Genomic DNA, 72,089 nt, shown 5'->3' on the forward strand with positions numbered 1-72,089 from the left:
ATTTAGCAGATGGGTAATAAGTAGCAGAGCTAGGATTTGAACTTAGATCCTGTGATTCACAAATACAAGGCTCTTTCTGCGGCACCACATAGCCTCCTTTGAGCAATGTTTTTTCAAAATATTACTTAAGAAGAGTAAACACATGCTCTATTCCCAATGAGACAGGAGGTTCCCTCAGATATAGAATTAAGCCATAAAATCATAGGTTGATCTGGGATAGTTAGACATCATACAGCAAATCCCTTTATTTTGCAGATGAAAATACTAAGGTTCCAAGAGTCAATCTTCTCATTTTACAGTTAATAAAAATGAGGCTGACCCCTAGTGACTTGTTCAGGATTGTTCCAGTGATAAATGGGACATCGAAGTGCCCCAGTGGATAGAGTGCTGGGTCTGGAGTTAGAAATACCTGAGTTCACCTCGGACACTTACTAGCTGTGACCCTGGCAATTGGTTAACCACTGTCTGCCTTAGTTTCCTCATCTGTAAACTGGGAATAATAATACCATCTATTTCTTGGGGCTGTTTTGAAGATCAACGAGATATTTGTAAAATGCTTGGTGCAGTGCTGCCCACATAGTAAGTGCTTAATAGATGCTTTTCCCCTATCCCCTCCCTCAGGCTGGAATCAAACCTACGTTATTTGATTCCAAATCTAGCATTCTTTCCACTGTGTAACATTTTGTATTTATAAGGTATTTTTCAAATCTCAAAATAATATATATCATTAAATGATTCTCTGTATCTTTCCATGAGACTGGACAGGCATTCCTTTATGATTTTCAAATGGGAACCCCTGGCCACAATTCTTCTATGTATATTGTCTCATCCTATTAGAATATAAACTCTTTAAAAATAGGAATAATATTTGGGGCTTTTTTATTTGTTTCTACAGCTGTTAGTACAATGCTTGACATATAACAAGCACTTAATGAATGCTTTTTCATTCATTCATTCATTTGGAATGGGAATGAATAGGATTAAAATTCAATACAAATATAATATAAAACAATCTGAGGCTCAGATGATTTTAATGCTTAATTCATTTGTGTCCTGGGACGGTTCACTTTCATTTGCTCTTGGTGATGAAGTTATGTTTATTCATGCTTTAAATAAGGTTCTTTGGGGATTCATGTTTGCCATGGTTTTTTTTTTTTTTTTTTTTCTTTTTTCCTCTCTTTTCTTTTTTGAATGAGTTCTCCATTTTATAAGTGATTGCTGTTTACAAACCACAGGTTTAGGTTTAGGTGTGTCTTCAAGATTTAAATGTATCTTTGAGTTAGCTTTGAACTTGCCCATCTTCATCAGTTCATCCTCGCCCTAGATAATTTTCTTCCTTCTCCCCTCTGGCTGTGCACAGCTGAATTCACTGGGCATAATGCCATTAAAAATGTGTTTACTGTGCTACAACAAACCATATGGTGCTTTTGAAAGGACCTTTATAATTATGTTTTAAAAAATTCAGGGAGAACCCAAACGCTTTCTCTTTAAATGATTAAATTAGATGTTTGCTTTTTAATTATAGTAACTAATGCCCCAAAGGAGATCTCAATTCAGGTATAAACATGGAAGGAAATCAAGTCAGGATGGAATAAGAATTTAATGTACATAGAAGGGAAAAGGGCACCTGTTTTGATAACAGCCAATGTCTTAATCAAACAATTAAAAGAACAATTCAGGCTCCTTATTTAAAGGATGTATAAACATAACTTCATTACTTTATAAATGTGATCTCATTTTATCCTTTCAGAAACACTGGATGCAAGGTGCCATTATTATACCCATTTTATAGATGAGGATTTAAATGAAGGCAAACCTAGCTTAGATGATTTTGCTCAGGGTAATACAGAGAGTGTCTGAGGCTGAATCTGAAATCAGGTCTTTCTATAGTTCCAGCACTTCATTCATTATGACGGTATATTTTTGGATATGAAATTTCAGAACTGTGGACTTAGTAGTTTCAGCATCCTAGTAGGCACTCTTAAATTGTCCAGGTTCTAACAAGTACAGAATATCTTCTCATTGATCCAATTTATTCATTTTTTCAAGAAATAATGAAATATTATTTGAGATGTTTGAACAAAATTTAAACAATAATTTTATTTTTACCATGTTTAACATATATTGGATTACTTCCTATCCTAGGGGAGGGGATGGGAGGAAGGGAGAAAAAAATTGGAACACAAGGTTTTGCAAGGGTTAATGTTGAAAAATTGTCCAAACATATCTTTTGAAAATTAAAAAGCTTTAATAAAAAATAACTTTGAACACCAAATGAAATTTTAAAAAATCATGCCCCACTTTAAAAAAATCTATAAAAATCAAGTTTTGCATAACTCAAATTAGAGAATGAATTTTCACATACTTCCATTAAATGAACTATTATAAACTAAATAAAGTTAAAATATGATCCTTATGCTTTAATCCTTTTGGGATCTTTGATTTCATTGATATGAGTGCTCTTTCCATTAAAATCCATCATTAATCTTCTGCTTCTTGGTCAATTATCTTTATGATTCAGTTGGAGGTTAATTTTCTCATGATTATTTGTCTATACTTGCCAAGGCTGGTCTTTACATAATAGACCCACACACTTTTTCTAGGACCACACTAAAAGCCGCCAGAAACACATTAGTGGTTTTCAAAAGTTTTATTTTTTATTTTTATTTATTTTTGTGGCATTTTGAATTATTAACTTGGCAACATTTTGAAAGAACACAAGTTCAAACTGAGAACCGGTAATTTCTTTTCAATGAGCACAGCTGTCTTTGTTGGCTTGTTTGTAAATTCAAGATCCGATGTGCTTTAAGGTTAATGGGAATAGGTGCTGAACCTGTATTTTCATTCATATACAGGGATGAGGGAAATGCCCTTCATCAGTGCTGGTTGGTAGTTTCTCCTCTCCTTAGAGGAGTCAGAACTTGAATTGTCTTAGTATCTCCGGACCCTTTTGGCATTCTAGGTTTATAGACCCCAAATCAGAATGCTGGGAACCAATTATATTGAAATAATTATCAAAACTTTAAAAAAGCTTATGTAATCTAAGTTAAGAATTCTTGTCTTTGAAAATTGCTTAGAGAAAACACGAAATAAGCATAATAATAATGATCAGGAGTAGAATTTATAAGAAAAAAAGTAGGGGGTAGTAACCATTGATCTCAGACAAAGGCAATGTTAAAAATTTTCAACCAAAAGAAAGAGATCTACAATATATGTCATTCATATGAATACTGTTTATATATATATATATATATATATATGTGTGTGTGTGTGTGTGTGTGTGTGTGTGTGTATGTAGATTGTCGGTATATATATATATGTATATATATGTGTGTGTGCCTGCATACATACACACACATACTCACACATATAAATACACACAAATACCCATCTGTGATTAACTCTGCTTGGGGGAGGTAGGGGAGAAGAAAAGTGGAAAAAAAAAGAATAAAATAAAAACTACACTGCAGAGAACCAATGAAAACCTACAAGGAATCAAAGAAAATGTGGGCAGTTCTGAATACAATGTTTTTCATTATTATATATACCTTCTTGACATGGAAATTTATTGTTACATATTTTGAATTTTCTCTCATGTTCTACTGTGCACATACCATTTTCTTTTTTTTTTTTCCTTTTTCTATTTTGTTCTTAACTTTTAAATAACTAAATTTTTTTTTTAAAAGAAAATTGCTTAGAGGCAATATGTGAAAGTGGCAAAACTTGAACCAACTCACTATCCATTACGCCAAAACTGCCTCTATGTTAGTTCATATTTATAACAGACTAGTTTTATTTGTGTTGTAGATAATATATTTACTACATTTCCTATGATGGATAAGTAAAATGAATATTATATGTTTATAGTTTATATATAGTATTGTATGTAGTATGTACAGTATATATGTAGTATATTAGTATATATAGTATAATAGCATATATAATATTTATAGTATATAATTCTATAAGTTGTATAAGTGTATATGCAATATATAATAGTATATATATATAGCACATGCAGTATATAATAGTATACAAATAATACATATATATATATAGATAGATAGATAGTATATAATTTATTTATAGTTCTATATCTGAACAATGGTTTCAGAATTCGCAGCTCCAGTACAATTATCTGTGTAACATGTATATTGGGTTAGAATAAGCCTTTATTTTAAACCGCATAAAATGTAAAAGGCACCAAATACACTTAAAAGTGCTCATAGCCATCAATCAATAGAACTTATGGAAACCTCGTTCTTGGTGATCCAATCAGGAGCTGTCTTTGTTCTTTCAACAAGGTGTAATAACCAAGATAATAGAGGTGATAGCTTGAGCTGCTCCAGGACACTGTAATGGTGGTAGAGGGTGGAGCTTTGATGACAAAAAGGTGGCTTCAAGACAGAGCAGCAGTTACTGAGGTAAAACTAGCTGTGATCTACAAGCCAGGACCTTGCCTAAAGCTTTGGAGGGACAAGGAGCTGCAGGAAAAGTTTTACAGCAGCAATTCAGAACATCCCTCTGTCCTGCCTCCCTGGAGAGCTGGGGCAGAATTGTTCTAAGGACAACACAAGGCAGCTCTCCCTTTAATGATCTTAGAATAGCTTGGAATCTTCCTATTATTTATTTATTTTTAGTATGTTTCATTAAGCACTTTATCAGATGATAAGGCCTTCATTGGATGGGGCTGGAGTAAAATATATTTCCTCTGCTCTGAGGCACAGGGTAGGGCTTGTTGATAGAGAACACATTCCTCTGTTGCTTTATTTTTCTATTAACAAAAGAACATTGGGTTACCTTGTTTATTACTGTAGGACATCTCTTCTACCTTCTCTGACCCTTCATTCAGTTTTTATTTTTAGAGCTTGGGAAACCTGTTTTTCTAGAACTAATTATATGTAATTGTTGTTGTCAGCTATTCCTTACAAATACTAATAATACCCTGCTATAAAGTAAGCAAGCAAATACAATTTTAAAAGCTATTTATTTATTTATTCATTCATCAAACATTTAAGAAAGTTACATTAGGGATAGGGAGAGATGCAAGGTTTAGAAAAGGCACCGTTCCTACCCTCATGGGGCTTACAATCTAGAACAGATATAAGACACAAATACAAAATGGAATTGCTGGTTCAATACTGATCCATTTGTAGGCACCTGACAGAAAGAAGAGATAATTGTAAACAAAATTATTCTCTAATTTGCTTCTCCTTTTCCTCTTTCTGTTCTTGATAAATAACCAAAATAGTTCAGAGATTCTCTGGCTAAAGAAACAAACTTATTGGAATCTCTATTGTTTGAAGTTAAAAAGAAATACTGAATAATTTTAACCCCATTTAATTAGAAATTAATTTTGCGGGGTCTTAATCTCAAAATAATGACTCTTAAGTTATTAACTTTCTTACTTCTTTGAATCAAACTTTCTATAAGAAATATGTGTTGATAATTCTAAAATGTTTATAATGACTTTGAAGTTATTGAATGACAGATGACATGATTCTGGTAAGAATACTTTGACTAGATGGCTTTCCTAGTATGATTAGTAGTATTCAGTGAGATTAACAATTATCCTTCGCTTGGAGCAGATGTGCTGTAGAAAAGCTGTCTATAAACACATTTCTGTGAATTAATTCTATAAGAATAAATTCTTCTTTTTTCTTCATTGTTATATGAAAATCAGGCATAAGATTTTCCAGTTGAGAATCTCTGGTAGAAAAGAAATGTCCAGCCCTGTGCTATATAAGGCAAATTAATGTGCTGACCATTGTGAAACTTTTAGAGGACTTTCTCAACTCCAGGATTTCACTTCTGGCCATGAAATGTTTGGAGTTACGTCATGTGTATCTAGTTCATTTCATACACTTAATAATTGGCACCATCCTAGATTTTGGGGGAAATCTTTGGGACTCACCAGTTATTAGCACAATAATGATTACTGAGGGGCAACATGGGATAGTAGAGAGCAAGTCTGTGTCCAGGTTAGGAAGACCTGTCTCTAACACACACTGATTGTGTGACCGACTGTGGCCAAGTCATTTAATTCACTGCCCCAAGCAACTCTCTAAGATTAAGAGTTGCAGAGAAAGTTCTAACTTTTACTGGTAGAAGGAGTTATCCTAACTTTCTACTAGTGAAGTCACAGGTCTAGTCTCCATCTCAAACCTAAATAAGCCATGTTTAAAAAAAAGAAAAAAACACAAACAATACATATTGAATTGAGGCATTTCAATGGAAGTAAAAATGATCTCTTTCAATGTTTCCTAGGTTGAGACTGACTAAATATATTTTCAAAATAAATTCTTGTTCTAGAGTTCACTAGGTGACTGTGGCACAAGAAATTTCAATCTCCTATAAAAATTCTTAAGAACTACCAAGCAGCTTAAAAAAGGGATTTGGAATGTAATCTAATTGCAAGAAATTACAACAACAAAAAACAACTTTGCAGTCAGCCATTTTATAAAAAATATCATAATGGTGCATTGTAATTTTTGGCAGTCACTAAAAGGCCATTCAGGAATGTAACACCCATGATTAAATCTCTAACAAAGCATGGGTATAATATTGCAACCAATTTCTTCTTTGTGAAATATAAAAATTGACAGCGAAAATCCATGAGTACAATGATTCTTTTTTTTTCTCCCTTCATAAAGATTCTTTTATAAGTTCAGCCAGTCTCTGAAAAGCCTAAAAGAAAAATAAAGAGATTGTCAGAGGCAAGAGCTCTATAACTTTATACATACAACTTGGAAAGTTTCTTTCCCTTCCTTTTTCTTCTTTTGCCTTGTCTTGACTTTCCTTCTTTTCCCTTCCTTTGTTTTCTTTTCCCTTCTCTTCCCTTCATTTCCTTTCCCTTGCTTTCTTTTCCTTTCTTTTCCTTGCCTTCTCTTCTCTTCCCTTCCCCATCTTTTCTTCCTTCCCTTCCCTTTTTTCTCTTCCCTGTTCTTGACTTCCTTCCTTTTCTTCCTTCCTTTTTCTTTCTCTGTACTTAGGAACACCTGAGTTTGTAATTGTGTGACCCTCGATAACCCTCCTCTCAGACTCAGTTTCTACATCTGTAAAACACACACACTTGCATGCACACATCAAGATTGGGGAGGTTAGGATCCTTCCATGCACCATATTTGTAGAAGAAAATGAGCGGTATCTTGAGTTCCTTCACTCTGATTAAGAACCTCAGGGGTAGAGTTCCTTTGGAGAACAATGATGTCAATTGTTTTGGCAATTGAAATAGCAATAAATATCACTAGAAATACAATCTATATTGACTCTATAGTCAAAGCCTTTCTAGCTTAGCAAAACTGACCAGAGTTGGAGCCCTATTGCTCTAGCCTTCAGGAACCCAGGGCCACCTTGACATTATGAAGAATCATTGACAGAGGACTTTAATGAACAATGTACTTCATGCTTTCTGATCTTCTCCTCAGATCAATATAACAAAGAAGTGCCATGTGAATGGTTCATGTTATTCATGCTCAATTTATATTTTGTCAGAAAATTAAGAAAACAACCAATCGGGCTACAAATCTCAAACATATTTATAATAAATAGGACTGAGATAAAGCTATTTTCTGTACAGCATAGGTTAATAACCTTTTTGTGTGTGTAATAGAATTCTTTGGCAGTCTGGGAGATTCTATAGATTCTTTCTCAAAAAGAATCTTTATTGGCTGTTCCCAGTTGCTCATGGGATCTTCCTATTTGATTTGGAAATGAAGCCTTCCATATGTGTTGTCTCCTCTGCTAATTAGGATGTGAGCTTCTTAAGAGACTGTCTTACTTATCTGTTTGTATCTCCAGTGCTTACTTAGCACAGTGTTTAGTGCTCATTAAACACTTAATAAATGCTTTTCCATGTGTTTATTCATAATGGAGGAAATGCTAAATTTTGATTTAGAGGTGAGTGAAAATAAAGATGTATTTTTCCCCACCCAACTTCACAAAACCCCTGAAATCTATCCTTAGCAGGGTGCCCACAGATATCAGGTTAAGAATCCTTGGTTTACATAATAAATGGATTTTACCTGGTTCATTTGTTCTGGAGAAGACAGAGAGAAGGATGCTCTGACGTAGGAACTAGGTTTTGAGTTATCAATGTTGAATGCATCTCCAGGAACTAGTAATACCTAAAAAAGTAGGTTTATGTTAATTTAAATGATTCAACTGAGTATGATCTTTCAAAAGGGGTTCTATTAGAAAAGCAAATTTTGGGGATGATAAAAAGTATTTAAGTTATAGCTTCTGATCTCAAATACTCAGACCGCCAAAGTTCAAAGTTTAAACATAATTTAAAGTTATGAAAACTTGTCCAAAAATAAGTCATATTAGAAATTACTATGATCAACAAAAGCATGTATTTGCTTTGTGGCAAATCATGATTTGCTAAATACAATATGAAGGTTGCTTCCATACAGAATTTATGAACTAGAATAAATGAAATTCACAAATATCTTTGGGCCATTTACGGTGAATGTCAAAGACTAAGCAACTATGTACTGAAAGAACTGTTAACTGGGTGAATGCACAGACAGGGAGTTGAAGGACTTGGTACTTTTCTTCCAGGTAAATGTTGAGGGGCAAATTTCAGAAACTGTTAGACTGCTTGGAGGAAGCTTGAGTTGCAGTGAGTTAGATGCTCCACAGTTAAATTGTAATTTGAGCAGACTTGGAGGAAGAAGTGGCATAAATAGATGAAAAAAGCATTAAACAAATTGAGCCACCCTAACTAACTCTAGCAAGAATATTTTACATTGCATGTCACCACTTTCTACCCTCCCACTCTTTTTGCAATTTGGCTTTCACCCCCAACCTGACAATAAAATGAGTGTAATGTAGTAAAGAGTATGCTGGACTTGTAGTCAGGAACACCAGAGTTCAAAACCCACTTTTGACATTTATTAGCTATCTGGTCACAGACAAGTCATTGAAACATGTCTCACATTTGAACATCTTTTGGTGTCTCATCTGTAAAAATGAAATTGTATCTGATGTTTCTTTTAACTCTAAATTGATATTTATGATCTTCTACCAATAATAAACAAATGGTCAATTCCAACTACCATTGCCCTTAAACTCTCTGCTTCATGTAGCACCATCTAGCATCAATTCCTTCTTGAAATTCTATTATTTAGTTTCCATAATTCTACACCATCCTAATTCTCCTAATGGTGCCTTCTCTGTACTTTTTCTTTGTTCTTTCATTCTCTCAAGGACCAGAGATCATAGATTTTGACCTTATAGGGAGCTCCTAGATCATTAAATCTAAGTTCTTTCCTTTAGACTTGGTAAAACCAAAGTGTGGAGATACAACTTGATAAGTTAAGTCACTTGCCAAGGATCTTACAAGTTAGTAAATGTTCAAGGTAGGATTTGAATGCAGGTCTTCCTGATTTGGCTCCATGAGTAATACTCTACATACTTCCCCACATGTGTCTGAAAGCACTTAATCTCACTGAGCAATAACTGTTTTAGAACTTAGAATTGTAAAGTTGGGAAAAATGAGAAATTTTATGGTCACTTAAATAAAAGATTTAAATATTTTGTTGAGATTATTATTATTTTTACCTCTTTTTGCAAGGCCTTTTCCATAATCAGCTGCTTTGTATCAGAAATACCTTTAATCTTGATCCACAAAAACATCCCAGCAACAGGGACATGCCATTCTGCCAAACCTAGGAAAAAAGGAGGAAGGTTAAACCCCCCTTTTTTCATTATCTTCATTATCAGGGAACCTAGTTGATGATACAAACAATAAGCTAATTAACATTTATTTTGTTTTCCAAAGCTTTCCCTCCAAATATAAGATTAAAAAACATAATTTCCAAAGTTCTGATAATTGACATCCTAGCTTTCGTTTCAATTAGTATTTAAATCATCTTGTGTGAGTCCATTATCCAAGAGAAACAATTAAACCATTTGGGTTATTAGTTCATTTATTTTTTCCCTAAGTATTGGAACAAATAGTTCAAGGATAAAAAAATCCACTTTAAAATAATGACTTGCAAAAAAGAAAATCTTGGCTTTCATGAAAATGTGTTGTGTTTTCTCTTCTCCCACGCCTGTCATTCAAACTTAACAGAGCAACATCATTATTCTTGTCAAGTAGGCAAGACTTCTATCATTACCAAGATTTCCTTGGAGATTTAATGCTACAAAATTGGTTCCCTGAAATTCAAGATTTAACTATAATTGAGAGAAAGGTTTTATTTTTAAGTGCACCATAGATGGTCCGTCATATCAGTCACTCTCAACCCTCAATCAGTCAACTTACCCTCTTGTTGGAAAATGTGATTCAAATGATATTTTAATCACATACCAACAAAGATTAGCAGATACACATATGCATATAAAGTTTGACATGAGAGCCAAATAGGTTAGCAGGATTTAAATCTCTTTGGAATGAAAATTCTCAACAGTAACATAAATTGAACTGTTGCCTAAGGTTCCAGGAAGAGATACAAACTACTTCTACAACTCAGAGTAGAAGCACCTTCTTTAATCTCACAGTCATAGATTCTTACAGCTGGAAAGGATGTGAAAGACCCCTAATTCAACTGTATCCCATAACATAACCAGCAAGGGGTAATCCAGACTTTTCTAATATTTTCTGCAAGGAGAAAAGGCACACTAAATTAGTAGCAATCTATTTTTCTTCTGGTCAGCTCTAATTGTTGATACCTTAAATCAAGTCTAAATTTGTCCACACAATTCTTCCTACCATTCCTCGTTCTGTAGTTCTCTGGGGCCATGTATAATGAATCTGGGTCCTCTTTCTTGTGGATGGCCCTTTACATATTTAAGACAACTACCACATCCCTTCTACATCTTCTGCTTTCTAGTCTGAACATTCCTAGTTCCTTTATCTGATCCCTGTACACTTGATTTTAAGGCCATTCACCATCCTGGCTGCCCTCTTCGGGATTACTTTAATAATTCTGGTTGTACTACAGGCTATCAAGGCTTATAATCACATAATGTGGTTCCCACATGCAAATTCAATATTTCACACATAATCTCAGTAGTGCAGAGTACAATGGGATTGTTATCACTCTAGTCTTGGACACCTCACCTCAAGTCTTCTGATAAGTACCAGAGTCAAATGCTCTCTCATTTTTCATCTTCTACTTGAAGTAATGAAAAAGAAAACCCCAAATTCTAGCAATAGCTACTGAACCTAATTTTTAAAAAAGGTCAAGCTGTGGTTCTATTTAAATTTTAGCAAATGTCTCAGATTTCTCTTCAGACTGAAAAAAAATGAAATAAAAAGCTAGAAAGTCTAAGTAAATGAAAGATAAAGCACAAATGATTGTGATTGGGTTAGAAATTTATTCTTTATTAATTTTCAGATAATTTTGAGAAAAGGAAATTTTGTGGTTGAAACTCTAGTTGACCTTTTTGTCTGGGCCAACAGTTACTAACAATGGGGAACTGAGATCAGCTCCAGGAGATTAGTTATTGTTTATTTCTAAGAGCACTATGCACAATCCACTGACCTTTGAGCCACTTGTCTGCAGCTGCCAACATGGCATCCCGCTGCTCCTTATAGAAGGCTATCACCCTAGAAGTCAAAAGTCAATATGAAAAAGTCAGAATGTTCTTGGAAAAGGTTAAAGAGGCTAACAGGTCTCTGAAGCATAGTTGATGAGAAATTGCTCAGCTTTCATCAAAGCATAGAGTGCTTGGTAAAATAAGGTAACAATTCTATTTGTCTATGGAATAGCCCCCAAATCATGAAGCAAATAGTAAAATGTGGACCCTGAAAACAAGGTAACATTAGAAGCAGCAGAATCAATCCTAGTAGGGGAATGAAGGAAACTGTTATGTTATCAGGCTAATAACTAGTGACATGAGTGACTTAGAAAACAGGTCTACATAAACAAAGTAATTACCCTGATGAATCAGACAATCTGTCTCCTTAGCCCACTTTCTCCAGATTGCTTTTATATAAATTTCTGTGTGTATAGCACTCACAGCCAAAAAGAATGTGCTTCGGAATTCCTAATGCCATTTTAAGTTCTTAAAAGTTATATCATGAACTCAGGGGTGAGAGTCCATCATCCTTTGGATGTTAAGAGTTTCCAATTAAGCATGGAAAAACCATCTATTGGATGCCGCCTTTAAGACATTCCATCAACTGACATCTTAAAAATGTCTTTTTCATATTATTAGGACATGCAGTATGGAGTAGTAGAGAGAGGAGGTCAGGAAAACCTGAGTTCAAATCTTGCCTCTGATAGATACCTGCTAGATGACTAATCCCGGACAAGTTATTTAAATTTTTGTTACCCCAGGTAACTCTGAGAGAAAAAGTTGCCAACATGCATCAGTACAGAGTGTTTCCATACTAAGTGAGTGAATATAGAAGTCCCCACACTGAACAATTCACAGGTCCAGATAAAAAAAGATCCAATTAAAAAAAACAAAAGAATTGTCTCAGTGTTTTAGTAGTATCTGATAGGAAATGCCATGCATTATTCCCTTAAAATGAACTTCTATGCAGTTTCTGGATTATTTTGGCTGTCCTCTCTATATACAGCAAGGAAGAACAACAAGAAAAAACTTTCAAAGAGGTGTTAAAAGACTCAAATAGAAATCCAAAACAATTTTCAAGTGACCTGAACCTCTACAATAGGTTCAAATGTTCAATGTGTGTTCCATCACACAGGGGGAAATCATCTCATTATAAATGCTAAACCCCCAGCTTACAAACCTCTTAATCAAAATGTCAATACCTATCTACATGCTTCAGGAAGCCCTCTTCTCCCCACTGTTCCAGAAGCTGGGCTATCAGCAGCTAAAAGAGAAAATAATGGTTAGGGTCATGGCATACAGTAGGCATTTAACAAATGCTTATTGATTAACTGACTAAATTTGCCCATACTTTTCTGTGACAGGATTGCTTACTTTCTAGGTTTTTGAAGTCTAATCTACTCATTTAACTCACCAGAAAACTTAAGCCTGGAGAGGATTGGACATTTGGTCAAAATCATACGGATAGCAAGTGTAGCAAAGCCAATACCTAAGCTCAGATTGTTTAACTCCAGATCAAGTGCTTGTTTCTGGCTTAAAGCTAGAACATTTTTTGAAACAAGGCTAAGGAACATGTCAGGATTACTGACAACAATAATATGAAAGCTAATTACATCACGATCTCTGTGTTAACATAGATAGCAATATAATTAGCTTTTATATTATTGTTGTTAACATAGGGAAGTAATGCCTAAGGAAAAACCCCACTAAAACTTAGGTTTGAGATGGAAAGTTTTTTTTTTTTTCTCTTGAAATTCCATTTCAAGAAAAGTTTGTGAGAAGTTTGCTTGACTATGTATATTTGTCATGAGGATTTCTTTTCCTTTCTTTTTCAATGGGAAATGGTGGGAGGAAGAAAAAGCAGATTTTAATTTAAAAAATTAAATTAAAGATAAATAAAAGTAAGTTGAGATAATGAGTTTTTGCTTCATTTGTGTAGAGTAGATTTGGAAAGGAGGGAACTTGGAGAGCTTCTGAGGTAGTGAGGAACACTCCTTGGCTAGGAACAGTTCCTCAGCTTCTTATTTCAATCCACCCAATCTAGTATGTACCTCCTACACAGGATTAGCTGCCAAGGAAGATGCAAACTTATCACAGAAAATCTTTATAGAGCCTAGTAGTAGGGGAATATGACACACAATTCAGTGTAAATCCCAATAACAGATGCTCAGTATGTTAGAGAGAAACAAAACAAAACACAAAGTTATAGGGGACAAACTCCATCTGTAAGGCTCCTTTCTATCTTCCTATTCTATTTTTTTGTTATCATGCTATTGTTCTGGAACCATTTTCTCTTTTCTGATCTTCTTGGAGTAGCAAAGACTGTGATAGTTATGGAGTGTTTAAAAGGAACTTAGCTACCATCTTGTCCGAGCCATCCAGGAGAGGAACCTCATGATAATCGATGTGACAAGTGGTCTTTCATCCTCATCTTAAAATCATTTGAGAAAAGGGTGCCTCCCGTCTCTCAAGGGAGGTTTTTCTACTTTTGAACAGCTCCATCTATCAGGAAAATTTTTTCCTGATGTGAAGCTGATTTCTCTAAATCAGCCTCTTTTTCATGTTCACCAAATGTTCCTGATCTTATCTTCTGAAATCAGACAAAATCTAATTTCTTCAACTACTGGAACACAGCTTTTTGTCTCTTCTCCCCCCATGTTTTGTTTTCTCTAGATTCTATGCCCAGTTCCTTCAAACACTCCTCACATGATATGGATTCATTACCCTGGTTGTCCTCCTCCAGCTACTCTCCAGTCTATCAATGCTCTTAAATCTTTAAATCTAAAAATCTAAAATCATGTTCTATCCTAAACTTAAAGAACTGAAATTCCTTAACACATATCAGTGTGAAGGAGTCATATATCTGTTCTTCAGGAACATTCTATTGGATTGTATACTTTAGTGAGACCTTTGAGTCATTTCCCACTGTTGTATGGGTCATGGGAGAGAACTGGGGTCGCGCTGTTAAACTCATTATGATAAGGACAAAGGTCCCAATTTTTTTGGGTAATTTCTATGAGAATTACCTTTCCAATGGGAAATTGATGACAGCTAACAATCTAGCTGAAATATATGTGAGCTTTTCACAGATTCCTCAAATTCAATAAACATCTCTTTAGAAGCTATTAATAAAAGGATGGAAACCAATTACTCAAGGGTTAAAATTCATACACAAATCAGTTAATCGATAAATATTTATTAAGAGTTCACTATGTGTCAATCATTGTGCTAGGTTCTGGGGATACAAAAAGAAGCAAAATATAATCCCTGCCCTGGAGGAGTTTATAATTTAATAATGGAGGAAATAATATGAAAATAAATATATATGAAGCAAGCTATATACAGGATGAATAGAAAATAATTAACAAAAGAAAGGCATTAGAATTAAGAGAGATTGGGAGAAGACTTCTTAATTTGCTCTGGCTTCCCTTCCTCAACTTGGATTTGATGGTGGCTTTTAAGTGATTATTACATCTGAGCCTGTAGAGAGTGGTTCACCTCATCCTTACCCAGGAAGAGGAAGAAAGATTGAAAGACAGCTCATACAAAGTAGTAAAAGGGTTCAGGAGTCTGCTAAATGTCAATAAATTTCACCCATTTTCTTTCTTTTCTTTTTCCTATCTTTCTATGCTTTAAAAAATCTCTCTATTACACCACTGCTTCAAAGATGTGTTGACCATAGAGAAATCATAACCTCCATGCCTTAGTTTCCTCATCTTACATTTGAGGAAGATGATACTAGCATTTCAACCACACATTTACTAGCTCCTCAACCTAGAATTACCTTGTCCTTCAGAGCCTGAGTTTTTTTAATCTATAGAATGAGGAAAATATCACTTGCATTACAGTCGAGAATCAAAAGAATTTAAGCCCTTTGTACACTCTAAAGTGCTATGTCTCAGTTATTAATAATTTTATTATTTCTTCATCTCATATATAGTGTCTACCACCTAGAATAACACTAACGTGTAAGAGACATTAGGTGATAATTCTATTAGTTTTGACATTAGATGATAATTCTATTAGCTTTCTGGGAGGTAATGTCCCAAACTGGAATGGCTAGATATTATTAAGCAGATGGGCATATTTTATAGAAAATGATGGAGAAATATATAAGGAATGTCTAAATGTTATAAAAATGGAAAACTAATGAGATACTATTCTTCTTGGATGTAGAGAAACTTGCAAAGATACTACTCTAGCATGGTATCAGAGAACACAGAACTGAAAACTGGTCTCTGTGGGTAACAATCACTATGGACCTCAGTTTTCTCAGCTGTAAAATGAGAGATGAACTAATTAATCTCTAAGGTTCTTTCCAGATCTAATTCCATAATCCTCTGATGCTGGCGTAGCCCCCTTTAAGACTCCTTGTCTGATCTCCAACTTCCTTTGGGACTGACCTTTGATTACAAGGTCTGGTCAAAACCACCCTTTTATATTCCTAGGGGAAAAGATCCGTATTTTAGCCAGTTTTGGGTTTGTACCCAGCCCCCCCACCAGATCTGAGCTGGCTTGGGTTTTCAGCCCCCATTCTAATGATCTGCTCAGATAATCCATCTCCCAACTATCTGCTCAGGTTTCCCCAAAACAGCTTCTTCCTTATCTGAAAAGTCTGCCAAGAATTTCCCCACTTCTCCTTGAAGCAGATAAAAACAGCCTAGGTGGAATCATCCGGCGTCAGAGAGTTGAAAGATGCCAGCAAAGATGCTTTGCATCAGAGACTCTCTGTCCCGCCGCTTTCGGAGTACATCTTCCTCTATCTAATGCCTTTTACTAACCAGACTTTAATCTTGCTTCCAAACCTTGCAATAAACATCTTTTTATCAATCTAGGTTTTCAGGCCTGTAAATTCATTTACAGGGGACTCTCGCCGCCACTAGTCCTGATTTAACTGTGTTAATGTGCCGAATCCTAAGGGGGTTACAGGGGAGCTCCATGTGACTCCCTGTACCCCAATTCTGCCACTAGACCTCAATTAATCTTAATCTTAATCCTATCATCATTAGGTATATACCTCATCATTTGGTTCCCTGTTACCTCGTCAAATCTAAAATCTAAATCTAAAGCATTCTTCAGGAATGCTTTTCTCTTTAATGGTGTGTTTTGGTTAGGTGACAGTGGAATGAATGCAATTATTTCTTAGGATGTCATGAAATTCATAGAATCAAAATCAACCTTAATTTCCCTTATTTTAAATTATATAAACACCTGGTATGGCATTCTTAGGAGAAGACAAGGATTTGTGTATGTGATTAAATAAAAAAAGGGAAATAACATAATTACAAAACTATTTAAGATTCAAAGACAAAAAGAACCTCAAGCAACATTGCTTCAGATTTAATTCAAAATTGTCTATTCATCATAGCTTTATTTTTGCTTTAGATCCCATATCTTAATTAAGATCTTTTAATTAATTAATTGGTCCTAGAGAAGGGATTATTTTAGAATGTTTAGGGTTGCAAAGGATCAAGGGGATCAACTTGTCCACCCTCTTCTTTTTAAAGATAAGGAAGCAGAGTTTAGTGTCTGAAGCACACATAGCACTTGTAAAGTTTGCAAAGAAGCTTTACAAAGATTATCTCATTTGTGCTTCATGATAACTATGTGAAGAAAGTACTATATAGGTATTATTGTCTACATATTACAGATAAAAAAGTGAGACTTAGAGTTTTTAAATGACTTGACCATGATCATATTTAGACAAATTAGTAAATGTCAGGGGTGGGATTTCAATCCAGATCTTCCTGACTCCAAGTCTATCCATTACCCTATGTTGCCCTCCCTTCCCCAAGATCCCATGGCTTACAAGTGGTAGGAACAAATGTTCTCATGTGTGCCAGGGCTCTTCCTGGAACTCCTCCAACCCATTTTTACCACCTTCCTGTATTTGCAAAAAATCTATTTTCCATGTTCATCATGAAAAAGATATTCCATTTAGCCAATGGTTTCTTACCTGTGTAAAAGTACTGGTGTGCATTGTTGAAACTTGTATGTGTAAAACAATTTGATCAATCAGAGGTTTGGGACCAGTTATAAAACCTATTCTCAACCTGTGGAAGTATAGAAAAAATATTACACAAATGACAAAAATTCCAGGCATTGCTTTCATAACTTAATTAGTTACTGAATCCTGTAGAAGGCCCATTTTGACTGTAAGGCCACACAGTGGCTTCAAGGATATGGATTTTAGAAGTGTAAAGCATCCTAATCATATTATTTCACTTCTCATTTAAAGGATAAATTTAAATTTAAGTATAAATTTTTAATGAATGGTTAAACTATGATCCAGCGTTTCTCAAAGAAATCCATCAAATATACATGAAGATGAAAAGTCTAGCTGCTAAACTATTCTAAAGATGACTTTTTATTAATTTTTCTCAATGATTTAAAAATAATTAAGAGCCGTTTTGAAAAATAGAGGCTCATTAAGGAAGAAAAGGTAGATGTTAATAATTAGCTCACAAAGTTGGCATTTCTATTCTCGGGGTATTTTATTAAGATAAATGGTTTATAAAATGTGCAAACTAAATGAAAAGCATTTTCACAGTTGACTTTTATAAAAAAAAAAAAAAAAAAAGAAAAGAAAAGAAAACCTGGTCAGGTTTCCTAAGCTCCTTTCTTTTCTTATTTCAAGATGATTAAAAAGGAGGGAAGGAGGCCTCCATGGTCATGGCCATAAGGCTTGGGCAACACTAAGACAGGCCTATAGATTTCATTGGTATCAACTATAATAATAATAGATAGCAAGCATGTATAGAGCACCTACTATGTATAAAGCATCGAATCTTATTACTTTACAAATATTATCTCATTTGAGTCTTACACCAATACTGGGAAGTATCCTCATTTTACAGTTGGGATAACAAAGTTTGTGTCCAAGGTTCACAAACAGTAAGTGTCTGAGATTGGATTTGAAGCTATATCTGACTGACCTCAGAACCTTGGGAGGCTGTGTCCCTAGCTGTTGGTGTGTGTATTTTTTCTATCAAAGCAGACCACAAGTCCTTAAAGTCCTTGGTCAGAAGTCTTATGAGTTTCCTTGGCCAAAAAAACTCATCTCTCTTGATCCTCCCTCAGGTAATGAGACTCTGAGATTAATCTGGAAGGTTTTCAGACAACAGACTTCATTGGGTTTGCTGAACCCAAACCTATCAAAACTTGTAAGAGGTTGTATTCTGTTAGCATGTAGTTTGAGAAACCAGGTAAACTTCAGGTCACAATGAGGCACTGGAGCAAGACTTGGGTATATGTCCACTAATATAATTTCAAAATGTTTAACAAGAACTTTCTTTTAAAAGTAATATTTGAATAGCAAATCAATAAATCAAATGATCAAAACTCATTTATTAAAGGCTTCTATGTGCTAGGTGCTGGGGATATAAAGGCAATAGTGAAACCATTTTTGACATCAAGGAGTTTATATTCTACTTGAAAACACAAATATATACATAGATACAAAACATAGACAAGGCAATTTCTGAGGGAGGATGCACTTGTAGCTATAGAAAGATCGGGAAAGTTCTCTTGGAGAAGGGAGAATTTGAATCAAGGAAGGAAATGAAATATTTTAAAAGGTGGATAAGGAAGGAGAGCATTCCAGGAATAAGGGACAGCTGGTGAAGAGGCACAGAGACAAAGAATAGAGAGTGTCATGTATAAAGAAATGTAGGAAGGCCAGTATGGCCAGAGGAGAGAAGCACGAAAGGTACTACTGTGGAAGAAGTATGGAAAGGTAAATCGGGCCAGGTTGTGAAGAGTTTTGAATGTTAAACATAGCATTTAACATATGATCCAGAGGTAGTAGGTCATCACTGGAGTAGGGGAGAGACATGGTCAGACTCACATTTCAGAAAGATCATTTTGGCAGTTTTTTGGAGGAAAGATTGAAGGGGAGAGACTTGTGGAAGGGAGATTAAATATAAGGCTACTGTAGCATTCGTGTGAGAGATAATAAAGGTTGAAATAAAATTGTGGCTGTGTGAATGAAGAGGAAGATTGTGGGTGACATTATAGAGAGAATAAGAATTGGTCATTTGAAAGAGGGGTAAGAATAATGAGCCCAGGATGCCACTGAGATTTTGAAGCTGGATGAGTAGAATGATGGTGCCTTCAAAAGATATTTGGGGGAGGAAATTGTGTAAGGGAAAAGAGAAGGAGTTCTATTTTGGACATGTTGTGTTTGAAAAGCCTATAGACTATATATAGGAATAGTCAAAATGTTCAATAACTGGACCTCAGGAGACAGTTTAGGACAAAATATGTAAACTTAGCAGTTTTATAAGTGGAAATGATCATTGAACCTAATAGATTAATAAGAGAAGAGGATAGGTAGAAATATGATGTGGATGTTAATCTAGGAAAGGAGTTGTCAAATAGGTATGAGAACTAAGAGGGAGTCATGTCGAGAAGACATAGAGAGATGAGTATCCAGGAGAAGGGGGGAGGGTTGGATACTACAGAGAGGTCAAGAGGGAAGAGAATTAAAGGAACAATTTATGCTATACAAACATTATTTTTATTATTTGATTATTTTTTGCCATAAGAAATAATGACAGGCAGTTTCAGAGAAACCTGGAAAGACATGTATGATCTGATCATTGTATGATCTGATCTAGAGTAAAGCAGGCAGAATAATTTACAAAACAGCAAAAGCAAACTTTGAGAGACTTAAGTCGAAGTAGAAACAATGAGCATAGGCATTTATTTAGTTAAGAAAGAAAACAACTTTACAATGATAGCATCTAGTGAAAGCTTCTTAAGGAGTGGGAGACTTAGGCTGGATACAGGAAACAGGAAAGGAAATAGATGTGGAGAGATTGAAAATTAGAGAGAAAGTGGAAAAGCTAATGGTGAACATGTGTTGGAAACAACATGAAGAAATGGGATCAAGGATTAGTGCTTGGCCTTGGTGAGAAAGGCTATCTCTGCTTCAGAAAGTAGGACAGAAAGAGAAAGGGGATATAATGGAAGTAAGTGATAAGATCTAGTATACAAAGATCGAGAAAACTTTAAGGAAATGGAGACCATTGCTGTGAAGGAGAAGTCTTGAGCTGAAAGGGGTGGAGAGAAGAAGGTTGGAGAGAAAATTTGAGGAGAGAAGAAAATATCTGTAATACCTTCTGATCTTTTAGGAGGAAGTAAAAGGAGAGCCTAGTTGCTTAAGATTCCAACTGAGATTAGATAACAGGAATTTGTAGTGGATTCAGTCCTTCCTATTGGGATTTCTTTCAGCTTTATTTGGCTGCAGGTAAGTTGGAGAGGAGGAGATAAGATGGTGTGAATAACATAAGGTTAGGGTTTGGGGAGTCAGCAAGGTGTGACTAGTGATAGGACTAAGTTATAGGGATCTGAGAGTGGAGGTAATAAAGAGTAAAGCTGGTTAACTAAAGGATTCAGATTGGGAACAAAGTCCTTGCAGAGCTGGAGTGATGGCCTGGGAAGGTACCAAGACTTAGAAGGATTGGAGGTAAAGGTAAAGTCAAAGAATAGGTATGAGAGTGGTGAGGCAATGGCAAATTGGAATGAGAACAGGTTATAATCGATTACATAAGGGAATTCCAGAGCTCTTGATCAAGGAAGAAGAAAGACTGCAGATGTGTGTAACTGAGGTGAAGTGGATGAGGGAGTTATGGGAATTGAGCAGGTTGAGCAACTGGGAAATAAGGGTCCCCTAGCAGAAGTTGGCACAGAAAAAACAAACAATGGGAGTTCAACATGCATATTATCTGAAAAATAATCTTACCCCGAAGACAGAATTTTTGAGAAAGAATCTGTTCTGATGACACGGCCATCGGTGTCCATAGAAAGAAATGTTGGTGCCCAAGGCTGTAAAACAAAACCAAAAGTAATTATGGAATTGTACTAGGCCCTAGCTAAGTGCTTTCTTTAAATTATTATTATTTTTTTCTTCTGAGATAGCAAAAGAAGGATCATGTTAGGAAGGGATTCCTATCATTTCCATTATCATTATCTCAGCTCCTGCTGGGAAAGAGAAACTGGACTTCACATTCTCTTGTAAAAACTTGGCCTTGTTCATGGTTTCTTAGCAACATACCATTTGTACAGGAGTGAGGCTGGGCAGAAGTTCCAGTTGTAGATGAAACACAATTTTTATGAAATTCCAAAAGTCTCTCCTCACTTAGGAAAGAATCAGATCAAGAAAAAGGACTATGGGAACAAGTTTGATGGATTCATACAGAGTTGTGAAAAATCAACTAGACAAACAGAATAACGAAAATGGAAATTGGAATTGGCTAAAATTTGTGGAATGGGCCTAGGACCACCTTAATTGGATGCAAAAAGATTAAGGGTCCACAGTTACAATGAGAATACAAAGGGGATAGGAAAAGGAAGGCATTCATAGACAAACTTTAGGGAGCAATAATTCATATTTACAAAGTGCTTGAATGAGTTAAAAGCATTTTACTCAGAATAATCCAGTGAAGTAGGTAGTAAGAGTATTATAACTCCCATTTTACAGATGAGAAAGCAACCTGGGGATCTGGGAATTTTCTGTTATCTTACACAAACAGTAAACTCAGAGTAAAAGATAATGTTAACTTAAAGGCATGTATGCCTAAAATGAAAGATGGATTTCCATCTTCCTACCTCTTTTCCTCCCCTTCTCCCTCCCTCCCTCCCTTCTTCCCTCTCTTCTTCCCTCCCTCCCTCCCTCCTTCCCTCCCTCCTTCCTTCCTTCCTTCCTTACTTCCTTCCCTCCCTCCCTCCCTTCCTTCCTTCCTTCCTCCCTCCCTCCCTCCCTCACTCCCTTCTTTCCTTTCTTCCTTCCTTCCTTCCTTCGTTCCTTCCTCCCTCCCTCCCTCCCTCCCTCCCTTCCTCCCTTCCTTCCTTCCTTCCTTCCTTCCTTCCTTCTTTCCTTCCTTCCTTCCTTCCTTCCTTCCTTCCTTCCTTCCTTCCTTCCTTCCTTCCTTCCTTCCTTCCTTCCTTCCTTCCTTCCTTCCTTCCTTCCTTCCTTCCTTCCTTCCTTCCTTCCTCCTTCCTTCCCTCCTTCCTTCCTTCCTCCCTCCCTCTCCCCTTCCTCCCTCCCTCCCTCCTTCCGTCCCTCTCTCCCTCCCTCCCTCTCTCCCTCCCTCCCCTCCCCTTCCTCCCTCCCTTCCTTCCTTTCTTCCTTCCTTCCTCCTTCCTTCCCTCCCCTCCCCTTCCTCCCTCCCTTCCTTCCTTTCTTCCTTCCTTCCTTTCTCCCTCCCTCCCCTCCCCTTCCTCCCTCCCTTCCTTCCTTTCTTCCTTCCTTCCTTTCTCCCTCCCTCCCCTCCCCTTTTCCTTTCTTCCCTTTCCCTCCCCTCCCTTCCCCTCTCCTCCTCTTTTCTCTTCTCTCCTTTCTTCTCCTCTCCTCTCCACTTCTCTTCTTCTTTTTTTCTTTCCTTTTCTGCCTTTTTCTTTCTCTTTACCAGTGTGCTTGCTTGAGCTATAGAATATCATAATGCAGAGCTTTTGCTAGACTGTGTTTCCTGGTAACTGTCTTTGATTTTAACCCCTGTAACTCCTTATTGCTTAAAAAAAACCCCAAAGCTATGTTTTAGCAAAATAACAACAATAATAATAGCTAGCATTTATAAAACACTTTAAAGTTTGCAAAGCTCTGCACAAATATTATCTCATCTAACAACCTTCTGAAGTATTATCATCCTCATTCTTACCAAGTTCCCAGAACTTCTGGGAGTATGTTGGTAGAGAAAATCAATAGCAATTACTTGCTTAGATTGGCCCTTTCTCCCTTTTGTTGTAACATTTATTTACATGATGATATTTTTGAATCATGACCTTATCCAGAGATCTCCCAAAGTCACAAAAACTTAAGTCCTTACTGTTGTGATGGTCTCATATAATGGTCATATGATGGTCTCAATCACTTCAATTTCTCCTCAATCAGAGGTCCTTATTATCTTCCTTCATTGCTAGTCACAAAAATCTCCTTCATAGTTAGACACTTGGCCTTGGAATGCCATCTGTGGAGGTCTGTCTCTTTGCTTTAATAGCTCTGGCATTAACTCCTATATGATTTTGCATTCATGGCTGCAACTACCTCCTCTCTTATGGTAGGGAATGTCAAAATCGAAGTCCCTAGAGAATGGAGATTACCATATAATCTATGAGTGTGTGCCATCGTTCAAATTAGCTCCTGTTATTTCTGAAACTCAAACCTATGATTAAGAGCTTCAAGCTTCTTAGAGGACTCTGACTTTGACATGGCAAAGAAGAGCAGTGGCCTTTGGAGCTAATTAGTGAGCACACTGAAAATCCATTTTTCTATTTTCAGCCTTTAGGCCAAAATATTGACCATGGTGTAATGTTTAAGAAACTATAAAGCATAGATCCTAGTTTGGGATCCATAAAATATCATCTCTAATTCACTCTGCAAATAAAAATTTATGGAAAACTAGATGAGCTAACCAGAAACTTAAGTCCAGAAACTCATGTTGGTTCCCATTTGATAAGTACATAAGAACCCTATAATAAATAAAAAATGCTTTCTATTTCAGGACAGAGAGATAATATTGTTCATCTCAGGTTGTATGATCATGGGCAAGTCATTTTATATTTCTGTGTTTTATTTTCTTATCTGTTATATAGAGAGTAATACTCATACAATCCACTGTTTAGGGCATTGGGAAGAAAGTATTCTATAAACCTTATAAAATTATGCTCTAAATATTTTTGAGTTACCTGTTATTCTTTGATATCCTTGGCTTGTATAGAGCTTTTATTCATAATGACTGTAACCCATTTATTTCTTTCCATAAATCTTTCACAAAGGCTTTACTCAATGTGATCTTCCAGGTCCCTTATATTTATTCCTCATTCTTGAGATATACATACACACCTACCCTACAACATACATAGTTTCTTATGCAACTTTCTGCACCTAAATAATCTATGGTAACATACTGTAAACTAATTAAATTAATCACGTATCTTTCTCTTGTTCTTTACATCATGTACCATTTTGATTCTTCTAAAATCAAAGTGTTATGGAATTATTTGGTGAATAATAGAATTGTGGTACCCCATAATAGGAACACACTGTGTATTCTGTGGTGGAAGTATTTTGATTGATAATAATAAGAAGAATGTAGAGTAATATAGACTTCACAATTTCTAAGACACAAGAAAGGAATGGAATGTGAATAATTTAAATTTAATAAATATCTTTTTAATGCAAAGGTAATAATATTTTACAAGTTCAGGATACTTTAAGTTTTCTTTTTCTGTTTAATAAATTTTGTTTCAATAAAAAAAAATATATTTGAGAACAATCACACAAAATACCACCAAAAAGTGACTAGTGAATTCTTACATACTAAACTATAAAATTCTGTTATTTACTTTTTGTGAAAATAAAGGAAATTTGCAAATTTTAATTTTAACATGGTAGTACCATTATCATTGTTGGTATTTAACCTGAAATTTATTTATTTAAAAAGTTGTAATTAGTGTACATATTATTATTTTGTTTCTTTTTCCATTTTGCATAATTTCAAATGTCTTTCTACAAGTCTTTGAATTGTTCATATTCACCATACCTGCTAAGTGTGTGGTGATATGATATTATAAGTTGATTTAAATCTACATTTCTCTGATTAGCAGCAATTTTGATTATTTTTCATGTGGTTGTTAACATTTTTTGTACTTTCAGAAAATATCAATTCATATCCTTAAGCCACTTATCTATTGAAAAGTGTTTCTTAATATTCTAAATATGAATTACTTCTGAATTGCTAAAATTATATTAGAGATTTTTGATATAAATATTTTCTCCCAGTCTCTAGTTCAATTCATTTAAATTCAGAGAAAAGTTATTACACTTTGTTCTCTTTATACCTCCTCTATACCAATTTTTATTTGCATATATAACTTCACTAAGTATCAATTGAATCTTTTGATTGCACAAATGTATATATCCATATCTACACAAAACACAGACCTTGAGTTTCTACAATACTGACAAAATCTTTTCATGCTTTTCATGATTATCCTCCAGATAGATGTTGAATTTAACCAGAGGCTTCTCCATTCAAGCAAAAATAATGGTCTCCTCTACCCTGTTCTACAAACTCATCTTCTTCATTGTGTTTCCCTTCTATAAGGGGTTCTACAATAATTCTAGCCACTGGTTCCTTTCTATCCCTCATCAAGTGAAACATCAAAGGTAAAACATTGAAGAGATGACAACTTTCTACTCCTTCAAATGTGTGGCCAGAACCAGATTAAAATTATTTTTTAATATGTTTATGTATTAACAAAACTACGTGTGTGTGTGTGTGTGTGAAAATGTATGATTTTCTAAGTCATTATGCAGCCCATTAGCATCCTTACCTATGATTTATTGGTCCTTGTTTCTATTTGAGTTTGGCACTATTGCATTAAAATCCCATTTAACATCTTAAGGTTTGCATAGAAAGAACTCTAACTAGTACTGGATTCTTCTCCAAAAAGAGCTGAAAAATTTCAGTCATATTAAAAAACTTTCTCTCTCTCTCTCTCTCTCTCTCTCTCTCTCTCTCTCTCTCTCTCTCTCTCTCTCTCTCTCTCTCCCTCTCTCCCTCTCCCCCTTTCTTTTGTATTAGGCCTTTTGGAAATACACTAATTTTTCTAACTTTATAAAATGTATTATAACTTTTCTCTAATTTAATTTCTCATCATCAATTAGAAATCATGTACAATCTGAATTTGTATTTTCTGTCATATGATTTGTTTCTTTCTGACTGCTTGGGAGACTCTTGCTGTCATTTTGATGATCTGTAGATTGATGACTACATTTCCAAGGAATCTAAATTTGGAGTTCCTTTATTAGCATCTTGTGGATTCTATCGAGTTGCTCTATTTTGCCCTCTTTTTGACACTACTGGGAATTTTTTTTTTTTTTAGTTTCCTGAAATCATATATTTCTTCAGACTTTTCTGAGAGACTAAGAAGTCTCATACTGTCTCAATGAGTTCTATTCCTTAACTCTATCTCCTTAATTTATAGAGATCTCAAATATTTTCCTGCTATTTTTATTTTATCATTTGTTTTCCCACTCTGTAGTTTTATCTTAGATTAAACAATTTTATTATTATGCAATCTACCTTTTAGTTAACATTTCCCCCAGAATGTTCCAAATAGTTGAGTCTTATGTTTATTTTATTTTCTTTTTTTAATTATTTCAATTAGGTTTTTATAGATAATCAGAATAACTCTTGTTGAAGTTCATCTGGAAAGTTCAATTTCATTTCTGAAGGGTTGTATTGTCATTGTTATATTCTATCCTGTCCTTTTTCTGTTTTCTTTTATCTCACAAAATTTCTTCACTCTACTGGAAATATTTTTCTCATAACTTAATTTTTTATTCATTCATTTTTCTGTGAAGTAGTTCCTAATATCCATACATTTAAAATTTCTTTCCTTTATCCTCTATTTTTTGGTTGTTATTGCATTTTATTTGGTATAGCTGTTGATGAAGAGGACCTGGGCTTAGTCATAACATTCACTTGCCATTATGGAAATTTTCCAAACACAATGTCTTATGTGATCTTCAAAATAATTGTCCATTGGGACAGGCAATGAAGATTTTATCATTGACATATATATTTTTTTGACCTTAGGTTCTCCTGACTCCAGGGCTAGTATTCTATCCACTGTGCCATCTAGTTGCCCAGTCATTGACATATTTTTTTTTAATAGGTGACAAACTACAGCTTCAAGGGATTAAGCTATTTAACCAAGGTCACATTGCTCATAAGTGATAGAACTGGCTAGTGTTAGAATCTAGATTTTCTCACTCTGGGACCGGTGTTCTTTCCACTCCATCATTAGATTTAGGAATCAGATGGCTGACAAAAAAACAAGGAATCTAAGTTATAGAAGTATGAAATAACTATACATGAGAACCTACCTTGTTGAATTGAAGAAAATAGTATGGATCGTCTTCTATGATGAGAAAATCATATTTTCTTGCCAGCTAAAAATGTTAAAGTAATAGAATTAATTTTTAGGAGCTATTTGGACGTTAAAATTAATTAGCAAGTCAATTTCCTACATCTGCATCTGTCCTATAAGGTGTGAAAAACTCTTATTGAGATTCTTTTTCAAACAGAAAAATTAGCATTAGTAAAAAGACACCCTCTTTAAAACATACATGTGTGTGTGTATATATATATGCATATATATATATACATATATACATACATATACACACACATATAAATAAATAAATAAAAGGCTAGAGATTCCATTCCAATCCAATATTACCAGTTAGTTAATAAGTCTACTATATGTCAGATAGTGTGCAAAGTGCAGGGGATACAAAGAAAAGTAAAAGAAGTCCTTGCTGTCATGGTACTCACAACCTAATGGGAGATTTTTCTTTTTACTAACTTAAGTTACTTACATTTTTACTTTTCATTTCTAAAAAATGTTCAGTGAAAAACAGGGGAGAACTGATGGGTGCCTAAGATTAATATTACAAAGAATACATTCTAACTAGGAAAGCTACAGGTTGAACTTGAACAAAATAAAAGGGGGAAGCTATATATAATAGAGACCACAGTTTCATTTATTATCCTCTTCTGTTCTAAGTTATATTTAGGAAAATGACCATTTTACACACAACATTTGTTGTGTGTAAAGAATAAAACAAATAGGAAAAAATCCTAAAGAATGTATCATCTTTATTTTTTTAATAGAGATAATTCTTAATGACATGAGAGTCACATAGTTGTCAGGGGAGAAGGAAGGTTAAAATATAAAATACAACAACATATTACAAAGTAAACTTGGGGACAATTAATAATGAATGACCTCATAAGTATGTACCTCAGACATAAATCAATATTCTTATGGATAAAAGTCATCCACAGAAAATAGAAAGGGGGGAAAACTTCATCAATATTCAACTGTAGATTTGTACTGGTTTAATTATTTGTCACTTTGGTTATAGCTAGTTTATGGACTTAGCAATAATATAGCAGACAGGGGATTTCTTTCTGATAATATTTGTCCCCTAACTGTCTTAGCATTCAGACACTCACAGTGATAGCTATTCATGTCTACTCAAATTTAGAAATCTTCTCTTACTTAGAACTTTTCATCTTATTAGAAAAATGACATTTTCTCTTCATTATTCCTTTTCTTTCCATTATATCTATTAGTCATGAGGTAAAAAGTTGTATTTCTGGAAGAAGTAAATCCAGTACTAAGATTTCAATCCCAGTGTGTAAATTCCCTCTCCCAAGTACAGACTGTTAACTCATCTATAATTTATAATCTTAGAGAATTGCCTGAGGCACTGACTTGCCCATGGTTACATATCCGATATGAGTCAGAGGCAAGAAGTGAACTCTGGTGTTCCTGATTATAAAATCAGTTTACTATTCATCATATCATGCTGCTTCTGGAAACTAACAGAATATAAACAGGAATAGAGGCTTAAGTAGTAAGAGATAGTCTCTTGGAATACCTCATATATTTCCTTTTTGCGTTCATATGTTAATGATGTTCCTGTAGGATTGCTGCCATTGGGAACCGTGTAAAGGAATTTGGGAGTCTGTCTTTCAGGGTTCTGTGCATCCTCTGGTCTCCATCTGGAAAGTGCTGCTCGGAGAGAATCTGGAATAACCCCATACTGGTCACTGCCAACACCAATAATGTTGCAGCCCAATGGCCTCAGCTGTTGAGAAGACATGAACAAAGGAAATCCAAGATCCAGTCAAGCAATTTACTGTTTAAAAAAATGAATGGCCACAGTGTTCGAGTGTGATATTAATGAGGACTTTGTGCTCATTGTCTAGGACTTTCATTCTTTTATAATTGGGGCTTAGGCAGGTCATTTCTCAGCTTGGTCTCAGTTACTTCACCTATGAAATGAGGGGAATTGGCCTTGATCTTTGTCTTCTAGCTCTAAATCTGGAATCCTGTTGAATGGCTGAGTCTATGTCTCTTCTTTTTCCACGTCTCTTCTTTTTCCAGCATCCTCTTTTTGGTAAAGTGTTTTGGACATAATAGAATCCCAGTGAATACTCATTTGGGCCAATTATAAAGCACAATTAACTGTGTGAAATGTTCCATATGTTAATACAATGGATCACACTTATAGGGCACTTTAGGTATTGATATCCCTTCTTTCCCCCTTCTCCATTTCTGTGAGACACAAAGAAATTCACTAAGTTGTGCACAGGCACATGGTGAGTAAGTGATAGACAGATGCTTTAAATCCTGGACTAATAACATCAAGTCCCATGCTCTTTCTACCCAGCTATGTTGTTTTGATGACTCATTAGCTACTTGCAAGGATGAACGTAGTTTTATAGATGTCTTATGGCATCCAATAAATAAAAAGAAATCAGAGAAAATGATTTGAATTCCAAGAGATACATTGATCAAGTTACCTTCCCTGATATATGCTAACAAAGGAAAAGCAGATATTCCTTTATTAGTTAAACACGAAATTATACACTGACAGATAACCATTCATGCTTTCTTTGTAATGGCAGCATTCTTAAGGCCATTGATCACATCTACCATGGTTAAGTCATCCTAATAAATCCATCCTAATATAGTAAATTATTTAATTTTAATGATATCAATCATATTATTTATATAATATTTTATACTCTAAATAAAGTTTCCTTATAATTATTTGGACCTATTATATCTGCTTTTTTCAGATGATACTCTTCAATTTTTCATATTGTTCGATATAAATCTTTGAAGTAGATGTTCAAAAACATTTACTTTTTTCAAATATTAATACTTAGGCTTAATGATTCTGGGTAAACAGTATCAAGTTTTATTGTTGCAATACTCAGAGGAAAATCCCATACATCTATCACTGAAAAGTGCTTTTGCATGCTTTATCACATCTAAGCCCTATAACCCCAAAATACATAGGTATTGCTATCCCCAATTCAGAAATGAAGAAGCTAAAATTCAGAGAGGTTATGTGACTTGTCTTAAATCATACCGCAAAGAAAGGGCAAAGCTACAACCAGAAGTTATGCTATGTGACTTCTAAGTCAGCACACCCAGCATGGTGCCACACTGCTTTTATAAGGAAGAACAAAAATGTAAGTGGATTTAACATATTTAAAAAAGGAGAAAGTACAGTTGTTATCAAACATACTCACAGCTGCCAGGGTTCCTGGATAAGCAGGTGCATCCAAGAGGATGTTATCTCCAGGGTTAATGAGCATCTCAAATACCTAATAAAACAATCATCATTTAGCTTCCAAGTATATGTCTGAATTTCTAAGCAATTTATTAGTACAAGAAATAATTTAGTCCCATAGAGAATAACTAAATTCTACACTAAGGAAAGTGATTTTTTAAAAATAAAGGCTGCCAGTGTATAGGAAAAAAAATTCATTTGAGAATCACAGAAGTAAAAAGATAAAGGTAAAGACAGGTAGTGAGATGGACTTGAGTAACAGTTCCCTCTTTGCTGTGCTAGATTCCTTTATTCCTGATAATTATCTAAAACCTTGTCATGGTCTTCTAGCTCTGCAGAAATAGAGATTCTACTTCTTTTCAGAGGTCTCATGGGGTAGATGGAAATAAGCATGTGCTCCATTGAGTCTTCAGTGGGGCTTTTCAGTTTTCAGTTAATTGTCTCCAAAGTCTAGTCATTCTGTCACCTAACTCTGGTCACCAACCAAATGAATGTTAAGTACAAGAAGCATCAGAAAAGTGAGCTTGGGGAAAATTAAAATCCCTTCAGTCATTTAAAAAATTCTTTGACATACTATAACAATAGAAACTGGAATGAAATAGAATTATAAGATCACAGATTTCAAGCTACTGTTAGAATATATAGCATAGTATTAACAATATGAGGCAAATACGAGCCTTCATTTTTATATTTATTTCTTTTTCATTTTTCTTTCTGGTACATGTTGACTAATCAGTTGAGATACAGTTTACCATCTGCTTTGTGTTTCACTTACAAGTGATCTTATTCTGAGAAGTCCTTTTCTGGCAATACTGGGAGCCATGATCAACCTTGTACCATCCTCAGACTACATGATTTAGTTAAAAGGATTTAGGCCCTTAAGTGAGCCACACTGCAAAATCCTTTTTCAATGCTTTACCATGCTGTGGAAATAATTATGAGCTCTCAAAGGCTATACCAATTAAGCACAAGTTCTGGAAGATTCTACCAAGTTGGAAAGGCTTCAAATACAGTCACTGTGACAAATTGAGTTTGCTATGTTGGAAACAACCTAATTGTGAAGAAGCTCAATGACACTAGACTGAGCACTAAAGAATGGATCATTTGGCTATGAAACAGACAGACCTAAGATAATAGCCCTCAGGGAGTGTCCATATAGGCAGTGATGGTGAGAGAGTGACAGAAAAGGGGAGAGAGGGTAACAAAAATTACATTGATTTTAGACAAATTAGAAACATTCATTTAACCATGGGTATTTAAAAGTGAGGTTATCATCCAATGACTAACGAAATGATAAGGGAACTGATTTGTTTCAATACTGATATTCTTATACATAAAATCAGAAAATATAAAGAAGATGTTGCCAAATGGAACAACAGTTCACATATCCTCTTGAAAACCAATGCCAATAACTTGCAAAAAATGCAATGCAAATAAAAGACATGGTGACATGCCACCATATACCCAAAGGAAAATAAATTTCATAATACTGGCTATCTTTTGATCATCTACTATTGGTAATTTCTTGTGGAATGCTCATGATAAGTCTAAGCTATAAGACAATTGTAGTTTAAGGCAAGATCTATTGCAAATAACAAAGAAATAAAGAAATTTTATGAAAAAGTTGATTAGATCCTATCAATTAGATCCTCCTATATGCCAACATATACATATTCAGAAACTTTATTTATAAAGGTAAGCATGTTTAAGCATGGTGAAAAACTATGTTGGAAAATATGGTTTGAGCCTAAAAATTAAAGGCAGCCAGAAATTTCCTGCTAACTCAGAAGATCACATTTGTAAATTATAAACAATTTATTCAAGAAGAGGATCAGAATACAAGACTTTGCTTTTACTATTATTTGTAGATTTAAAAAAAAGTGACTCAGAACAAAATGTACCTTAAAAGTTGTTCCCCAATAAGGTGTTTCCTATGCAATTTAAGATCGTTCAAGATTCTTTGCTAGATTCAATGACAAAGATATAGCTTTAATTAATAATTTTTTGATTATAAAAATCATACAAACCATAAAATAGGGAAATATAGACTTCAAAGTATTCATCAATACCATACAGAATGGCTTCTACAATAGCATGAGAGAGATTTCTTACAGCTAGTGAGATTTTCTAAATATTCCAGGTTTTAGATGTCATTGTGCTCATTACATTAAGCCCCTCTATGAGATCTACAACAACTTCTCAAAAGAAACTGATTTAGGAAGTAATATTAGGAAGAGCTAAGTAAAAGAAGAATGCACATTGTCCATAGAATGACGAGCAGTTTGATGAGTAGTCCTTGGATTAGTTTACAGCATAAATATCTTCAAAAATCCTGACTGTAAGATAGATCAAGAAGTAGGACTATAAGAAGGATGAGTTTGGCTGTATTTGAAAAACTGTAGCACTTTTATGGAACAACATAAACTCTAAAGAATCAAAATTGACTCAAAAGGTGATAGTGATACACTTGTTGGAAATGAGTCAAATTATAACAAATTATTAAGGAAGAGTTGGTGGTATAAACCATGTATCACTGGAGAAAGAAATGGGGGAGTAAAAAGAAAAAAAAATGAAAAAGTTACAGATATAGGAAATGAATCACCAATGCCAAAAATTGTTAAAAGTATCTAGAACAGGGGTTCTTTTTGTGTCATGGATCTTTTTGGCAGACTGGTAAAGTCTATAAACTGCTTTATATTTCATAGAGATGAATAATTTTAAGTTCATAAAATAAAATGCATAAGATTTTAAAGGGAAAGTAAAAGGCAGTTATATTGAAATATAATTGTCCAAATATTTTTCATTGTTCAGAGTTTCAGAGTTCATTGACTCTCAGACAAAGAACCCCTGAACTAGAAGAAGGGCTTCAGTACAGCAGATGGGAAGATCATAGAGGATTATGGGGAAGGCCATGCATGTACAAGAAGCAGGAAGAATGAGAAAATCTGTGATTTGCCTCTATTAATGACTTAAGAATATACTGAATCATATTTATTCAGGAATGATAATATTCTAAAAAATTTTGTATTATTTGATAGAAGGAAGAAAAAGAGTAGAGAATCAATTCGAAAGTTATTTCTATTTGGTTTAGGTAGGCAGTCAGCAATATACACACCCCTCATCTGTGTCATTTCCTTGTCTTAATGTCAAAGCCCAAATGACTAAATGGCATTCTCCAGAATCTACAACACAGATGAACCATTTATAGGTAACCAAGAGGTGCACATGTTTATATAAATATATTCAATTCTACCTATAGGATCCATATTCCTTTCAGTCTTACTTTACAAAGGCCTTCTTGGCTTCCAGTAGTGACACATACATCCATTTGCCCTTGGGCAGGACTGAACTGGACAGTGTGGGGCTTGTGGAGGCTAGTCTGGAACTTTTTCAGCCACGACAACAATTCTGGAATCCTAAAACATAAATAATTTCAATATTTGTTTTTCCTCAGTGCATAATTCATTCTATATTATTCAGAGACAGGCTTATACAGGTTACCTCGAAATTGCCTTTGGGCACCTTTTATCGAAAAATGTTTTCAATTCAACTCAACAAATATTTGTTAATCACTTAAGATGAGTAAGGCATAGTGTGGTTAAAGATAAAAACATTAGAGTTCCTGACCTGCTTTCAAGGAATTTATATTACATTGGAGGAATGGATTAGCTTATTTTTGCCACTGAAAACAGGATTTAGAAACTGAACGGAACTTTCTTGTTCTACTCCCTCTTTTATAAGATGAGGAATATGAAGTTCATGAGGTTGTGATTTGCTCAACAGATAGTGTCACTGACAGAATTCAAGCCTATTTTCTGACTTCAACTCCACAAGTAAATAAAAAGTCAGTATATATAAGGGGTTCATGTAATTTCAAGGTGAGTGGAGAGAATGCTAATGATTAGGAAAGATTATGAAAGGCCTCATGTAAGTGATGGCCCCTGAGCTATGTTTTGAAAGAAGCTGTAATAGGGATTCTACTAGTCACAGCTCTTAAGGGAATACATTTCAATCTATAAAATGACATGAATTCATTGTAATGTTAATGTGTAGGACGCCAGCAAGTCAGTTTGACTGCACTAAAGAGTGAAAGAAAGGGAGTAATAGAAATAAGAATGAAAAGGGAAGTGGAAATTGATTTGTGGAGAAAGTGGTTTTAATCAAAGAGCAAAGGGAACACTTGAATAAAGACCAAAAAGATATTTTTTTATTACAAAGGACTATCATCAATAGTTCCATTTAAGTTGTTTTTTTGTTGAACTTTACAATTTAATTTATATAACTTAATTTATCTAAGTCTTTTGTGTGCTTTGGAGGCCCATCCCCAGGTACTTTATGCATTTTGTAATTATTTGGAATGGGATTTCCCTTTCTATTTTTGCTTCTTGGTTTTTGTTATTGTCTTGTTATTGTCAAAAACTGTTGATTTTTGAAGATTTATTTTGTGGATTGTAACTATTGAAATTACTAATTATCTCATTTAGTATTTTTGCTGATTCCCTAGAATTTTCCAAGTAAATTAGCAAATAGGGATGGGTTTTTCTTCTTCTTCTTCTTTTTTTTTTTTTACCTTTCTTTCTGCATTTAATTTCTATTTTATCTTTTTTTGCTGTTGCTAGCATTTCCAAAACTATGTGAAGTAACAGTGGGAAGAGTGGATATCCTTGCTTCACTTTTGTATTAGGAGAGATCTTTAATGGTATCCCCACTTCTTATGATGCTTGCTTTTGGTTTTAGAGAGATGCTTTTTATAGTTGGCCATAATAAATGATATTTTGGACAGATTCCTACAGTCTGTTTGATAAGGTATTTTAAAAATTGTGAATCAATATCTATTGATGATACTAGCTGATAATTCTCCTTTTGTGCTTAATATTTCCCTGGTTTAGGTATTAGGATAACATTTGTCTCACAAAAGGATTTTGGTAGGGTGATTTCTTTCTCCATTTTGGAAAGTAATTTGATGAATTGGTACTAATTATTCTTTAAAAAGATTGACAGACTTCTCTGGTGAATCCAACAGAATCAGCAGTTTTTACTTTGGTAATTGCTTTACAGCTACCTCTATTTCCATTTCTGAGATTGCATTATCTAAGACCCCTATTTGGCCTTCTGATAATTTGGGCATTTTATATTTTTGAAGGTATTTATTTCTTTTATTTTCTCAGTTTTGTTAGAAGTAACAAACAGTAAAACAGTAAAACCCAACCAGCCAACCAAACAAACAAAAAACAAACCAAAAACCAATCAAACAAACAAAAAACCCTAAGATTGTGGTAGTGGTCCTATAACTTTCTGGCAAATAGAGGGATTTTGCCATTGAATTAAAAGGTGTTTGCTCCTTAGAAGGAAAACTATGGGATATTTGGATAGTATACTTCAAAAGCAGACATCACTTTGCTGACAAAAGTCTTAATAATCAAAGTTATGATCTTTCCAGTACAAATTTATGGCTCTAAGACCTGTACTTATAAGGAAAATTGAGCAACACAAAATCAATACTTTCAAATTGTAGTGCTGGAGAAAACTTTTGAGAGTCCTTTGCAGCTTGGAAGATCAAATCAGTCAATGTTTAAAGAAATTAATTCAAATTATTTATTGGAAGGGAAAAAACTGAAGCTGAAACTTAAATATTTTGTCTACATAATGTGAAGATGGGAGTCATTAGAAAAGACCCTGATTCTGGGAAAGACTGAAAGCAAAAGAAGGGAATGGCAGAGGATGTGATCGATAGATAGTACCATGGAAGCAGCAAATATGAGCTTGGATAGACTTTGGGAGATAAGGCTTAGCATGCTATGGTCAATGGGGTCATGAAGAGTGAGACATGACTAAATAACAACAAACCATGCATACTATGTGCATGATTCTTCTTTTTTTTTTTTTTATTCTTTGATTTGTGGTCATTTCATCTTGTTTATTTGCTACTTTATTGATTTTATTTTTGATGTTTTCCTTTTTTTTTTTTTTAACAGATTATTTTGTTTCTTTAAAAAAGCATATTTATCATTTTTCTAATGTGTCTATTTTCCTTTTAGCTATTAATAGCTCCTCTTTTATGCTTATTTTGGTTTTAATATCTCCTTTTTTGTGCTTATTTTGGTTTTAATATCTCCTCTGTAACATGCTGTTGTCTCCAGAGACTGCCGATTACTCTCTGGTCTAGAGGAGAGACTTCTTCCTCCAGAGAACCGCCTCAAATCTGGCCTACAGCAGAGACTCTCTCTCTCCTCCAGAGAGCCGCTCTAACTCTGACCTAGAACAGAGACTCTCTATCTCTGGAGTGCTGCCCTCTTTTATCCTCCCAGAGAATGGGCGTGGGATAACGCGAGTGCTTCTGGGAAAAATTACTTCAACCAATGAACTTGCTCCTCTCCAGGAGTTTACAAGTAAAACTCCCAGTAAAGGCCGGAACTAGAGAATTGTTAAGTACTGACTTAGCACTTAGTAAAAACCTAATATCTCATTATCTCATTAGCACTTAGTAAGAACCTAGCATCCTCTTTTGTGCTTATTTTAGTTTTATTTCTTGGCTTCCTAATTTTAAAAATGCATATTAAGTTCATTAATTCTCTCTTTTTCCATTTTGCTAATATATTTGTAGAATTTTTTTTTCCCATGGGGAGTGCCACATCTTAGAAATTTCCGTATATTGTTTCATCATTATCATTTTAAAACCCCCATATAATTATTGTTTCTACAATTTGTTCTTTGATCCACTTATTATTGTTAAATTTTCTTTTGGTTCTGTGTCTTTTATTTGTGGTTCCTGAACTAATGACTTTTTATTTTTGATATATAATATTATATATTTAACAAAATATGTTTAATTAATAATATTATATATAATAATACATATTTATATAAAGGATGTATTATTTCTCTCTTTTTACATGTGCTTGCAACATCACTGTATCCTATTAAACTGATTTCATTTTTGATAATTTCTTGCTATTCCATTTAGGAAACAACAGAAGTATTTTAATTCATCAGCTTCATTTAAAGAAAGTTTCTGTGGTTAAGTCATCTTCTGCTTATATAAGCAGTCAGGTATATTACCTTTGGAGAGTTAAATTGCTGCTCTGAACCTATAATAAAATTTACTTCTAATCACAATGGTACTTTTTCTTGTTTCTAAGAATCCATAAAGGGAATTACCAACATTGGTTAATTATAGATTATCAGTCTTCCTTAGATGGACAGTTGAATGAGGAAATAAGCAGAGAGATTAAATTCATATAATCCATCAGAGGCGGAATCTCAGGAGGAAAAATAGTCTTAGAGACTCTCAATCCCGATATTCTACATAACAATAGCTAACATTTATATAGTATTTTATGGTTTGAAAAGTTATAGGTGTGGATGAGATATAAAATGATATATGTCTTTTAAGAAAAGATAATTATTTATATCCTATAAAATTATATATTATATGTTTGTGTATACATAGTATATATATATTTAGATACACATATATGTATGTCTAAAATATTATCTTTACAAATAATGTTATGAGATAGGTAATATTATTATTTTCATTTTACTAAGGAAACTATTGATGTTAAGTGAGGTCAAGTGATTTGCTTAGAATAAAAATGATGGGATCTGACTTCAGGTCTCTGACTCCAAGTCTGGCATTGTAATCACTGTGTCCTTTAACTATCAATATGTTTCCATGTAACAAAATCCCCTGCCACCCAAATGAACTTGTGGGAGGCCTCACATTGTAGGACAGCTGTAAGAAAATTCAAATAGGGGGTTCTGAGTGTGCAGATGTTGCAAAGGAAAGAATAAGTCCGGGGTGTTCCTGAGTAGTACAAGTGGGTTGGATGATGATTTATTCCCATGTCTGATGTGGTGAGGTTGCACTGTCTAGGCGGGGAGTTGTGAGGTTCCTGAGAGATGGTTGGGATCTCTGGGCCACCCAAGTGGATTGATGATGCAAGGGAGGGTGTAATGGAATTGTGATGAAACAGGAGACCTTAAGATGACCTGTGAATTCAGGGAGGGGAAAACCCCTGAAACAGAATGAACTGGAGAGTAGAGGATGAAAGGGGAGGGGCAACACAATGCCTGGAAGGAACTTTTTAATCTTTTAACCTGTGCCAAGTCATCTGAGTAATGGGAGACTGCCCCTGTCCCCTAGTTTGTCTCTATACAATCTGTACCATTCAATTCTTTCAGACATTAGTAAAAAGTACCTTCCCCTCCTTTGCAGAGGTGGATGATTTTGGGTGGAGAATTTGATATCAGGCTTTTTCAATGTGTTGTGGTTTACTTTTTTTTAAATTTTAGTTTTCTGTTATAAGGGCTGATTTTCAGGAAAGAAATGTCAGTGTTATAAAAAAATCATTTTAACATAATTATAAACTTGAACAGACTGTATGTGTGTTGAATACAGTGGACATTAAAGAAGGTGGAAATGGGGACAGCTAAATGGCACAGTAGACAGAGCACCAGCCCTGAAGTCAGGAAGACCTGAGTTCAAATCTGACCTCAGACACAACACTTCCTAGCTGTGTGACCTTGGGCAAGTCACTTAACTCTAATAACCTCAGCAAAAAAAAAAAGAAAAAAAAAAAAGATGGAAATGGAAGAAAGCCATGAATGCCAGGGACAAGATCTTTAGAGGAGCCTCTTCTCACCATTGCATTTCCCTTAATTTAATCATGAGTGGTGGCAGCTGAAAGTTACCTAAGAGAGAGGAGCAAAAACCCAGTTAGGGAGGCCTTTTTGTTGCAGAGTGGGCTGAGAAAACTTCATTGCATCATATGCAATGTCTTCATCCACAAATCCTATATCCAAAGTGCTGTCAAGAAACAGGTTCATACAGAGTAAGACAGGGATAGGGTCTGGATTTTTGGCTTCATTGGCCTAGGGAGTTCTGGGTGAGGAAACTCCCGCTGTCAAAATTGCTGTTCAGCCATGTTTGACTCTTTGTGAATCCATTCCTGTGGACCACAACATATTAGTATTGTTTATGGGGTTTTCTAGGAAGAAGATATTGAAATGGTTTGCTATTTCCTTCTGATTAAGATCAAGGTAAACAGAGGGTAAATGATTTTCCCAGAGTCACACAGCTAGTAAGTGTCTAAGGCCACATTTGAACTCAGGGCCTCCAGATTCAAAGGCCAGTGCTCTATCCATTGAGCAACCCAGCTGCCTCAATTAAAGGTAGTAGAAAGCATTTTGTAATTTTGTAATTTTTGTAAAAAAAAAAAATAATTTTTGCCAAGAGCAGAAGTGTTAAACATGGGCCAGGCTATAGGCCCAGCACTCCTGAGTATAATCTCCAACAACACTAAAATATAATTGGGAAACATTTTAGAAAATAAATAAAAAAAATAACAGAACATGTTACAATGTCGTTTTCTAGGTAAATATGTGGCTACAGGGATTCTTATATACAGTTTGGTGGTCCCTATTTCTATCTGAATTTGATACCTTTGTCTTTAGAACACTGTTAGGCAAATTGATTCTTCCAAGATCATATAGCCCTTAAGTGTCAGTGATGGGATTCCTAGGTTCAATTCCAATTCTCTATTTATTCATTAAACCTCATTCCTGACTCATTCAAGGTTATAGTGGGAAGCATTTCCTAAACTTCAATAGATAATATTTGTAAAGGGCTTTGAAAGTATCAAGACACTATGTACATGTCAGTTATTCTAGGTATTGTCATTATTATTCCATCCTCGGGCTTCAGAGTCAAGTAAAGAATTCTGGCCTGGCCAATCATGCCACATTTGATCCCTTAAAGGACTAGGGGTGTGCTGAGAGTGTGGTGTTATGGTCAAGGACAGAATGTTCTTAGTGTTGAAGGAAGCAAGGATGGGTTTTTAACACTCAAATTTTACAAAGACAAAAATGAATAATTCTGCAGAACACAGTGTTCTGAATTGCATTTTGGAGTCTCTCCCAGTGTTGAAAGAAAAAAAAAAAAAGAACATAGTTAATTATTGGAGAATTCTTGGGAAACAGGTTGAATAGGATCTCAAAATCAATTAGTTATCATTTGGTCAAAATGAAACTTTTGAGCTACATGGAAGTCTCCAGAAAGCCTATTTTATCTTTTGGTACAACTAGTCACAAAAAGAAATGCTGGGAATGGAAGGAACGTTAATATTGTTTCTGTGGTGAGTGGGAGATACTCTTAAGAGTCTTCTGCTCCTGTATTTCCATTCTCAAACTCTTTATTTTTCCTACTCCTCGCCTTTACAGAAAATAACTGACCATTATTTTAATTAATTATCTTGAATAAGGTTACAGCATAAGACATTCAAAGATGGAAAGGACTTCTAGAAGTCAGCTAGTCCTCAGTTTTTTTAAACTGTGGTTTGCGACCTCATCTGCAGTCTTGTAACTGAATATGGAAGTTGTAAATTATAATTTATTGTCAGTAAATGCTTGATTTGTATAGCTATTTTATATACCTATATACCCAGTGCTATATAAAAATTTCTCAGGCAAAAAGGGGTCACGAGTAGAAATAAATTTAAAAGCCCTTGATCTATTTGAACCTCCCTAATCCTTCAGAGAAATTAAATAACTACCCTCAAGGAACAGAAATGGTGTGGCAAAAGTAGGATTTGAATAGAGGTTTTCTCACAGAAAATCCAGTGTGTTACCACATTGCATCCCAACTATGTCCCCATGATGAAGGGAAGTCCAGAGAAAGCAGTCCAGAAAGAATTGAATGCAATTGAGTGGGATTATAGAAAGAGGTCAAAGCAAGTAAGGAATAAGAATGAGAAGTCCAGGGCAGCTAGGTAGTGCAATGGATAGAGTACCAGCCCTGAAGTCAGGAGGATGTGAGTTCAAATCTGATCTCAGACATATTTCCTAGGTGTGTGACCCTGGGCAAGTCACTTAACCCCAAATGCCTCAGCAAAGGAAAAAAAAAGAGTAAGAAGTCAGGAAGGAAAGAGCTAGAAAGGAAGGAAAAGCAAGGTTTTGTACTGAAGAAGACAGATTCTTCCTCCCACTCAAAACACTAGACTTATCTCATTTGCTAGTTGCTTTCATCTCTTTAATGAGAATCATTCATTGGTAGCTTTTGGAGACATTAGAAGGAGCTACTTTATACAGTCTCTTCAAAAGATGGTCTGATATAATCTTAACAGCCCATTCTCCCCCCACAACATTGAGGATCACAGTGTCTTGAGGCAAAAGGATCTTAGGGACCATCTAGTCTAATTCTCTTTTTATAGAGAATAGAATCTAAGGCCAAGGAAGGTTAGACTACTACATAGTTGTACTATATACAAGTGTTAGAAACAGGAAACTAGAAACTAGAAATTATTCTTGTATTTCTCTAGTCAATAACTTTTCTAATTTAGCTTAAAACACCTCAATTTGTTTTGAATCAGTGTGTGTGTGATGTCCCTCATTATGATTTAAAAAAGCAAAATACAGCAACTTTTATTATATATGTAAACTATAATCTCTTCTAGATTTTGTTTTTTGTTTTTTGTTTTGTTTTGTTTTTGTTCAGACCAGGCTCTTCATGGATGATATGGAAAACTCTATATTAGCAACAACCCAGTAACATATATCCTTAAAGGACTTCCCTAAGGTTATTTAATATGTCTTATTCAGGATCATATAGCTAGTATGTGTGCAACTTGAACTTGGGTTTTGTGACTGCTAGATTGGATTTCTAATAAATTATGTAAGATTTTTAGTTTTTTAGGCTTAAAGCTGGGACTCTACCAATAAGCTGTGTTTGGAATCAATCTTGTGACTCTCTTAACATTATATCCACCACCACCAAGTCTAGTGCCCAAAGGGATGTCTATTTTTAGTGAGGAGCAAAGATATGGAATGACTTTAAGTATCATTCTGTAGGATTTTAAACAAAGCATAGAATGTCTTTGGCTTTTTCACCTAACCACAACAGCATAAATTACAGAAATGGTCATTCTACTATAAGAAACTTCAAACTGAGCTAGATAGAAATGGCATTTAAGATATAAAAAATAGATTTATTTTGGAGTAACAATTTCACTTGTACTTAATAAATGTTATTTTAATGAGCAGTCAGTAATATGAATGTAAAACAGGAGTCTAGATTATGAGTAATTACTTCATTTGGAAAATTAAGAATTGGAAAAGTTTCAATGAAAAAATAAGGAACAAAGACAATCTTATTCAGTTTTGTATTACCCACAATGCTTGGCAATTTTAAAGCATTTAGCATAGTGCCTGGCACATAGTAGGTGATATATTATATATATATATATGCATATATATGTAAATGTTTGTTATTATTGTTATTATTATTATTTATTCCATTTATTGCCAACCCCCACCTAGGTCATTTTTGTCTCTGAAGTTCTAATATGTAGCATATTGTAGCACTTAAGCACCTGTTGAATTCAATTTAATTCCTGATCCCAAAGGTTCATTCTTTTTTTTTGTGAATGAGGATTGCTTGGGTAATTTAGTGCATTTCAGAATTCACTGCTGTGATCCTCTCTCCACTGGTTCATACTGAAACTCACTCATGCTAGCCATCACTATTTTCCAATATTTTCCCTTCTGTTTCTTCCCTAATCCTTCAATCTAATCTAGATAGAGGGCTGTTAGAAAATACCTTAATTAGCTCTGCTAAGCACAGAATTTACTATATTGCTGATTTACTATATTGCTTGAAAATTAGGGCACAAAGTTACCATGTCATTTTTTGATAGCTACCCTGCTGAGGCAGAATATTGAAGTGCTCTCTTCATTAAATCTTCTCCAAATTCAATGGCAGTTCCATCTTCTATGGTGATCTTTGCAGTTTTAAAGGGGAAAGTGTTGGGATTTGGAGCTCCTCCAGCCAAGGAAATGAGTGAAGGTGGTGATTTCTGCATCAGTTCAGCTAGGGGAAACATGGAGAGGAGAAAATGACCAAAAAAAAAAAAAAAAGCTTTCATTACAGGTTATCAGTCTTTGTCATGGAAAATACAAAACATGTTACAGACTGAGAAATTGTCTTTTTCCTTTTTCAAGATATAGAAGAAAGAAAGAACTCTCAGTTTCATTGGAAAGAGTGATCTTTTCAACAAAGGTGACTGAGATCCCTCTACCCTTTGGTAATAGAACGGTAGACTTACCTGGGTTTGAATTTACCAATAACATTATGACTATGGGCAAATCATTTCTCCCTTCACATTTAAATGACTTATTTCCTCATCTATACTTGGAGTAGTTTAGTTTCCTCATTGACAACTCTAGTTCTTACTCCATGGGGCTGTTGTGAGGATAAAATGAGATTGCAGTTAGTCAAAAGCTAAATAATTCAGCTACTATTAGGTGGTCTTTACCTGATACTTTTAATTTACAAATGAAATAAATTAATCTGAAAACTTCCTACTGATTACACTTTGAATAATCTCCATTAACTCAAACACCACTGCTTACAGGAGATCTTTCTTGATCTCTCTCTCTGTCTTGAAATTGTTTTGTATTGTCCTTTATTTACTTTTTAATTTATAAACTGATACGTATATATGTATTTATAAATTATATTGTTTTATTTATTTACTGTGTATACAGGATGAAAGATCTAGAGCTGAAAGGGTTATTAAAAGTCATTTGATTCAAATAACTCATTTTCCAGACAAGGCAAATGAGGTCCACAAAAATTAAGTAATTTCCCCAATGCGACATTGGCAGATTCAGTTTTCTTGAGGGAAGCAGTTTTCATTTCGGTTTTTATATAAATCCAATGCCTAGAATAGTTTCTCATAGCATTTGCTTCATAAGTGTCCAATTGAATAAAATCTTTTTTTTTTTTTAACAGTTTTGATAAAAGTCTTAACCACTTGACCCAATTTATGTTTTCCCCACGCACCTTTTAAAGATGTGGGAATAAGTGAGTGACCTGGCAGTGATGAGGAAGAGAAATGAAAGCCTAGAACAATCAATTCATGATCCAGAAAACTAAATAAGACTTGTATGAACTTGTCCATTTGTGAGAAACAACAGTAAAAAGCACCGATAATAACAAAGAGACCGTACTCACTCAGGAGTCTTATGGGAGAAGGTTTCCTTGCGGCGCTCACCGCTGTGAGGAATCGCGCGTAATTCATGTTTTTAAGGGTGATCAGAGAAGCATTCACGGCTAGAAAAACAAAACAGCGAACCTCCCAGGATACTTTATTCTGCACGCGGCTGTCTGTGCTTTGGTGAAACCGCAACCGATAATGAATACTTTTATAGTATTTTTATAACCTCTGTCTTAGGTCGAGCAGTAGATGACCTAACTCCTACATACAGAGGAAGGAGATAACACATAATCTCTCAGAGGAAGACGATGACACAGAAATCATTAATTAAAATTATCTTGTGAATCATTATCAAGTTACTAAGTATCAAAATTATTTATTAAATTTTGATAGTAACAGCCCGCATTTGTGAGGCTTGCAAAGCAATTGACATAGGCTATCTGGTTTGTTTCTCATAAACAAATGGAGGTGCTATTTTGAAATAAAAAAACGGAAGCAAATACGGGGTAAAGTGATTTTCCCAGTGTCACAATACATATACACACATACACATATGAGCCGAACTTTTTAAAGTCTGAATGTGAACGTGATTATTCAGGTCGTGGCAAGGGCTGGGGGCTGTAATCAATTAGGGGAGGTGAGTTTCCATCCTGGCTCTTATTCAGTCCCTTGTGGGACTCCTGAGGTCCTCTGAGCTTTCCCCAAATGTAAAACACGTCTTAGTGGCTGCCATACAAAGTTGACCCACAGACCTGCTCCTACAGTCGGCGTCAATTCCCGACAAGTATTTATTAGGCTCCTACTAAGAACTAAGGCAAAGGCCGGGCTCCTGCCCTGCAGGGCTCTCAGTCCAAAGATAACCCGGAGCCTGGGCTGAGGGGGGAGAGAAGGAGGGTGGAAGAGCCAACCTTAGCACCGCCCCCGTCACGCCTCTCGGAGCTCCAACTCCCCCTCCCCGCCCCCCTATCTGGCCAATAGTGTGCCGCTCTGGGTTCCCCACCTCCTTACGTAGCCACGTGCTAGAGGAATATGGCGTCCCCCTGTCTGAGGAGGGGGAGGGGAGGAGGAGAGAGAAGGGGACCGGAGAGAGAAGGGGAGAAGAGAGAGGGTTCGAGGGAGGAAGGAAGGGGGAAGTATCTACGTTCACTCCGTTAAATAGCTTCCTCACCCAGGTCAGCACACCTGGGCAGGGGACCCCTCTTGCGCGAAGGGAGAGCGCGCGAACTGCTCGCCCCAATCTAATATGAATGTAAAACAAAAAATTAAAAGGAACTTTTACCTGTACCCGGGAGTACGCGTCCAGCAGTGGTCTTCCCCTGCGGAAGAAAGAGCTCGCGTGGGAGACGGCGGTCCGCTCCAGGCGGACCAAAGTGTCGGCTCCCGGAGGCGGGGAAAGGCCTTGGTGGCTGGCGCGCGGCGGACGCTCTGCGGTCCTTCACTGCCATCTGCCGGCTGTGGGGGGAAAGACACTCCCTGTGTTACATTCGTGTTGCATAAGTTGTTCAGTCATTCTCCAATCAATAGACATCCCTTTGTTTCTATTTTTTTTTTTTTTTTTTTTGGCTGCTAAAAGAAAATGCTGTTATTAATATTTTGGTGCATGTAGGGGCTTTCTATATTTGCCCTCTTTTCAATAAATTCATAGCAGTGGGATTTTGGGCTGTCATTTTCTTATCATTCTAAATTGCTTTCCAGAGTGATTCCTTCACAGTTCCTATATAGTGCCTGTATTTCCATAACTCACAACCCATGGTCCTTATTTGCCCAATCAAATAGCCTTTCTTCAGTACTTCTTTTTCTTAAACTCTTGGCAACATTTCACACTGACTTTTCTCTCCTCTCCGTAACTTTCTCCCCTCTTGTTCCTACCTATCTGGTTCTTCCAACTCGGCATCCTGTGCTGGATCATCTTCTATGTCCAAAAGAATGTAAGTTCACTGAAGGCTGTTTCATTTTTGCCTATCTCCTTGCAATCTACTGAACCGTGAGTGATCCCCAGAAGCTCAACTCTATTCACTGTCCTGATGGGAACTGAGCATGCTCAGTCTTTCTGAAAAATCATTTCTGATCAAATCATCCCCGAACTCCTGGAAGTCAATCCAACATCTAGAGTAGGGAACCTTTCTCCCTCTTCAGCCTGACATTATGATGGGGGTTGAGGTCCCTTTAAGAAACCCCCTCCCCCATGGCTGACCTTTGATGTACAAATCCTGGTCAGTGGACTTTCCCCATCCCCCACAAGATCTGAGCTAACTTGGGTTTTCCCATCCCCCACACTTTAAGCCCATTGATTTAATGCCAGGAGCCTGGGACTCCACCCACCTTCAAGATAAAAGGGGCTGCTTTGGAGTCCACTTTTGCAGAAGTCCTAAGCATGGCATCCTTATGTCCGTCATATGAAGGGTTTCTGCCCAACGGACCTATTCCAATGCCCTTTTATCTCCACCCTCAACTTTACTAAGTAAACCTTACTTCCAAATCCCTACAATAAACCTTTTTATCAAGATAGGTTTTCGGGCCTGTAAATTCCTTTTACAGGGGACTCTGCCCCATCAGGTGACTATCTTTGCACCCACCCAAGAGGGGTTCCCCTTCCCTAACTCTCATCAATTATAATCTCATTCAAACACATAGAAAGGATCTCCTCCCTTCCCTTTCCTTCTCTCCTCTTCTCTCCTCCCTCCCTTCTTCTTTCTTCTTCTCTCATTTCTTTTCCCTTCACCTTTTTCTTCTGTAATAGTGAGCCACTGGAATTTATTGAGTAGGGTGGATGACATGGTCAGAACTGCACTTTAGGAAAATCACCTTGGCAGCCTAGTGGAAGATGGATTGAAGTAGAGACCAATAGATAGGAAGGAGGGAAAGAATTAAGCATTTAAAAACATCAATTCATTTGATTCTCACAACAACTTTAAGGGAGAGGTGCTATTATGGATGAGAAATTAGGTTAGTTGATCACAGCTAGTAAGCATTGGAGGCCAAATTTGTCTTGACACCAAATTTCAGGACCAAAGTGTTATCTACTGTATCACTAGGTGTCTGTATATAGGCAGGATTAGAGGTGATGAAGACTGATAAAGGGTGTTATTTGTATGACTGGCAAGAAAGGGACATGTAGTAGAGTTGTTCTGAAAGTAGAAATGACAATATTTGTCAACAGATTAGACATGCAGGATGAATGAGGAATCAAGAATAATCTGGAGGCTGTGTGATTGACTGACTAGAATGTTGATGCCCTTCTTGGTAATTGAAAAAATTGGTAAGATGCAGTGCTGTGTTAGTAAATGTTTAGCAATTGACTGAAAAAATATGCACAGAGGAAACACTTTTGAGTTTAGCCAGCATTATTAATATTTTTCCATGCATTTGCAGATTTCCCAGGAATAAATGTTCTCACACTGAAAATTTAACTATTGGCTTTGGCTCCAGTACAATCAGCAAAAGAGAAGGTTTTTTTGTTTTTGTTTTTGTTCTTTGGAGAGGGAGGGAGAGAATAAGATTGGGACTTTTTTCTTAGTTTTGCATGTATGAAAGGATAAAAAATCATTTGTGTCTGTATCTAGTGTCATCAGGATGCCCAAGGAAACAAAAGATCATATCTGAGAGGATGGAAGAAGTAGTAGTGGAGGAGTACCATTCCAAATGCAGAAAGGTGGGAAGATGGCAGAATAGGTCAGAAAAGTTCAAGCTCTAAAATTTTCCCTACAATAAGATAAAATTGTGCTTCAGGGCAAACATAGATGGCTGAAAATCAAATAAGATTTGGGGCAGGAAGGAGTCCTCCTAGGACAACTTGAGAAGACTGGGGAGTGAGGTGAAAACACAGCCAGATTAGCTTAGAAGAAACACATTAGAGAGCCCTGAGGCTAACTGTGGTCAGAAGGATCCTCAGCCTGAACCACTAGAACTTCCCCCCTCAGATATTGAATTGAGTGGGAGGAGGTCTGAGTCCAGGAAGACTGAAGGAACCTCTACTGATTAAGAATATCTTGCCCATCTGTGTTGGTGAGACCTGTCCCTGGGTGAGAAGGAACCAGCATACCTGGTAAATGCAGAAGTGGTGGGGACAGGGATGCTGCTGGCACTTGCAGGAAGGGGGGAAACTTTTAGTTTAGGGTTTCAAGTCATAGGGGGGAGCTGAAGTGAAGCTAGAGGCACCATTCTCCCTCTTTCTGCCTCAAATCAGAAGTGCTTACACTAATATTTGTCATTAAAAAAATGAATAGGCAAAGATGAAAGAACCCAAAGATGGAAACTTACTATGGGAATAGTGAAGAGCAGGGTTCATCTTTAGAGGAGGACAGTGAAGTAAAAGAAGCTTTGCCTACCCCAAGGAGTGATGTTAAATTTCTACTTTACCAGAAAACATTTATTGAAGAACTCAAAAAAGACTTCAAAGATCAAAAGAGATTGATGAAAAACTAAAAAAAAAAAAAAAGACCAACAAGAAAATTATGAAAAAGAGTTAATCAACTAGAAAAGGAGATACAATCTTAAAGAGAAAAATAATTCTTTGAAAATTAGAATTGGGCAAGAGAAAGCCAGTGAAGTTATAAGAAACAAAAAAAATAACAAAACAATATAAAGAATGAAAAAAAATAGAACAGAATGTAAAACACAACAAAAACAAGAGATATGGAGAAAAGATCAAGAAGAGAAAAATATAAGAATAATTGAATTACCTGAAACTTGTAAGCCAAAAAAAGCCAAAAAACCCCCAAACCTTTGACACAATAATGAAAGAAATAATCAAAGAAAGTTGTCCCAGAGAAGTAGAACAGGAGGAGAAAGTAGAAATAGAATTTTTTTTAATCAATCATTACTTCAAAGATACAGAAAATTACATAAAAACATCTTCCACTCATTCAAATGATTTTAAAGAATGAGGAAACTCTTCAGAAGTCATCTCCCTCATCTCATTTTGTGTTTATTGATTTATTCTATTTTAAAATATTACCCCTTCAGAGAAGGATCTCAATCTCATGTTATCAGTCAAGATACATATCTAAATGAGCTTTGTATTAAAAGTATTCCTCTTGAGAAGGGCAGCAATGTTGGATCTAGCTTGTGACCAGATCTAGCATATGTATATTAGATACTTTGCAATGAACTTTATTTAGAATGGTCATAGGAGATGATGACGAGATCTATGATTTGGCTGGTATGTAAGGAACTTCAGAGTGAGAAAACTCCTTTTTACCAATGTAAATTGACTCTTCTCTGCAAAGTTACATTCTTAGATATGGCAATAACAGATGAAGTGATTTGCCCAGAGTCACATGTTCAGCATGTGTCAGAGAGAGAACTTTTTGGCTCCAAGATCCAGTATGCTGCAAATCTTTCTGGTTATGTTTTTCCCAAAAATTTTCTGGGAGGGAATGCATGAAGCCATGTGGAAGCATACTAAAACAACCACTACCACCACCTTAGTTGTAAAACTGAAAATATTATAAAAAAATTAAAAAAAAATCTCTTTGTACTTCCCCATTTGAAAGTGGTATAGGTCAGGGAAAAGGACAAAGGATCTTTTCATTAAGTGAATGTATTGTGGGATAATGAACTTAATAAAAAACTAGATAAGAACATTACCTTTTTCTATTCTCAGAAGAGACCACTAACTGGACCGGTTAAGGGATAACTTCTTTTTATTCTCTAATTAGGCTAGGGGCCATCCTTTGGGAAGTACCCTTTCCATTGAACATTCCAAGGGCATTCTATTTAAATCAGATTCTCCATATAGATTTATGGGAGATCCTTCATTGGTTACTCATGAAGACTAGTTCAGGAGGAAGAGGGTAGAGATATGTTATTAGGAGTGTTAATCCAGAGCTCTATTCTTATAAATCTTGACTTTCTTTCTTATATTCCTAAAATGCTATCTAAAATTGCCTTGGAGCAGAGTAAAAGGCATGGAGAAACTGCATTTTGTACTTTTTTCTAAGTCAAAAATGACTTGGTCAAATTGTTGTTAGTAAGAGAAATACAAATCAAAACAACCATGAGGTTTCACTCCACATCCTGTAACTAGGCAGATATTATAGAAGATGGAAGTAGTCAGTGTTAGAGGGGGTGTAGGAAGACAGGCATTATTGGTGTGAATTAGCACAACTATTTAGCAAAATGATTAAAGTATCCATTCCTTTTGGTCTGGAGTTTCCTGAGTTTATACCCCAAAGAAGCTATTAATAAGAAAATCCTATATACACCAAAATATTAATAGCAGCATTTTTTTTTGTGATAGACAAGAATTGGAAAGAAAGTAAATGCCCACAATTGGGGAATAGCTAAACAAATTGTGGTGCATGAATATAATGGAATATTATTGTGCTGTAAGAAATGATAAATGTGGTTAATACACAGAAGACTATAAAGATTTACAGAGACTAATTCAGAGTGAAGTAAGCCGAGCCAAGAAAACAATTTTCACAATGACTATAGTAATAGAAATGTGAAGAAAAATCACAGAAATAATCAAAAGTTAATGTTGCAGAATTATGAATGTAACCTGTGGCATAGGGGCAGAATTGGTAAGTAATCAGTCTCTATCAATGAGGAGAGTCTTATGAAAATGGGATTTGAACCATGGGCTACATCAAGAACAAACTTGATTCAACATAAGAGATAAGAGGAGATACTTCCATCCCACCACTTGGCAAAAGTTGATTGTCCACAAGTGTTAAATATTGCACATATTTTCAGACTTATTTGATGTGTTGATTTTTTCTGCTTATTTTTCTTTCTTGTCTCTAAAATACTTTTTGTTATATGATTTGGCTCTCTGGAAAGGAGAGAGGAAGGGAAGATCCACTGGGGGAAATTATGATGAGTAAAAAAAGTGACTGAAAAATATCAATAAAAACTTATTTAAAACAAAAGTATTAAATGAGCTAGAATTAGATTAAATTTAAATAAAATTGTTTTAGGAAGTCTGGTGCTTGAATTAAGAATATAGTATTAATTTATTTTCTTTGACAGCCAATACTCAGTTGAAGATCTCAGATTCCTGAGGAAATAGTACTGTTGTTTTTGTTTTTTTTAAATCGACAAGAGTGCATGTCCTTCCTGGGATTGACCCAGGAGAACCTTGCCCTTCACTAGGGGTAGTAGCAATGGCAGAGACATGGAGGAAAATGATTGGTGATCAGAATGTGGCAGATTTTTGAGTTCAGAAACACAGACTGACTCAGTCAGTTTTGTCATAGGCTGCTGTTATTCATCTCCTTGAGGTCCTTTCCCATCCTGAGTTTTTATAATGGTTGGATTCGATAGAGACTATGCAGAAAAGGGTTTTCCCCTCCTTTTTAACCCCCTCACCCATTACTCTGTCTCAATCTTTTTGTTCTAGGTGAAAACATTCCTAGTTTGTCACCGGCCCTCACATGGGGCTCCTTGTTTGGCCCGTGCGCTGCCTCCCTTAAGCTTACACAGGACACTGCTGATTATTCAGCAAAAGATTATAATTTATAGAAAGCAAGATCTTCCTGGACTCCCAGGTGTTATTCTATATGAGATACCCACCTAGACCTTGTTATTTCCTCTATAGTGCAGGTTAAAAGTTTGTGCTAGGGACATGTTGGATAAATTCTTTTTCTTCCAGGCCACTAGAAGGTGCCTAGCTTGCAAGTGCCAAGGCTAATCCTTTCCTTGCTACCCTTTAATTCATCTACTACCCAACCTAAATGTATGGCAGCACTCTCAGAGTAGCTTTGATAAATTTCTCCCTTACTTGTCAGAAGCCAATTTAATCTAGGATATGAATGAAATGTTACTCAAAAGATTAAAATATAAGAACTCTTGTCTGTAGCTAGTTAGGAATCCCTAAGTTGCAGTGAATTATCTTAATGCAGACTGGAAGACATGGAAAGCAAGGTCCAGAACAAGGAAATATGGAGCACAACATGAAACAAAGCAAGACAACTTTATTGAGAGGGGACATACTTATAATGTGAAGTTAGTGAGAATAAAAAATTAGGTCAAGTCCATTGAAGTGGAATTGGGCATCCCACTGGAGTCCCAGGGCAGTAGGGTGCCTCTACCAGTCAAGTCTAGATCTGTTTTCTAGGGTTCTTATCTGGGTCTAGCAGGATCAAACACTGGAAACTGGGGCTGATTCAAATTGGTGGAGCAGGGAGGAAAGGCTCCTAGTGAATCTGCAGATGGTTGATTATCAAAATCTCCAATTGCCAGAAAAATGGGTTGGGCCATAGTTTGAACTGTCTTGGTCTGATAGGGGAAGCAGCTACATCCCTTACATGGATCCTGTTCTTTCAGTTCACTTTCCACAGCATTCATAGATTCCACGAGTTTCTTTGCTGTGTGTGATTGCAGTTTTTTTTTTTGTTTGTTTATAGAAAAAGTATATGAACTATATGAAATCTTCCCCCATGGAGAATCTCTCTAGCCTTCGTCCTGGATCTGTCCCAGCTCTTCTGTTATGGAAGGGAACAATTCCAAACACATAACTTGCAGCTCTTAGGATGAGGAGTGGGATAATTAGAAGAAGCTTTTACTTGGCTTAGTGAAGAGAGTGCATAATAGAGGTCAGTGTGAGACAGTGAACAGAGCACTCAATCCCTGTTATATTGTGAGCTCTTTGAGGGCAGGAACTGTCTTTTGCCTTTCTTTGTGTTCCCAGAGCTTTACACAAAGTAAGCACTTAATAAAAAAGTTAATTGACTGATTGAATCCAGGGTCAGAGCATCTGGACTTGACTCCCAGCTCAGATGCTTATAATCTGTGACTTTAGAAAAATCATTTAAACTTTCCAGGGACTCAATTTCCTGATCTGTAAAATGAGAGGACTGGACTCTGGAAACATGGGTTGCCTAAATATATAGATGTAGCTCACAGGTTGCATGGATGTATATGAACTGAGGCTTGGCCCACCCCTGTGGAGAGGAGTTAGCACCTTGTATACTTCAGAATCAAATCCAGTTGCTCTTGAATCCAGTTTCTGAGAAGGGGTATCACAATAAAATTATACCCATTTGCCACACTTTAAAGATCTGCCTAAATTTGGGGTATGAAAGTTAGGGTAAATGTTGCAAAATTGTTCTTAAGGGAGAGGGTAGTTCTAGCTTATATTTGCCAACTTAGCTCTTTTCCATTGTTTACATAAAAGACCATCCCAAATAGTCAATAGTGAATAAATCCATTTATCCAAACAACAGCAAAGATACATATATATATATATATATGTATATACATATATACGTATATATATGTGTATATATATATATATATATATATATATGTTGGTATATAGATCAGAATATACCAATGAAAGCACAAGAGTGAATCAGCTGGATTCAAGTGGAAGACAAATGATAGCTCAGCTTAAACCAGGGGAGAGAATAAAAATTCTCATGAAGAAGAGATCTATCTGTTCTAGCAGGCTCTAGAATTTCAAGCAAATAAAGAGTCATAATGTGGCTGGCTTCCTAGTAAAGTCTGTCATTTTAAAGTCTTTCTCTTTGTGTTCCCTGAAGTCTTTTCTGTCCCAAAGAATCTCTGGAACCAATTTAGTACGTCACTTATGCAGGTCTAGGTGGTACAATGGATGGAGCAGCAGACCTGGAGTCAAAAGATCTACCTTCCTGAGTTCAAATCTGACCTCAAATGCTTACTAGCTATATGATCTTGGGCAAATCACTTAACCTTGCCTGCCTCAGTCATCTATATAATGGGTCAGCCGTATAATGCCATTTAAAGGAAATGGCAAGTCATTCTATTTTCTTTGCCAGGAAAATTCCTAAGTGGGGTCACAGATTATGGAACACAATTGATATGACTAAATAACCACCACAAATATGAAGGTCCACAGCATGTTTCCCACCAATAAGAAGTCATCTCTCTTCTCCATATTTCACTTCAGCACTAGGCTGCACCTTTCCTACCTTGCTTTGTGGGGAGCTGTGTTACCCAGGGATCATGAGAAATTCTTCTTTTAATTTACCAAAAAGTAAATTTCAGGGAATTATCTCCTGGAACTCAGAGGAAAACCACTGAGAGAGATCAAAGGGCAAACTCTCATAGCAATGCTTTGTTCAGCGACTACGGAAAGAGGGGCTTTCATACTTTCAGCCAAGGTTTAGACATCAATGAGGTTTAAATATCAGTTTTAAAAAAAGCCTCAACAATTCCAGGTTCAAAGGAGGAGTTCCTCTGGGTCAGTTATGAGGAGGAATTGTTTCTTCCAAAAGCCGAGGTTCTCAGCAGGGACATGGCCTGAAGGAATTTCTAATAGTTTCTATAAAAGTCTCACTTTTAAAAAGTGATTTCATAATAGTTTTCTAAAAGAACATTCAGGATTTCATTTTTGGTTGTAAGACAATTTTCCTTTCATTGTGTGAGTGTTATATATAGTCACAACAATAAGCTATTTTCTGCAAGGGCATAATACAGAACACCCAACTCTATTAACCATTCCCTTATCAATCATTTTAATTTGTCAGCTTTATTTGTACTTATCAGTCTAAAGCAGATCCTTCTTTTTTACATTTGTAGTTACACTTGTAATTCTTTTAATGTGAGTTTTCAGCAAAGTAATGCGAGTACTTTTTGATTGCATTTATATATTTACAGAGACATTCAGTTATTGGAATGCAATTGTTTGAATTAAATTCATGCTTTGTCCACCCTTTCCCCCAGTAAACTCCCCACTCCTGCTACATTGTTTTAGAGAAACAGAGGCAGTAAATTACAGTGAAGGGAATATTGGGTTTAGAGTTAGAGGAATGGATTCTAATATCTACTCTTTATTCATTCTGTGACATTGGACATTTCATTTTATCTGTTTTTTTCCTGATGCTACTTAGAATCTCTTCAGCATCATTTTGACTCTCTTTTGCTCCTGGCTATTCTCCCCCTCTGGGTTTTCTTGACACTGTTTGGATATGGATTCAGGACTTCTTGACTCCAGCTCCAATGTTCTACCCATTTCCCCCCCACCTGAACAGAAGATGGTTTTTCTCAGTGCACAATATTTGACTATGAAAACGCTTTAGCATAGTGTTTTTCAAAATATGGCATGACATTGTGATTAGAGAGCTTCTCTTGATGGGAAGTCCCAGAGTTCAGGTCAGGCCTCTGCTATCTCTGATTCAATTCTTTTGCATATAGTAAGATGAACAAATATATGGTGAATAAATGAGTAAATTTATACAACAGTTTAAAAAAATTCAGCTCAAATGAAACATTTTTCAAGTTAGAGTCTGTGCTCGGGATTCCCGAGGGTTTCAAGCAGTTAAGGGTTATTGACCAAGTGAAGAATTCATGAGCTGCTCAAAGTGGATCATAGTACCTTGGGAATCCTGATGCAAAATGTGCAGCAGATGCAAAAGAAATCAGAAGTTTGACTGGCAGCAGTAAAGGGGATGAGGCTAATTTAGAATAGATTGAAGAGGGAATTATAGAGCTGATAACTGAGAAAGAAAAAGAAAATCCTTACAGATAATGAGTAAAGAACTGGGGAATGCTTAATAATCAAAACAGAAAAGAGAGCCTTAACTTGCCTTTTTGGTTTCTAATGGATTGGATGGGCATTCACTATTCTTTTATATTGTTTTCTATTTTAAGGAGATCTGATTTATGAAGCATTCAAAATACTCGACAGATATATTGGGTATGTGTGATTATTTGCATTATAAAAGGCTGTTCTTTTTTGTTACTTACTAAAATATTACTCCTTACCTTGCCATAAAACTATTTTAAAATAACTATTTAAAAAGCTCGTTTCAATTTTATCTATGGCTGTTTTAATTAAATTTTGTAAATTACTAAGTATTTTTTTTCTCTTCCTTGTCCTACTGAAAAATAAAGAAAAATAAAACATTTGTAACAAATATACATAGTTAAAAACCCACACAAATGACCACATTGGCCATGTCCAAATATTTGTCTCAGTCTGAATATTTAATTACTAAAAGATTTATATAACTTCAGAAGAGTCAGGGGAAGGAAATATAAAGGGCTGGAGAGCTCAGGCTTACCCAGTGCATGTGCAGAGGGAGCAGCTGGAGTTACCACTGCACTGCCATTTCCACCTAGGGCTAATGTAGCTAGGGTATTTGAGGGAAACAGATTGGATAACAGCTGGGGTACTTTGGCACTTTATATATTGATGATCCATGATTTCTTTAATGTTTGTACTCTTTACACCAATGCAAATGACCAAAACTCCATGCCTTCTCATTTTATACAATTATTTGTCCACATTTTGCCATAAAGCACCATAGAATCATGACTCACATATAGCACATTAAATTTTACAAAGCATTTTATGTCACCTTGTTCCATTTTCACAGTCTGCATTACTATATGCATTTTACAGAGAAGGAAGTTGAATTTCAGAGAAATTAAATGACATACTTATGGCCACCATAGCCAGCAATAATAATAGTTAGCATTTATATAGTGCTTCAGATTCACAGAGATTTACATCTGTTCTTTCATTTAGTCCTTACAACAACCTTGGGAGGTAAGTGCAACTATTATTCCCATCTTACAGATGAGGAATCTGAGACTGAAAGAAATAGACTTTATGACTTCTGAATTACTTCTAAGTTCTTCTGTGGTCCACAGTTTCCTAGCACAGAGGAGTCAAACACTTGGCAGGGTTATATGGGACTTACAACAATATCCAGTGCAGCTTATCGAGATTAAAATGTAATTGAGAAATATTTAACAAAATAATACACTAAAATATAGATAATGTTAAAATGTAGTATTCTAAGTCAACATCTACCCATGGACATCATTATATATAGTTTAATGGCCTCCAATTCCATTTGAATTTGAAAATCACTGTTCTAGAAGATTTACTTAATGTACCTGGGTCTTTCTTATTCCTCTCTCTGTCTCTGTCTCTCTGTCTGTCTCTGTCTCTGTCTCTGTCTCTCTCTCTCTCTCTCTCTCTCTCTCTCTCTCTCTCTCTCTCTCTCTCTCTGTCTCCTGTCTTTCTTCTATCTGTTTCTCTCTCTTGTGCCATGTACCATTTGGATTTTGGATTTTTTGTTGATGGCTCTCAAAGACCTTTTATAGTCTCACATGGACTTTTTGCCTGTAAGTCATCACTACTAGCATGTTATAACTTCCATATGATCATTAATGGTTGAGACTATTGCTTTTAAAGAAGAGGACTCCTACTGGCCTACTTTGGATGCATCATTAATGTGTATGTCTTTTAATTGCCTCTTGGATGGTTTGTGACTATTGCTTTTAAAGAAGAGGACTCCTACTGGCCTACTTTGGATAAAACTCAATTTTTATGCATTTTGGGAAGAGAAATTGTGTACAAAATTAGAGGGAGGGGAGGATAAGTGAGGTGTTGGTGTGTTGGGTAAGTACCATTGAGGTAGCCATTGAGGTATTTAGTAATAAGGTATATTTTCATATGCTTTGATAATGGTGTCAGAGTAACCCAACAATTATATCAGTTAAGCAATTAATCAATCAATGAGCATTCATTAATTGCCAGGCACTGTGCTAGGAAATGGAAATGAAGACTAAAATAAGAACCACCCTCTACCCTTTAATTTCTACTTGTACGTGTGTGATGACTATGTCTATAGACAGGTAAATATAAATTATATATCTAAAATGAAGCAGTTTTGGAGCTCAGGAGAGATTAGAAATATAGTTATCGTACTCATTTATATAGAGAAGATAACTGAACCCATGGGAGGTAGTGAAATCAATATGGGAATTAGTATGTATAGAAAGCTAATGATTAACAAATTAATCAAGAAATATCTGGTAAGTGTCTACTTAATGTGCTAGGCTAAGCATTGGGGTGCAAATACAAAAGTGAGACAATCCTATCCTTCAAGGAGATTATATTCTACTGAGTGGTACAACACAAACACAGATAAACAAATACAAGTTATATATAAAATAAATTCTTAATGAATAGTGGGGACAACAACAAATTGGGCAATCAAAAAAGGTCTCTTGTAGGTAGGAGGGAGCTTTTGAGCTAAACTTTGAAGGAAATTTAGGAGTTCTAAAAGGTGTAAAGAGGGAGAACATTTCAGAAATGATGAAAAACTTGTATAAAGTCAAGGAGCCAGGAGCTGGAATGTCAAGAATGGATAACTGCAAATAGACCAGTTTGACTGGAGTGTAAAGGCTATGGAGAGGAGCTATGTAGAATCAACACAAACAGAGTAGATTATATTTTAATTTAAAGGTGAAAGGCAATTGACTGAGAAGAGATATGACAATGTGTGACTTATGATTTAGTAATGTTAATTTGGAAGTTATAGAGGGCAGATGTGAGAGGAAAAAGACTGGATACATGGAGACCAAATAGGAGGCTATTGCAGTAAAAGTGGGAATAAGTAGATTAGGTTGGTTGTGGTTTGAGTAAAGGATAGATAGCTGAGAAAGATGTTGAAAAGATAGTATTGTTATTTGGCAAGTAATTGATATAGAGACATAGAAAGAGAAGACCAGTTGGAATGGAGCATAGGGTTTGTGAATGGGAATAATGTATAATCAAGTTGTAAATGGGGACCAGCCATTGGAGCTTCTTGAGTTGGGGGAAAGAGTATAATGTGGTCAGATTAATGCTTTAGGAAAACAGCTGTGCAGATGCAAGAATTATTGGATAGGCAGAAATTTGGCAACTGATTGGATATGTAGGAGGAGTGAGAATAAGAAGCTGAGCTTAAGCCAAGGTTGTGAACTTGAGTGACTGAAAGGATGGCTTCAGCAATAATAAGGAAGTTCTGAAGAGGGATGAATTTTGGAGGAAAGGTGCATTCTCTTTTGAATATATTGTATTTGATATGTCCATGTGATAATCAATTTGAAATGCCCAATATGGGTAATTTGAGTAAGCTTCTTGGAGGCAAGGGCTTTTTTTTTTTTATCACTCCTTTTGAAGTAATCAGTGATTAGTACAGTGCTTGGCACATAGTAGACACCTAAGATGTTTATTTATTTATTATTGATTAGAGCTTGGGAAAGATAATAGGGATGGATACATGGATCTGGGAGACATCTGCAAAGAGATGATATTAAAACCCTGGAAATAAAAAACCTAATGACTTGTGGTTATTAAGTGAGAGTACATAAAGGAGAAAAAGCCTCAGAACAGAATTATAGGTACATCAGTAGTTTGGGGGTAGGATATATGGTTGAAGATACAGTAAAAAGAAGATTGAGAAAGAACAGTCAATAAATCAATCAGAACTTATTAAGGATCTATTATGTGCCAGGCACTGGACATTGTACTGTGGACACAAAAAGAGGCAAAAGACATTTCCTGCCTTTGAGTAGCTTATAATTTAATAATAGCCAGAGTTATAGGAGTGGAAGCAAGAAGAGAAATGTCACAAAAAACCTAGAAGAGGAGAGTATGTCCAGATGGAATGGATAGTTAATAGTATCAGATGCTGTAGAAAGGTCAAAAAGGATGAGGACTGAAAAAAAGGACACAAGATAAAATAAGAGATGATTGAGGAACTTAGAGTTAGCTGTTTCAGTTGAGTTTGAGGCTGGAAAACCAAATTTCAAGAAATCAAGAAAAGAGTGAGAGATGAAAAAGCAGGAATAAGAAGCAAATATAGACAGCTTTTTTCTATGAGTTTTGCTGTGAAATAGAGATGACATGTAAGAGATATATAAAATCATAACTTAGGTGCTAGAATCAAGAGAATTTTTTTAGGATGTAAGTTATCTATGCTTTTTGTAGGAGGAAAGGAACCAAATGATAAAAGGGGCAAAATCCCTGGAGGAGAAAGACAAGAGGGAATAAGATCAAGGACATAAACAGAAGAGTTGGACTTGTCAGGGAGGATTACCTTTCTCTGAGATGAGAACAAAGCATGAAAAAATAGGTAATAGTGGTGAGGGGATTTGAGAGATAGAATTGAGAAGATGGAGATCTAGACTACTGGTCTCAATTTTATCAGTCAAATATAAGCCAAAGTCCACTGAGAAATGGTGGTATATGTGACTAGAGATGAAAGTGTGGAATAGATTTTTGTGGGGACTGTGATAGGAATTACCAGATGGGTTGCTGTGCTATAGTGAGGGTCCTGTTTGAGATTAGAAAACATAATTTTAGGTGGAATACAGTATAATTGTATATCTTCCACCAGTATTGTTCAGTATATATGAATATGGATATACTTTGATTATGTATGGATAGGATGATAGAGTATTCCCACCATGAATGGATAGGTGGTGCCATAATGCATTTTGTTATAGGCCTGGAGTTGGCAAGATACATCTTCCTGAGTTCAGATCTGGCCTCAGACACTTACTGGCTGTGTGAGTCTGAGCAAATTCCTGTATTTTCTTATATGTAAAATGAGCTGGAGAAAGAAACCATAAAGCTCTCCAGTATTTTTGCCAAGAAAACCCCATATGGGGTCAGGAAGAGTTGGATATGACTGAAATAATTGGGAGTGTTTGTAGCTAAGGACAACCATTTATTAGATATATGGCCATGGAATATTCTTTCAGGGCTTTAGGCTTTTAGTTTGCTCATTTTTGAAATAAAATGTTTAAATTATTTTGTTTAATAAGTCTATGATTCTGAACATCTTATTTCCCTGCATAGTCATTACCCGCTCTTGGGGAAAAAGGGAGATATGAGAAAACAGATTTGTGGGGTTTTGTGTCTACGGGGGATTCTCTGTATCATAAGCACTTCCCAGGTAGAACAAGAACAATGGACAGTACCAGTACCTGGTGTTTTTTAAAGAGGATACAGTAAGGATTGGAAATGAAATTTTTTGATTATTACCACTAGATGTCATCTTTTCTCTTTCTTTCAGAGAGAGACTTGACAGAGTTCTGAGCAGGATCCTGCCCATATTTACCCCGTGGAATTGCATTAGCACACTTGTACTTGGAACTGATTGTTCCTTCGATAACTAATGTTATCTCAGGAGTCTCCACAGTACCCTCTGCTTGAGCCCTTGCCTTCTGTTCAAACTAGAAATGCTTTGCTCCCCAGGTAGCTAGTTAGATGGCTGCTTTACCCATCAGTTTCTCCTTAATATTTCAATATTTCCTAATTACTAGGATGATTCAAAAACACCAGAAGCTATGCATCCTACCACTATCATTTTACAATTAAGCATAGTGAGACCTAGGAAAGCTAAGTGTCTTGCCCAATATCACACAAGGCAAGGGAGAATTTGAACACAGGTTCTCTGGAATGGATCTTATTGTTTCATCTACATGGTACTTCCCTTATCAGTCCAGCTTGTACCCCATCTCTATATTCTTATCTTGTGAAATTCTTAAGTACAGCCTCCTACAACTCCTCTAGAGACCCTCTATCCCAAATGCACTACCTGCCTTCCTCATCCTCCAAAAATATTTAAAATATTTTTCTCCTCTTCAAAAAATGCTTCTACCTGATCGCTCCTTGAGCCATGTTTGAACTGGGGAATCACTCCTTAAAGTGTTTCCTAATCCAGTTGGCTGCAAATATGTTTTTTTCCTAATAATATGGTTTAGAGAGCTCTCCTGTTTTTGTAAATGGGAAGAATATGTAGGGGGATGCTGGAATCACTCTACTTCAGAATTGCATCAGAGATTATTTGGCTATTTGCATTCTGTTAATGAGTATAGAAAGTGGCAGCCTCCACTTTGAAGTGGGCCCAGAATAGACTTACTTTGAAGTGGATGACACCCAGAGGAATCAGATGATGATACCAGTAGGTAGCAGTTAGCAGTCCAGTTTTGATTCGGGAAATTATTAACTTTGTAGACTGAATAGTTTGGAGTTCTTTGCTTCCCGCCAAGTTCTTTTATGTCATAAAGAGATCCCAAGGAACTTTTTGTGGGCCACACATACAAATTTTACCAAGATTCTTTCCCTTTAATAGTATTCCTACAGCTTCTTTCTAATTATCCTATTGTCCTTCCCTAATTACTTGGAATAATTTTCTGCTAGAGTCATTTGCAGGTGCTTTGATTATATGGTAGTTGGCTCATTCACAGTAATGATGGGGAAGGCCTCCCATACCTTTGTTTTGGTCTAATGTTCTGATTAATGCTCTCTTTTTCTCCAAGTATCACTTTTCGAAGGCACCTTGGAGAGTTTTGCTTGGTACTTTAATTCTAGTGGAATGCACAAATTACTATTGAGATGCCATGGACCTGAGACACACATATTAACTGTTTGTTGCCCAGAAAAAATAAGCAGATTTTTGACTAAATTAATAATCAACAATAAGAAAATATTTCACACAAAGTTTGCTAATAACTTCTTGGATTAAAAAAAGATTAATTCACATAGACACCTAAAAATCAGTGGCTCCAAAAAAGTGTTTCTTTTTAGATTTTAAGAAATTATATTCCTTCTTTTAAATCTTTTTCCCCCCACTAGAAAATGACTTGTTTTCTTGGTGAAGCTGAGGTGATTGGAGGTTTCCCTAATTTACTAAACTGGAATCTTTCATGGATACCATCCTTTTGATGAGACATATTTTTTGGATAAAATCCTGGTTCTTGATTGGTTTCCAGTTACAGACTTTAAGAAAGACAAGTAGTATCTGGTAGTCAAGAGAGCCCCTTTTCAAGCTAAGTCTGACCTATCTTTTCTGGAAGAGTATGGGGAAGGAATTTCTCTCCTTCACCCATTAACTTGATGCATGTGGTAGTGTGATATGTGCTTGTCTACATAACCCTGAAACTTGGTGTGCCATCTTCTGCCTTTCTCTTCCTTTCCTGAGAATTGATTTGAAAACTTTTGTTAATCCTTAGGGTTTATGATGTATTTGAGAATTCTTGAGCTTGGGATTTAGGGATCAGCTGAACATCAGGAAAGATTTCCTTAGCATCATGATTCTTAGAAGTGATTACCAGTGCCAGGATCAACTAAAGAAAGCCAAGACACTATCTGGCCAGTTGTTCTGGGCTTATGAGATGTTAGATATTGTAATTGTAAGTGGTAAGTGAAAAATCAGTTCAGTAATCCTACAAAGTTGTCTTTATTTTCTGGGGGAGAAATATAATAAATCTAATGGGTTAATTTTGAATATTTTCTGTTTTCTATAAATTTGTTTATAAGGTTTTGTGTCTGTGATGGTGGAGAAAAAATCCAAAACAAAAAAAAAATCCATGTTTTATAACATTTATATTGCTTATTGAGGAATTCTTCTAGTAGGTATCCTGTTATCCATATTTTGGGAAGCTCCTAGACACGAGTCCCTACCTCAGCTTCAATTCAGAAATTTCTTTGTACTTACTCCAAGGTAGAATATTGTCAGATTAAAAAAAAATTATCCGATACTTTTGTGTCTGACATCCTGGGACTGAACCTGACTGTATAAGACCTGAGCACCTTCAATTCTTCCTCTGTCTCTGTCTCTGTCTGTCTCTTCTTTCTCTACCCCCTCTCTTCCTCTCTCTTCCTCCTCCTCCTCCTTCTCCTCCTCCTCCTCCTCCTCCTCTTCCTCCTCCTCCTCCTTTTCTTCTTCTTCTTCTTCTTCTTCTTCTTCTTCTTCTTCTTCTTCTTCTTCTTCTTCTTCTTCTTCTTCTTCTTCTTCTTCTTCTTCTTCTTCTTCTTCTTCTCTCTCTCTCTGTTTCTCATCTTTCTCTCTCTCTCTCCCTTCCTCTTTCTCTTCCTCTTTTCTCTTTCTGTGTCTCTGTCTCTGTGTATGTCTTTCTGTGTCTCTGTCTCTCTATCTCTCTCTTTCTATTTTGCCCTTTCTCTCCCTGCCCCTCCCTTTCTCTCTCCCTCCCTTCCTCTTTCTCCCTTTCCCCCTCTCTTTTCCTCTGTCTCTTTCTCTTTCCCTTTCTCTCCCCACTCTTTCTTCTCTTCCCCCTCCCTCTTTCTCTTTTTTTCTGGCTTTGGATATCTTTCTCTGACCCTCTGGCTCTTTCTGGCCCTGGCCATCTCTTTTTTCTCTTTTGTGTTCTTTGGTCTACAGAGTACAGTAGTAATGAGTGATAATTTCTCTGAGTCAGATTACCTGATTCAGATCTTGTCTCAGACTCATATAGACTATGTGATCCTGGGCAAGTCATTGCTTAGCCTTAATGCTCCCAGGTAACTCTCTCAAACTAACGTCAAGCTATAGATCAGATGCTGATCAGTAATTGGTAGAGTGAGACTCTTGACCAAGTATTAGGGCCCCCTTTAAGGCCCCTTGCCTATTCTGACCAGCAGAAACTCAAGGCCTTATAATGCGGAGATAGTGAGTAATGAAGAGACAGGGAGCAGAGGCAAAACTCTGTTTATTCCAGCTTCTACCAGCAGTCTTAAAGTCTTAGTTACATTAGCATAGCAAGATCTTTCTAAGCCAGTCATACTGAACTACCAGTGACTGTCATACCCATCTCAAACTCATCTCAGATATGCCATGTAGTCAACAGGGGAGAGGCTCCTTCCACTCAATGCCATCTTGTTGTCCACAGGGTGGGGGCTCCTTCCTCCCAGTGCTATCTTGTCAAATGCCCTCAGTTTACCTGAATCGCATTCCATGCAGTTGTCCAAAGATACCTGAGGGTTGGCAAGTCTTACACCCAAGAAACTCTATAGATCTATGAAGTCACCATTCTTGATAGGTTCCCCCCCCCTTCCCACATGCACTCATACATTCATTTATGTATTCAATTCAATTAAACAAACTTTTATTAAGCACTTGTGATGTTAAGGCACTTGTGATTGGGTCAGGAAGAAAGATGAAGATGCTTCTGCCTTCAAGGAGTTTACTTTCTCCTGGAGGGATAGAGCATGTCTACAAGGAAGTAAGTGCCAAATACAAAATAATTCAAACAAGCAAGAAGAAAATAAACACTTATTAAGTGCCTACTATGTACCAGACATTGTACTTAGCACTCTACAGATATTTTATTTGATCTTTGCAACAGCCCTAGAAGGTTCTCTTATTAACCCCATTTTATAATTGAGGAAACTTAGACAGAATTAAGAGATTCCTCCAAAAGCACAGAGCTAGGAAGAGTCTGAAGCTAGACTTGAATGGAAGTGTTAAGGTCCAGCACTCTGTTGTGAGACACAACTGCGCCTAAGGCAACAATGGGGAATCAGGAATGTTCTTTGGAAGAGGTCCCTGAGGTATGCTTTAAAGGTTTGGAATACTGGGAGATGGAGGGAAGGAAAGGTTACATCCCAGACATGGAGTGGGATGAGTTGGGAGGGGAGCAACTTGTGAAAAGCCAAATTGGCAGAGGGTAGCATGTTGTGCCCACAACTAATAGAACACTTGGATGGGAATAGAGAGTATGTGAAGATGAGATGAGAAAGAAAAGGAAAATGGAAGGCACATTGTATAGGGTTTTAAATATTGGGTGGAGGATTTTGAATTTTATATATCTGAGGCAATAGGGAGCTACTGAAGTTTTTTTTTTTCAATCAAGGGAATGATGATCAGATTCATGTCTTAGGAATATCAATTTGTTAGCTTTATGTAGGACAGTTTGGAGAATGGATTTATTTATAAGCTCTTGTATTTTACATATGTGTACACAATGTGTGTAGCTGTATGACAAATGATCTTTCTGAAAGTGTAATTCTTTTTTCCTTCCCCTTAACATCATCCCCTTCACTGCCTTAACTCTGTTAGATCTCATCACCACTCTGGAGCAAGCAGTTTAGAGCAGTCATCTTTCAAACCAAATTTTTGTCTATTCTGTAGAAGCCCAAATTGGATGGAGCAAGGATCAATAATGTATCCAGCTAATACACTAAAATATAAATGAAATGAATCATAAGGAATGAAATGACTTTTCCTGACAAACCCTGAGACAAATGCCATTGCAGAAAACCTCAGATTGTCATTCAGAATTGATATTGGAGAGAAATTCTAAGGTAACAAACTTTGGAGAATAAATCTTCCATTAAAAAAAATAATCTGTGGACATTAAATACTTGTATATACATTTCAGAATGATGTGACTCAGATCCAGATGACTATTTCATTTTTATAGTATGATGGATCTTTGGCAGAGATTATCTAACCTAATCATCTCATTTTACTAGTGAGGAAACTGAGGCCCCAGGTGTTAATTGAATTGTTCAAAGTCACCAATAAAGTAAAAGGGAGGGACAGAATTTGAATCCAGACTAATTAATCCCCAAATCTGTATATTGACACTCTTATGCCAACTTGTTTCTATATATCTTTTCTTGGTTTATAGAATGTTAGAGAAAAGAAAACATCTTAGAATTCTTATTTCTAAATATAAAGCCTCATTTTATGTTATGTTCTTTCTTTTTTCCCTCTTGTCAGGAGATTTCAAGACATGAGGTAGAAGTAGCAGCCCGAAGATGAACCACTCCCAAGTGACTCCTTCTGAATCCCCTTTTCCAGAAAGCTTATGGCTGCATCCTCTTTGTTATGAATGCACTCACAATTCTTGTAGCAACTTAACATTGTCTGAATGCTTCCATCGAAACCAGAATTTCAGGCTGTAGAAGAACAGACTTGTAATGATGGAGTGCAAACATGAGGATGAGAATTCTCCTAGGAGCAAAAACACAGTGAAAGTTTACTGTTAAGGATAAAGTTTGGAGAAATTTCACATGAAACAGGAAAAGAGAAGTAGAGAAAAAAGATTTCTCTTGTATTCAAAAAATAAACTAAGGTATGTGCTAAGAATTTATACAGAAGGTGAGTGTTTTGCATATTAATCTGAGAAATAAATAAATAAAATACAATAAAATATTTTCTGACGGTCTGAACTTTTGTAAGGTACCTGAAACAATATGGTGTAGTGGAGGTGGGGGAGAGGGGGCCAACTTTGGAGTAAGGAAGACATATTTATATTCAAGTCTAGCCTGTGACTAGGATGGTGGAAATTAGATTATAAACTCCTTGAGAAATTAGATTATAAACTCCATAAAATCAAGGACTATCTTTTGTCTTTCTTTGTTCCCCTAACATTGTCTGGTATATAGTAGGTGCATAGTAAATACTTGATGATTGACTGGAAAATGCATTGATTGGGCAATCAGATGAGTGGGATTTTCACCCCTCCCTACTTAACTAGGACTATGACTTTGAGAAAATCACTACTTGGTCCTCAGTTTTTTCATGTGAAAAATTAGAGGTTACTTTTACATTTCAGTGACCCTGGACAATTTTCTAATGGTCCATATGGTATATATGCTGCTTTTTTTGCATCAGTGAAGGGACTTATCACATTCCTATAATAATTGATACAATAATAGTAATTATTATAATAATAGCAATTATAATGATAAATCAGTTCTGTGACATCACAGAGGGTGGGTCTGGTTTTTAAGACTGAAGGTAGAATCTTTCTTTAAAAAGCCTGAAGGTGACATCCGATTTTGAGGTTAAGTAGAAGGCTTACTTCATACCTGCTAAAAAGGTTACAAACTCTGAGCAAAGGAAGAAACTCAAGTTTAGATTCTTTTTTCTTTAAACTGAGTTAACATGTTCAAAGGCCAGGGAATCATTTGGGACAAGAATTTTTTGATCCAATTTAAATTCAAACATCAATCCCACAGTTTGGAAAGTATTCATATTGGCTGAATGTTAATGCTAAAGCAGACATGTCTCATTGGTAACATGACATTCAGATGCGGCCAGTCATCCAGCCCTTGGCAAGAAACTTCTTGGAATTTTTATGAATATGAATGAGAATGAAGAGAGAGTGAGTTTCAGAGAAGTTTTTTTTTTTTTTTTTAATAAGGGAAGGAAGAAAGAATTTATATAGTATCTACTATATGCCAGGCACTGCGACAAACACTTAACATAGAACCTTACAACAACCCTGGGCGGTAGATATTACTATTGTCATCATTTTATAATTTAGAAAACTAAGGAAAATACAAGTTTAGTAATTCGCCAGGACAAAACAGCTGATTAGTGTCTGAGACTGGTTGTAAACTCAGGTCTTCCTGATTTTAGATTTAGCACTTTATCTATCATACCACCTAGCTGCCTCTGGTGCCTCTTAATAATTACAAAAACCACACAATTCTGTTGGTAGTTATTAAATGTTATACCTAAGTCTTTTTTTTTTTTAAACCACACAATAACTCATTTTTGTCATTCTATCCAGAGACACTTAGAGATAATAGTTTTTGTCTTCATGAATGACAGTTCTTCTCCCCACTTTTTGTCTTGACTTAATCATTCTTACTTCACTTTTTTTTTTATCATTCTGTTACAATCAGTCTGTTTCTAACCAACTCCTTTTCCCATATGATTAAAAAAATAATAACAATCTACAGATATTTTTGATGAGAGTTAGGAAAGGGGGAACCCCTTTTGGTTCGGCACAAGGATACATAGTTAAATGAATCTAGTAAAAGCGCAGAGTCCCCTGTAAAGGAATTTACAGTCCTGAAAACCTAGATTGATTAAACAAAAAAAAAAAAAAAGGTTTATTGTAGGGGTTTGGAAGTAAAGTTTAGTTAGTAAAGTTGAGGGTAGAGATAAAAGGGCACCAGGATAGGTCCGGTGGGCAAAAACCCTTGACATGACCAACATAAGGATGCCATATTTGGGACTTCTGCAAAGCGTGGACTCCAGGGTTGCCCCTTTTATAATGGGGGCTCTTGGTGATTTTGAAGGTGGGTGGAGTCCCAGGTTCCTGGAGGATTTTTAGATAAGGAAGAAGCTGTTTGTAGGGGTTGGGAAACCTGAGCAGATAGTGGGGTCTGGGAAAAAGCCCGGATGACCAGGATTTGTAAATTAAAGGTCAGCCATGGGGGTTGGGGAATCAGAAAGGAATCTTAAAGGGACCTCAATCCCCATCATTTTCATCTCCGCAACCAAAATTAAATGATTTAAGAAAGCAGAATCATTCCATTCATTAAGCAAAAACCACATATGAACAATATGAACTTAACAAGCACCAAATAAAATGATCATTTCCATATAATCAGAGGAATAGAAAAAGTTAATTGTATTGAGACAGAGAGAGAGAGAGAGAGAGAGAGAGAGAGAGAGAGAGAGAGAGAGAGAGACCCTCACAGATCACAAAGATCTTCATCATAAGCAGAGCCTTTATAGGGGAAATATAGCCTTAGGGTTTCCCAAGTATAAAAGTGGGAACTCAGGAGGAAGGGAGGATCAAGGAGGAGAGGAAGTGCCATAGAGCTCAAAGGTGGGAGAATCAGGAACAGATTAAATGTACCTAGCCGACCAGGTCTCAGACCTGTCTAAAGATATGCTAATCAACATCTCAAAAGGTTGTTTGAAGATACCCAGAGGTTGGGGGATGGACAATGGAGGTTGCTAAACTGTTCCTAGATAATATAGGAATTATTGGATAATAGAATTATCTCATAATAGCTTCTTCCAGACAGGGGAAGAGAGTAAGTCACATCATTAATTATTTGCTTTTCTTTTAAATTTTAAATCATCTTATAGATTTCATAGTTGTCTATGATTCTTTCTGGACTTCTGTTCTCTGTTCATTAAAAAAAAAAGATGACTTAATGATCAATATTGATTCTCTGTCTGTTTCTCTCTTTGTCTCATTCTCTCTCATTGTCTCTCTGTCTCTGTCTCTATCTGTAGGTGTCTTTCTGTCTCTGTCTCTCTCTGTCTCTAACCTTCAATATCTCTGTCTCTGCCTGCCTGTCTGTCTGTCTATCTCTCCATCCCCACCTACATTGACCTCTTATTGGGAAAAAAGAAAGAAAAACAGAATTATTTGAATAAATTTGTATCATTATACAAAATAAATTCTCACATTGGCTATGTCCAAAAACGTCTGTCTCATTCTGAGACATCATGAGAAACAGAGCACCAAATTTAAGGGAAAGTACATACTAGTGTATGACCTTTCTGTTGGAAGGAGTATCATGATTCACTATCAGTCCTCTGAATTTTTGTTGGTTATTTTGTTGCACATGTACAAGTTGTTTGTCTTGGTGATGTTGTTGATATTTTATAAATTGTTCTCCTGCTTCTACTTGCTTCACTGAGCAACTATATCTTTTTTCATTTCTTATGACATAATAATATTCCATTATGTATCATTATTTGTTCATCCATTCCTCAATTTCTGTGCACCTCCTTAGTTTTTTGTGCTTTGCCACTGTAAAAAAGCAGAACTAGCAATATTTTGTACCCACTGCCATGCAATTCTTTGTTTTATTTTGTTTTAATTACATTTTATTTTTTAACTAATAGAAAAATCTATCTTTTCTCTTTTACCTTACCTATTACAAATAAAATTAAACAAAACAAATTCCTTCATTGGCCACATATTGGCTACTGTATTTTAACCTTCACCCTGAATGCAGTAGAAAGTGGACTAACATGCAATTATTCCTTTTTTGCCATTTTAATAATAATGTCCTACATTTTTTCTAAAGAGACCTTCTGTTCCTGATTTTCTATGTCTCTAATGCCAGAAGCATTTGAAATACTAATGATAAAGGAAAAATACTTATAATTATCAGGGAAAGAAAAAGAAAATCTCAAAAACTTCTGATAATAGATTTTTTTTTCTATTGGACATAAGCCTTTAGATGCTTTTAGAAGGATTATGTCCAGTAGTGTGCTGGTAAGTATTTAACAATTGGCTTTCTTGAAAAAACAACAAAAAACAACATAACAAAAGCATATATGCAGAATACACTTTCATGTTTAATCTGCATTGTGAATATTTTTATATCACTTTCTTAAATCTAGGAATAAAGCAATAAATCATGTGTTGATTTGTAGCATTTACCAATTTCTGATGTTCACACTGAAAATTTAACAACTACCCTCTCAATAGTTGGTTTGATCCACTTCCAGCACAAACAATGTTTATATGTTTCAGCACTATTAAAAACAACACTATTTTAATAGAATTGCCAAATCAGTTTGAAAAAAAAAAGTCTATGAAACCAATGGTTTGTGTCAGATTCTTTTTCTCTACTATGAAAAGGCTGACTTTACTAGTGTATGGACAATCAACATCCCCTCAGGGAGAGAACTTGGTGCAAAACAGAGAACAAGAGAGGATAAAGTGTGAGGATAAGAGTTCTGAATCCCGTGCTGGTTATTTACTCCCTATGGACTAGGCCATAAATGACTCGTGCCAGACTGGTAACTTGAGTTCAAGACTGGAATGAAATGAATCACTTGTAGAACATCTGAGGGTTCATAGCAAGGGAAGGATGCTCAGACCTGGGGAAGCATATTCTGCAGGAAACAGAATCAGTTTAGGTAAGTGTAGTTTCCCTGATTCTGTGTTGTCCATAATTGTCTATGAAAGTCTGAGAGGGAGTCCTTCCTTAATTTTTTTGTATCCTGGTTTTTATTTTCTGGAGCCAATTATCTTGAAGTCTTCAGTAAAATGTAAATTCATTGAAAGTGAAGATTGTTTCATTTTTTGTTTGTGTATCTCCAATATGTAGCATAGTCCCTGGATCATGGTCTTTCTCTTTTCAATCATTTTCCCCAAGTGTGTGACCCCATTTTATATCTATCATCCTT

General features: G+C 35.8%; 1 protein-coding gene across 1 annotated transcript; it reads right to left on the reverse strand.

Annotated features, from left to right (window-relative positions):
• Positions 1–4,972: 4,972 nt before the first annotated feature.
• On the reverse strand, positions 4,973–46,112 carry AADAT (aminoadipate aminotransferase). The gene is made up of 14 exons (XM_074276556.1): positions 45,968–46,112; positions 44,706–44,804; positions 43,391–43,559; positions 33,978–34,110; positions 30,654–30,728; positions 28,988–29,197; positions 27,425–27,490; positions 21,275–21,357; positions 17,486–17,582; positions 12,732–12,793; positions 11,493–11,557; positions 9,565–9,671; positions 8,025–8,126; positions 4,973–6,687 (listed from the first exon to the last, which is right to left on the reverse strand). Exons 2-14 carry the CDS (start codon positions 44,770–44,772, stop codon positions 6,646–6,648), a joined length of 1,278 nt encoding a protein of 425 aa, XP_074132657.1. The 5' UTR covers positions 44,773–44,804; positions 45,968–46,112; the 3' UTR covers positions 4,973–6,645.
• Positions 46,113–72,089: the final 25,977 nt, after the last annotated feature.

This window comes from Sminthopsis crassicaudata, chromosome 6 (genome assembly GCF_048593235.1).
Source record: "Sminthopsis crassicaudata isolate SCR6 chromosome 6, ASM4859323v1, whole genome shotgun sequence".
In the NCBI taxonomy this organism is placed as follows: Eukaryota; Metazoa; Chordata; class Mammalia; order Dasyuromorphia; family Dasyuridae; genus Sminthopsis; species Sminthopsis crassicaudata.

Bases quoted from the DNA above. Each gene is read 5' to 3' on its own strand.
- AADAT (XM_074276556.1), bottom strand. From the start codon at position 44,772: ATGAATTACGCGCGATTCCTCACAGCGGTGAGCGCCGCAAGGAAACCT. The intron at 43,560-44,705 runs GTGAGTACGGTC...TGTTTCCCCTAG, and splicing joins TTCTCCCATAAGACTCCTGA to CTGAACTGATGCAGAAATCA. The intron at 6,688-8,024 runs GTAAAATCCATT...TTTTTCTTTTAG, and splicing joins CTCCAGAACAAATGAACCAG to GCTTTTCAGAGACTGGCTGA.